This window comes from Malania oleifera, chromosome 4 (genome assembly GCF_029873635.1).
Source record: "Malania oleifera isolate guangnan ecotype guangnan chromosome 4, ASM2987363v1, whole genome shotgun sequence".
Lineage (NCBI taxonomy): Eukaryota > Viridiplantae > Streptophyta > Magnoliopsida > Santalales > Ximeniaceae > Malania > Malania oleifera.
Window position 1 is genome coordinate 76,792,640 of NC_080420.1, and position 72,089 is coordinate 76,864,728.

At 37.5% G+C, this 72,089-nt stretch overlaps 1 protein-coding gene across 2 annotated transcripts; it reads left to right on the top strand.

The window, feature by feature from the left end:
- Positions 1–5,579: 5,579 nt before the first annotated feature.
- LOC131154259 (uracil-DNA glycosylase, mitochondrial) lies at positions 5,580–48,040 on the top strand. Of its 2 annotated transcripts, none has more exons than XM_058106916.1 (7): positions 5,580–5,987; positions 6,124–6,344; positions 6,696–6,854; positions 27,900–27,930; positions 41,663–41,798; positions 42,329–42,412; positions 47,755–48,040. In XM_058106916.1, the coding sequence occupies exons 1-7, from the start codon at positions 5,696–5,698 to the stop codon at positions 47,819–47,821; spliced, it is 990 nt and encodes a 329-aa protein (XP_057962899.1). In that variant the 5' UTR covers positions 5,580–5,695; the 3' UTR covers positions 47,822–48,040. The 2 variants fall into 2 exon arrangements, with proteins under 2 accessions (XP_057962899.1, XP_057962898.1); XM_058106915.1 differs by having other exon boundaries at positions 5,599–5,987; positions 6,121–6,344.
- The last annotated feature ends 24,049 nt before the right edge of the window (positions 48,041–72,089 follow it).

Sequence of the window (72,089 nt, forward strand, 5' to 3'; positions counted from 1 at the left end):
ACAGACGCTGGTCAGGCTAAGGTCGGGATACTTGGTCTTGACTTGCTCTCGGCACCTCTGGAAGCCTCCTCAATACGACTGGGAGTTGTCTTCCACGAATTGGTTAGAATTAGGGTAATTTGATATCGCAGTTTTAGCAGTAGCATGAAGCTCTTCACTTTGGATCCAAATAATCTTCTCTTGGAGAGCCTTCTCCCAGATGATAGCCTGATTTAGCTCACTTTGTAAATCCATGTTTCGTTCCCCTGTCTTTGTGGAGACTCGGTACATCTTGATCACCTTATCTTCTATAGTAAGGTTTATGACTGCTAACTGAAAAATAGCAACAAAACCATAAGCATGTGATAATGAGCAGCAAAATAAACTTTTAAACATGTCAAAAGGCTACCTGGTAAGCAGTGTGGAGGGCAAATGTTGCAAGGGTTTCAGGAAGCATTATTTTCAACTCATAAGCATCCTTCGAGTACACACAGTGTGTCAGAGGGTAGCACTAGAGAGCACAGAGTCGTGCAAACTTGACCCCTCGGATGTAGTAGTGGCGGGTGGTGGTGCTTGGGTAGGGAGCTCATCACTTGTCGTAGGCACATCCTCTATCTAAGAGAACTCGCTTGGTGAGCCCTTCTTCTTCTTCTTACTTGCTCTTTGCCTTTTCTTTTGGGAAAGCACGATGTCAAAATGATTCCAGACCATGCCTTTAAAAAAAAGGTGCAAGGAAAAGATAAAACAGGTATATAAAGTACCACAAAGCTTATGAGAAAGAAAGGCAAGGACCAGATGAAATAGTACTGAGGTTGCATTGTACAAGAATTCACTCCTCGAGCTTATAGTGGGGAATGATCCCTTGATGAGCCTTAGCTCCGAGCTCCCCAAAGTTGGTTTGCTCTAATGAAGACAACGAAAGGAGAGTGTGGCGTTGCCAGGCTGAAAAGGAAGGTAAAGTTAGAAACAGAGCAGGTGGAATAAAACATAATACAGGGGGAAGGATAGGATAAAAGATATCACCATTAAGAGGGGTCGACTAGAGGCGGGGCCCATGAAAATTCAGCTCCCCAGATGCGAAGAAGAACCTGAATTTCCAATTGTGCATAGACGAATTACTAGGGGTGAACAATTTGAAATCAGGAAGGCAGTTGAAGTAAAACACCTCATTTTCTATTGTGTGTTTTCTTATTTGATAGCAACACTTAAATAAAGCAACTAAGGGTTGGTGGCCCCTTCGGATGAGGAGAGTGGCAAAGCACAATAGGGTAAGGTATGAGTTGGGCGCCAGTTAGCAGGGAGCAATGTTATAAAATCGCAATACCTCGGAAAAAAAAATAGTGGAAAGGTAGTCGGAGGCCAAGATCAATATAGTCCGTGTACAAGCAGATCTCATTGGGACCAGACTGTTGAGCAAACTCAAAGTTGGTGGGCCACCTAATTGGGGGCGCTGATTGAGCCTTAAAGGACTCTATAAAAAACAAAGGGATAGATTTCAAAGGACAAGAGGAAAAACAACTTGTACTCTTCCAAAAGAAGGATCAAAAGGCAAACTTTCATTGATTAGTAACGAACATTCGAAGAGCACATGAAGAACGCATTAAGACCACGGAGAAGGTTTGAAGAACATATAAAGAATGTTTGAGGAACATATGAAGAATGTGTGAAGAACAAAGCAAAAGTAATGCGCACACAAAGACAATGCTGAGGAAAGCAAACAAAAACAGAGAAACTCCAAACTAGGAGGATGGAAGGGTGTACCTAGCAAATGCAAGAGAAACTTTTATTGGAGACAATAATGGAATGAACAGGCAGGTGCCTTTGTAAAGCAAAATTGGTGCGAATCTCACTAATCATACATCGCAAGAAGGCAGGAATCACCAAGAGGTGCAAACCCCAAAACAAAGCACAAATCTCGAGAAGGTACGCAACCCAAAAAAGGTATGTATCTCGAACAAGTGTGTACGAACACACTTCTCAAATAGGAACATATCCCAAGGAAGGTACGTATCTCGAACAAGGACACACTTCTCAAATAGGTGCATATCTTGAATAGGTACACATCCCAGGAGAGGCGCATCTCGAATAGGTGCATATCTCAAACGAATCCCAACACAGACACGTACTCCGAACAAGCGCACATTCCAAATAGGCACGTACTCCAAAATATGGCCCAATTGATGAGCAAAGCTTATGAGACCTCAATATAGGCCAAATGGGTAAGCATAACTCATAAGGCGAAAAAGAGTTGGGCCAACTAGGGAGCAAAGCTCATGAGGCCTCAAGACAACCCATAACTCATAAGGCGAAAAAGAACCAGCCAAACTAGTGAGAAAAGCTCATGAGACCTCAAGACAACCCAAATAGATGAACACAACTCATGAGGTGAAAGAGAACCGGCCCAACTAAGCAAAGCTCATAAAGCCTCAAGATAGCCCATATAAATGAGCACTGCTCATGAGGCCCAAATAAATGGCCCAATTGATGAGCAAAGATCATGAGGCTTGAAGATAACCTAAACAAGTGAGCTGATCTCATGAAGCAGCTTAACATGAAGAATGCCTCAAAGAGATGCTTCGATTGAAGGTGTTTGGCACAAGGAATGCCTTAGAAAGCTGCTCGGCCCGAAGAATGCCTTCAAAAGCTGCTCAGATTCAAGCTACTCGGCACAAAGAATGCCTCAAAGAGCTGTTCGGATTGAAGCTGCTTGGCATAAAGAATGCCTCAAAAAGCTACTTGGATTGAAGCTACTTGGCACAAAGAATGCTTTAAATAGTTGCTCGGATTGAAGCTGCTCAGCACAAAGAGTGCCTTAAAGAGCTGCTTGACACAAAGAATACCTTAAAGAGCTGCTTGAACTGAGCTACTCGGCCCGAAGAATGCCTCAAAGAGCCGCTCGGATTGAAGCTATTTGGCACAAAGAATACCTCATATTGAGCTTCTTGGACCTAAGAATGCCTCAAAAAGCTACTCAAATTGAAGCTGCTCAGCACAAAGAATACCTCAAAGAGCTACTCGAATTGAGTTGCTTGGCCCAAAGAATGCCTCAAAGAGCTGCTCGAATTGAAGCAGCTCGCCACAAAGAATACCTCAAAGAGCTGCTTGGATTGAAGCTACTCAGCACAAAGAACGCCTCAGAGAGTTGCTTGAATTGAGCTGCTCGGCCCAAAGAATGCCTCAAAGAGCTGCTCAGATTGGAGCTACTCGACACAAAGAATGCCTCAAAAAGCTACTCAGATTAAAGTTGCTTGGCACAAAGAATGCCTTAAAGAGCTACTCAGATTGAAGCTGCTCGAGACAAATAATGCCTCAAAGAGTTGCTCATATGGAGCTGCTCGGCCTAAAGAATACCTCAAAAATCAGCTTGGCACGTAATATATAGGTTTGGACGAACTGGTTACGCCGTAGATGAGTCAATAACAGCTTGGATGAAATTAGGGCAGCTCGGCCGAATGGAAAATGGCTTAGACTAATGGACAACGGCTCATCAGCATTATACGCAGCTCGGATAAGCCTATAACGCCGCAGACGAATCCACCATGGCTCGGACGAATGGAAAATTGCTCGTTAGCATTATACGCGGCCTGGATAAGCCTGTAGTGCCGCAGACAAGTTCAAAACAACTCGGATGAATTAAAGGCAGCGCGTCCATAACTCTTATGCGGCTCAAACAATACCAAAATGAAAGGTGGACACTTTTCAAACAACACTTAAAGCCTTTGAACTTTGGAAACCAATTTCAAAGATTCGAAACTTGGGGGGGGGGGGACTAATATACCCTAAAAGTATCCTCATTAAAGAGGGAGACCAGAATTTGACCCACTCATTATAACGCCTTCCATAAATACGCGAGAAGACCAAAACACTTATTAATGGGGGCAGTTACAAAATCACCCAAGTCAATGCCTTTAAAGGCTAGAGCGATTCACGCCTGTGCAATAATGCGCTCATAAATGCCATATCATTACAAGGTCAAACTCCACCACTTTAAAAAGGGACGTGGAGAAGAGGTAAGGGCATCTCATTCAAACCCATTCTTTAGTGTTGCAATAAACCTCTCGACAAAATCCCCTACTTAGGTATCAGAGAGATCCCTTGGAGTAAAATCCGGGTCCTCCAAGCCATTTGTACTTTCTCTTTTTTCAAGTGGTCGCGATTGAAGAACATCTCAAAGATCATTCCATTTTATTCAGCAACACTTGATAATCACTTCGACGTGCCCATAAGATACTATTTTGTTTGTCACAATATTATTATCATACAATAGAAGATAGGTCAAGTGGTGAAAGTTTAGGGGAGAATAATTAAAAAAAATAGAAAGAAAACTCATAAATTAAAAAATATGCATTGTAGAGCCCACACAATTTGTAATCATGCTAATAACCACTTTGACATGCCCACTGGGGGAATTTGAACATGATAAGTACAATAAGATCTATGGCCTACCAAAATTTAACTCATTTCTTCACCCACTATGATCAAAGTTAGACCTAAGATCCAACCTACCTTTTCTCCTTTATGATGTACAAATCCTATCAAGTTTTCATAATAAACAAAAAAAAAATCTAATTTATTTAAAATAAAATTATTAGGTTTGTAACATTTACACATTTTTTTAAATATTTCAAACATGACCTCTAATTTGAAAAAAAAGAAAGTGAATACTACGTGGGAAGCAACCTTCATCAAAATAGTATCCTAATAAAATAGATTATGTTTTCTTCCTTTTATCTTTTCTAAGAATCTCAATGTTGATTTTAAAATGTAAAGCTTTGGTGTCAAATTGGCCGACAAATTGCACATTTCAAACTTGGAAGTGTATCAACATGAAATTTACATTAGACATTCATATTCTTACATAAGATTTGGGTCTGAGGGCTAGATTGGATTCAAAGATGACTCAAAATTAAGTTTCCACAACATATAAAATAAAAATTAGGATCAAATTTGTTCACATGCAATCTAGTTTCAAAACTGTCACAAGAAAAGATTTAATGCATTAAGGATTGGATTAATTGAAGTTAGGAAGTTCATAAAGAAAAAAAGAATGTCACTAGTTAAGAATTGACGGGAGTCTCAAACAATAAAATTGTGATGAGCTCTACACCAATGGAGTAAAATTTTTATTTGAGTTCATGGATTATTTTGGAGTTCAGGGATTATTTTGGAAGGTAAATGAATTGGGAGCAAAGTTTACAAAATCTCATGAAGTTATTTTGGAAGATAAATGAAATAAGAGCAAATTTTACCACATCTATGGGTGGTTTCGAGTAAGAGAGAGAGAGAGAGAGAGAGAGAGAGGCAAAGACCAGAGAGATGGCATAGAGGATTGATTTAGGGAGAGATTTGTGGTAGTGAAACAGAGTGGGAGGGTGTAACGAAAAGATTTATGTGGAAGTCAATAAAAAAAAATTTAAGAGTCTAAATATAAATATATTTTTTATGGGTTAAATTGTACAAATTAATAATATACTCTAATAATAATCTAGAAAAGAAAATTTAATTAAATAAAAATTAGTTTTAATTTTTTAAAATTTATAATTTTGAGGAATTAAGATTTATTATAGTATAGATATATAATTTTTGATATATTAAAAAATAAATAAACACAAAGCCCCAGGAGAATGGCGCATTGTGCAAAACACTGCTCTCATTTTTCCCGCCATAATCCGCTGGAAGTACCTTGTTTTTATGTGCTCCGACGCTGCGCGTGGGAATGGCCTCCTCCAAATCCCTAATGGATAACCTTCTCCGACCTGCAAAACGCATAAAGGCTTCTTCCCATTCCCAAATTACCTTACCAAAGCTGCTTAGCGTTTCATCTCTCTCTTCTACTTCCTCCGATGTCCCCCAGAATAATTCCCTCGGCTCCTCTCCTCCTTCTCCCACTCCTTCGTCGCCATCCGGCCTCACCGACCAGCAGAAACTGAGGATTGAACTGAACAGATCTCTCGCAAAATCAAAACGAAATGTTCGAATTTGTTCCGAAAAAGTTTCCAAGTCCAAAGGTTCTTACTTCTCCTCTGCAATTTGCAATTTCTAGTTTTTCACTTGACCCTCCGGCTCTCTCAATTTTTTCGAGAACAATAAATAAAACTGAAAACTCGTTTTTGTTGCATGGCCATTTTGGTTGTTATGTAGCAGCTGAAGGGGTTTTTGTGGGATTGGAAGAGCTTTTGGTGGAGGAAACGTGGTTGGAAGCGCTTCCGGGTGAGCTTCGAAAGCCCTATGCCAAGAATCTTTGCAAGTTTGTTGAGCGAGAAGTATGCGGTGGTAATGGGCCCATCTATCCGCCTTTGCCCTTGATCTTTAATGCCCTTAACTCCACTCCATTTGATAGAGTCAAGGTTGTAATCATTGGACAGGTATATTCCTTATCTAGACTCAACTTCCATCTCACTTTCCTTGCGGAGAATAGTGAAGGAGGGCAAATGAGAACAATTTTTAGATATAAAATTATGTGCTGTTTTTGTCTGAAAAATAACAAACTCATCTCAACTGAGAGGCAATCCTTTGCTTTAGGCTCAGTCTACTGGAGTTATTTTGTTTGTTTCACTAACCAAAAACAGTATAGTGCCCAGCCTTGTTTTAATTGTTCTAACCGTTCCAATTCATTAATTTATTCTATGTTTGCATTCCTGGGGATAGAATGACAACCATAATGTAGCTATGCCCAAGACTTTTCCTTTACCTGGGTAATGGTTGTTATTTATCAGGATCCTTATCATGGGCCTGGTCAAGCAATGGGCCTTGCATTCTCTGTGCCTGAGGGAGTGAAAATGCCTTCAAGTCTGGTAAACATATTTAAGGAGCTTCAGAAAGATTTGGGCTGTTCAATTCCGTCTCATGGGAATTTGGAGAGATGGGCCATACAGGTTTGTTTCTAGTTTCTACCATAATGTTAAAATTTTATATATGTTTTTATCTACTCCTATGAGGAGGAGCAAGTTAGTTATTATTTCTAGCATGAAAAGGTGTAAGTGTATGCCTAAAATAACTTGGAATAAGCTAGTGAGGAAGGATTTAATAGCCTTTAATCCAGTGGAGGAAAATAATCTCGATTGGGTGAATTGGTGGAAAATGATTCATGTCGCCAACCCCACTTTGTGAGACTTAAAGGCTTGTTATTGATATTGTTTTATCTACCCATGCTTTGTGCAACTAAGTGTTTTGTTCTTTCTTTTTTGTTTTTTCCTCTCCATATTTTTGTTTTGAAATAATTTTTCATATAAAAGCATAATAATTTTGTTGATTCTGTTTGATTTTTTCTAATTCAAACTTAAAGGACTTTTGAAGTCATTTTTTTTCCCAGTTAGATTGTATTTCACGCAACCAAGTTAGTACTTCAAATGTTATATGTTATATTTGTACATCGTTTCAATACTACGCAAGGTCTATTCAGTGATCATCTTGCTTTGGTTTTTATTCTAATTATGTTATTGGATGTTGTTTATAAAGTGCACCATTATTATTAAGCCTATTTGTTTAAGTTCAAGAATTTGATTAGAGGATCTAAAGGTAAAAAAATTGGTGTATGAAGGGTTATGGTCTTTGTTTTTTTTCACATCTGATCTTTTAATTTAGAGTTGAGACTGTCAAAGATAGGATGATAGTTTGGAAAATAGTAACACATTTTTAAACATCCTAATTAAATAAACATTCTGCTGCCTATTATTTGTTAATTGCTGTGATTCCCCTTCTTAAGCGAGGGCCCAGTTTTAATATATTAGGAAAAATCTCTAACAGAAAATTAGATGAAATACAAAGTGAAGTTCTCTAGAAAATTCTATTTGCTGTAATTCATTTGAATAAAGATCGTCATTCCTGTCCTTCCAATTAATCTTTAACATTACAATTTCTATGTCTTTATCATTGAAATTTCTATGATGTAGATCCAACTTTGCGTTTGTCCTTCTCGTTCTTTGGTTCTAGCTATGAACTAAAAATGTTTAAATCTCCCTTATGTGTGTGTAAATGTGTAGAGAGAGAGAGAGAGAGAGTTGGATATTTTTGATTTTATTGAGAAACTTTTATTGTGGCTGGGCAGGGCGGGAGGTATGATTCTTGCGGAAAATGCAAGTAGGTAATGTTGATGAAGGTTAAACATAGATCAGCATTTTTAGTTGCTTAATCCACTGCTGTAGTAAATAACAACTAAACTGTATCATCTTAGATTTTGTGTCAGCAATTAACAATTAATATAAAAATGTAATGCATATTCTTTTATATCGCAGAAAGAAATAGATTTGGAGCCCTTTTTTGGGACTTCAATGTTATTTTGACCGTGGTCTTAAATGTATTGTAAAATAATGAATTTTGGTTAACATTGTTGAATTCATCTTGTTTTGAAGAGGGTAGGGGTTGGTATTTTTTGAACTTTTTAATTTTTGTTAATCTTTGATTGATATCTTAATAAATTTTATTTTGTAGATTTTTTTTTTTTGAAAATTCGAAGGAAACCCAATATTTTATGTCAATTTCAATAAAAATTGCAAGCTAGAAAAAAGAGGCCTGAGGGGGTGGGAATTGTGCGTAATCTAATCATCATTATTTTCTATTTCATCATCATCATCATCGGCTGCTTGGGTATTTCTCTTCGTCCTCGAGTCATCATGTCTACACTTTTGAACGGGACACAAATATTTTTTGGAAACTGAAATAATTGAAACTCTCCTAGAATTGTGCACTCCTGAAGCTTAGATTTGTCTGTGCCTAAAACCCTGCCCAATTCCATGTGAGTGACAATAGTAGCTCTTCGTCTTTTTTTTATTTTTATTTTTTTGGTTTTTGGTAACCTGGAGCTCCAGACCTCCGATGAGTCCTTTGGACCGCCCGGAGCGGCATCAAACTGGTGACCAGCAGTTCGCCCCCAGACATGCTCCAAGTAAGTCATGGGTATGATCTCAGTGGCAGCAGACTCGGACCCCATCTTTAGGACAGCCAGGTCCAAGCCTTACTACCTGAGCAACCCCAAGGAGGCAGTAGGTCTTCTTCTTTTACTAATTGATTTATTGTTAATGATTGCTTTTAGATTTAATTCAAAATGTACCATTAATGCAGTATGAGCATGAGACTAATTTTGTTTTCTATTTAAGGATATTTTTATTTATTTTTGGTGGGTAACATCTTTATGATTATAAAATCATATTTTGGTTTGTTTTAGATTCTAAAATTAGTTTTATTATTTCCCAAGCACTGCAATCCTGTAAAAACCTTCTATGTATTAGTTCTATTTGGAGTTGAATTATTGTTCTTTTGCATGGTTGTTTACCCTTGCATCAAGTAGCATGAGAGCAGACTGTGATCTGACAAGACTGCCAATGATAAGGTTTGCGATTCAAACTTAAATCACCATGATTGTCAATGTTTGGCATGGTTGTTTGTGAATTTCTACCCAAACTTGTCGTGGTATTAATTTAAATCACCCGTCATCTCCACTATCCCTTACTCTCCACCTTTAAGCACAAACAGAAAGTATAAATCCCTTCAACCATTGTTGCTTAGTGAAGTAGAAGTAGAAAAGAAAATCTTGTGTACCCCCAAATCCTTCAAGCCATGATTGACCCCAACCCACCCACGTTATACCTAAACAGAAATCGAAGACAATGCCAACCCTCCATAAATTAGTCAAAGCAATTGAAGCCCTTACGTCATCTACTTACCTCAAATTCTTATTATAGCTTACGACCATCCCACCATTCATTCTGTGTGAGTTTTTGTAGCTTGATGCATTACACAACCATATCATCCTTTGTCGACATCAATTTCTCCTTGCCGCCTTTGATTCTTGACAAAGGTGGTTCTCACATGACCAAAGAACCCTTGTAGGTTGTAGCAAAGCCCTAGGTATTTTTTGTTTTTAATCAATGGTAGTGATTTAAAAGGACCAGGTTGCTTTGGACTTGACATCATGACAGGACCAAACCATCTGAACTGACTGAACCACCTGCAGCAGACCCAACCACATGAACTGGTTCTGACCGGTCTGTTCCAATCGGTGAGCAGGAAAAAATCAGAGATGGAAAGAAAATGGTGACAATTGAGTGAATAGACCTGTTTGATTCAGTTGCTCATGGAGCAACATAGATGTATCAGTGTAAAGAAAGAGCGGAGCAACAACATCTCAGGTAATCTTTTTGAAATACCTTTCAGGATTCCTATATTGAATCAAATGCCATAGGCATCCTAGGATTCTTTTATAATGTAGAACAAACAAAAATATTCCCATGAGGCTGGCATCCCATTCCCAAGAATGAGATTTTTGGGAATGTCATTCCATGGGAAAATCAAATGCCACCATAGTAGAATCATATATGGCATCTGATTTTCTCATGGAGTTTGACAAATTTATTGCTCAATATACTTTTAATGAAGATTGACAACCTATGATTCGGTCTATTGGGGTCTCTATGAATTAGGCAATCACAACTTCAATTCAGTTGATTCACTTGCTAAGACTACTGAGAAAAAGTCTGAGTATTGAAAGGATACTTGCAAGAAAATCGTGGCTTGAGTTGAGTAGCTTCTTGCCCCAACCCCAAACTAGATCCCTATAGGAACGACAAAATTGTGTTAAGAAATGACCACTGATGAGTGGTAAGAGAAGGGAGAGGACTCAACCAAGGATCAAATTGTAAATGCTGTTGAGTATTTTAAGGATGTGAATGAAGATAACTAGTGGGTGCACATTTGCTTCAACTCAAGATCAAGTTCTTTCTTATAAGAGGGGAGGATTAATGCACCAACAGAAAAAGCATGAGATTAATTTTATATCATTTAAGAATGCTTTTATTTATTTTTATCGGCAATATTTTTATGATTCTATGTTATTGGTATTTAGAAAATTCGTATTTTGGTTTATTTGAGATTCTAAAAATAGTTTTTATTTCCAGGCATTGCAAATAGCATCTTTGCACTAGTTTTGTTCAGAGTTGAATTACAATTCTTTCGTCTGGATGCTAGTTGTGCATCAAGAAGTACTGACTCCGAATTGACATGGTTATTAGTGTTGTTTGATAGTGTTAGCAATTTAAACTCATATTGCACTGGCTGTTGAGTGTTTGATTGTCTACTAACACTTGAAGGGTTTGTACTTTTAACTCAAATTCCTAGCACTGCAAGCCTGCAAACTCCACCATCTTCATCTCCATCTCTCCCACTCCACCCATTGTTCACAAATAAACACACTCATATAAACACGCGTATAAAACTCCTTCATGCACAAGCACAGAAGCAGAAATGCCTGTTACCAGTGCTGCCTTGAGATGCAAAAGCAGGAAAAGATCTAGTGCGGCCCAAAATCCTTTTGTTCGAAGATAATATGTTATTTTAAAATTAGGTTGTGTTAATGAGGGTATTTTGTCCTTAATACTTTCATTATTATTAATAATATATAAGAGGGCTGACCTGGAGCTGTACCTAGACTCCAGGGAACTGTCGCTCAGTTCTTTCCTGTCTTTTTCTCTTCTTCTCCTCTTCTATCCTCTCATTCTCTTCTTCCCTCCTCCATCTTTAACTTTACAACATGGTATCAGAGCATTGATCTCCTTCAAATCTGATTTATCCAAATTGGTTTTGATACTCAGTTTTTTGTTTTTTCCCCTTATTCTCCCCTAATCAGTCCTCAAATCTGTTTTGAGAGTTGTGACACCCTCCCTCTGGGTTAGGTTGTGCAGCATCCTTGGCAGGAAGCTGTGGGTTTCCATGGTGATTTGCCGATATAAATTCAGTTATGCTCTGTTTCTTGTATGCTGCTGCTGCTGCTGTTCCTTTGTCACTCTGTTTGTGGTTTGCTGATGATGCTGTTTTGATGACTTGTATTTATGATTGATTGCTTGCAATTGTGCACCGATTGCTGGTTGGTTTTGATTGGTGTTCAGATATTTATTTCTGTTCTTCTCTGCATTCGTTTCCAGTTGCTGCCAGCTGTAATACCTGGAGCTGCTGCCAGGTTGTTTATTAAAAAGCCTGCAGTGCTTTGCTATGGTGTGCCCTGTTTTTGGTGAAGTAATTCCTTCTAGGATATTGTAAGCTCAGTTCTGTAGTTATAGTTGCCTCTTGGAGTTCAGGATTTTCTGGATTTTGGAGAGTTTGAAGTGTTGTAAGCTTTTTTTTTTTTGAAGTCTTGAAATTTCTGTTTGTGTTAGTGTGTGCTGCCTGACTACTCAAGCTTCTTCCCGTAAAAATTTGGCCATGGATACTACCTCTAACTGTTGTAGGGAAAGTTTTGGAGGACGAGGGTGAGGTTTGGATTGTGGTTGCGGTAGCGGTTGTGTATGTTGGGTGGTCTTGGGCCTTCTCAATCCCAAAAGCTAGCTTATAGGGTGAGACTTTCCCTCACACTTAATAACTAACCACTAGCTCCTTTCACAACCGATGTGGGATAACCCCAACAATCTCCCCCTCACACATCGGGCTCCAAATCAGCAGCAGCACAAACCTGGCATCCCGAGGAGAATGTTGAACCATGAGCTCTGATACCGGTGATGGGTGGTTCAGGGCTTTCTCAACCCCAAAAGTTAGCTTATGGGGTGAGCTTTCCCTCACACTTAATAACTGACCATCAGCCTTTTTCACAACCGATGTGGGATAAACCCCAACAATCTCCCTCTCACACATCGGGCTCTAAACGGCAGCATCACGTACCCAGCAACTCGAGGAGAATGTTGAACCATGGGCTTTGATACCAGTGTTGGGTGGTGTAGGTCCTTCTCAATCCCAAAAGCTCATGGGGCGAGGCTTTCCCTCACAGTTAATAACTGACCACCAGCCCCTTCCACAACAGATGTGGGATAGCCCCAACAATCTCCCCCTCATTTGTGAGTTTCAACTCCTCCCCCTTGAACGGAAACTGTTTCCTTTACGAGAGTAAGTCCAATTCTCCAACAGTTGCTCAAGTGAGCCTTACCACTGGCGCCTTACGTGCCTCGGATTGCATTCCACGTGCTTCCGAACCAATCCTACCTCCCATGTCTTGACCCTATTCGGATCCATCCAAGGCCTAGATGATCCTTATTGGTCTCGGTCATACACTTGGTCCTCCAACTGTTAGCATGTCAGGAGAATTAGCTTCACGTCTCGACTTTTACGATGTCGTTCACCCAGAGTTATGAACCGTTGGCTTTGATACCACTTGTTAACCTATCCATGGGCTCCTCCGGTGCTAACAAGTGGTATCAGAGTCGACGGTTCATAACTTTGGGTGGACGACATCGTAAAAGTCGAGACGTGAAGCTAATTCTCTTGACATGCTAACAGTTGGAGAACCAAGTGTTTGATTGAGGCCAATAAGGATCATCTAGGCCTGGAATGGATTCGAATAGGGTCAAGACGGGGGAGGTAGGATTGGTTTGGAGTTACGTGGAATGCAATCTGAGGCATGTAAGGTGCCAGTGGTAAGGCCCACTTGAGCAATTGTTTGGGAATTGGGCTTACTCCTATAAGGGAGATGATTTCCGTTCAAAGGGGAGCAGTTAGAACTCACAATTGAGGGGGGGATTGTTGAGAATTTCACTTATGAATTTGTCCCACATTGGAAAATTTGAGTGGATGATGGGTGCTTATATGCATGGTTGAGCCCAAGACCCAATAGTTGTAAGCTTTTGGGTCAAGTTGGTGCTCATTCATGTGTATTAAGCTCACCCATGGACTCCTCCGGTGCTAACAAGTGGTATCAGAGCCTAGGGTTAGGTTTGAGTGGGAGTAATGGTAGAGGAAGCAGGAAAGGCGCTTGGAATAGAAAAGTTCGATGGCATAGAATTTGGATTCTGGAGTATGCAAATTGAGGATTATCTTTATGGAAAGAAGTTGCATTTGCCGCTTTTAGGGAAAAAACTTGCGACTATGAAGGATGAAGAATGGACTCTTCTTGACTGACAGGTACTGGGAGTTATCAGGTTAACTCTGTCTAAGTTTGTTGCACACACTGTTGTAAAGGAGAAGACCACATCAGATTTGATGAAGGCTTTATCTGGTATTATGAAAAATCGTCAGCAAACAACAAGGTGCATCTGATGAAGAAACTGTTCAATTTGAAAATGGCAGAGAATGCATTAGTAGCACAACATCTGAATGAGTTTAACACTATCACAAATACATTGTTGTTTGTAGAAATTGATTTTGATGATGAGATCCGTGCACTTATTCTTTTGGCTTCCTTGCCAAACAATTGGGAGGCAATGAGGATGGCAGTAAGCAATTCTACAGGAAAAGAAAAACTGAAGTATAATGACATGCGAGATTTAATTCTGGCTAAGGAGATTTGTAGGAAAGATGCAGGTGAAACCTAAGGATCTGGTTCTGCCCTAAACCTTGAGACAAGAGATAGAGGTAATGACAAAAATTCAAATTGGGGCAGATCTATATCCAGAAATTCTAATCGGAATAGAAGTAAATCTAAATCAGGCCAACAAGTACAATGCTGGAACTGTGGGAAAACGGGTCACTTTAGGAGGCAATGCAAAAGTCTTAAGAAGGAGAATGAAGATGATTCTGCTAATGCTGTAACAGAAGAGGTACAAGATGCATTACTTCTTGCTGTAGACAATCCACTTGATGATTGGGTTTTGGACTCAGGAGCTTTGTTTCATATCACTCCACACCAAGAAATCATACAGAACTATGTTGCAGGTGATTTTGGTAAGGTGGATTTTGTTGATGGTACAACCTTGGATGTTGTGGGTATGGGAAACGTTCGGATGTTGTTGCCCAATGGGTCTGTTTGGTTACTGGAGAAGGTTCAACATATTCTTGACCTGAGGAGGAATCAGATTTTTGTTGGACAACTTGATGATGAAGGGCATGCAATGTTATTTGTTGGTGGTACTTGGAAGGTTACAAAGGGAGCTAGAGTATTGGCTCGTGGAAAGAAGACTGGTACTCTATATATGACCTCAAGTCCAAAAGACACAATTGTAGTTGCTGAAGCAAGTACTGATACAAGCTTATGGTACCGCAGACTTGGTCACATAAGTGAGAAAAGGATGAAAATGCTGCTGTCAAAAGGGAAACTACCAGAATTGAAGTCCATTGATTTTGACATGTGTGAAAGCTGCATCTTAGGAAAACAGAAAAAGGTGAGTTTCTTGAAAATTGGCAGGATACTGAAGGCAGAAAAATTGGAGTTAGTACATACAGATTTGTGGGGGCCTTCTCCGGTTGCATCCCTTGGAGGTTCAAGGTATTACATCACTTTCATTGATGACTCAAACAGAAAGGTATGAGTTTATTTTATGAAAAATAAATCTGATGTATTTGAGACTTTTTAGAAGTGGAAGGCTATGGTTGAGACAGAAACAGGTTTGAAACTAAAATGTTTGAGGTCAGACAATGGAGGAGAATACATAGATGGAGGGTTTAGTGAGTATTGTGCTGCACATGGGGAAACCACAGCAAAATGGTGTAGCTGAGCACATGAACAAAACTCTCAATGAGCGTGTTTGGATTATGAGGTTGCATGCTGGACTACCATAAATTTTTGGGCTGATGCTGTTAGTACTGTAGCTTACCTGATAAATCGAGGACCTTCAGTTCCCATGAGTTCAGACTTCCTGAAGAGGTTTGGAGCTATAAAGAAGTAAAGTTTTATCATTTAAAAGTTTTTGGTTGTGTTTCTTATGTTCATATTGATTCCGATGCTCGTATTAAACTTGATGTAAAGTCTAAAATATGTTTTTACATTGGCTATGGTGATGAGAAATTTGGCTATCGGTTTTGGGATGAATAAAACAGAAAATTCATCAGAAGTAGAAATGTGATATATAATGAATTGGTTATGTACAAGGGCAGGTCAACTGTAGTGCCAAATGTCACAGAGATAGATCAAAAGAAATCTGACTTTGTCAACTTAGATGAATTGATTGAAAGTACTGTCCAGAAAAGGGGTGAATGGGATAAGGAGAATGTAGAATCATAGGTAAATCATTGTACACTTGTAGCTGAAGTCCGTAGATCTTCTAAGACCATTAGACCTCCACAGCGTTATTCACCCGCTTTAAATTATCTCTTGTTGACTGATAGTGGTGAGTCAGAGTGTTATGATGAAGCCTTGCAAGATGAAAATTCAAGCAAGTGGGAGTTAGCCATGAAGGATGAGATGAATTTCTTGTTGGGGAATCAGACATAGGAACTGACTAAATTGCCAATAGGGAAGAAGGCTTTGCACAACAAGTGGGTATACAAAATAAAGAATGAGCATGATGGTAGCAAGCGTTATAAGGCCACATTAGTTGTCAAAGGATTCCAGTAAAAGAAGGGCATTGACTACTCAAAAATATTTTCTCCAGTTGTGAAGATGTCAACAATTAGACTGGTACTGGGAATGGTGGCTGCGAAAAATCTATATCTTCCTCCAAGTGAAGACGACATTCCTTCATGTACTAACTCCAATTTTTTAGCCTTTGGCGTCCTGACCTAGACAGAGTTAACTTGATAACTACCAGTACCTATCTGTCAAGAAGAGTCCATTCCTCATCCTTCATAGTCGCAGGTTTTTCCCCTAAAAGCGGTAGATGCAACTTCTTCCTATAAAGATAATCCTCGATTTGCATCCTCCAGAATCCAAAGTCTGTGCCATCGAACTTTTCTATTCCAGGAGCCTTTCCTGCTTCCTCTACCACTGCTCCCACTCAAACCTAATCCTAGGCTCTGATACCAGTTGTAGGGAAAATTATCATGAAATTTCCAAAAAAAAAAAAAATTGTGAGAAACAAAATAGAGGAAAAACACATGCCAAAGAAAAAAGAAAATAATCACATGCACAAGACAGTATGTACGTGGTTCGGCAATTTGCCTACGTACAAAGTTGCAGGGATTTCACTATTATCAGGGAAAAAATATAGAGTGCGGTAATACAATTTTTCCTCACTCTCAAAAACTACGTCAAAAACCAAACCCTAATCATCAAAACAACGGTTCCTATATCCCGCGCATAGGATTCACAATGGGCTACAAAATGGGCCAAAAAATTGTTGAGAATTCCACTTGTGAGTTTGTCCCACATTGAAAAATTTGAGTGGATGATGGGTGCTTATATACATGGTTGGGACCAAGACCCTATAGGCTTAAGCTTTTGAGTCAAGTTGGTGCTTACTCATGTGTATTAAGCTCACCCATGGACTCCTTTGGTGTTAACAAGTGGTATCAAAGTCGACGGTTCGTAACTCTGGGTGAGCGACTTTGTAAAAGTTGAGACGTGAAGCTAATTCTCTTGACGTGCTAACAGTTGGAAGACCAAGTGTGTGACCGAGGCCAATAAGGATCATCTAGGTCTGGGATGGATTCGAATACGGTCAAGATTTGGGAGGTAGGATTGGTTCCGAGGCACATGAAATGCAATCCGAGGCATGTAAGGCGCCAATGGTAAGGCCCATTTGAGCAATTGTTGGGGAATTAGGCTTACTCCTATAAGGGAGACGGTGTCCGTTCAAGGAGGAGTAGTTGGAATTCACAAGTGAGGGGGAGATTGTTAAGAATTCCACTTGTGAGTTTGTCCCACATTGGAAAATTTGAGTAGATGATGGGTGCTTATATACATGGTTGGGCCTAAGCCCCAATAGATTTAAGCTTTTGGGTCAAGTTGGTGCTCACTCATGTGTATTAAGCTCACCCATGGACTTCTCCGGTGCTAACAGTGTAATACAATGAATAATTCATTGTCGTAATTCTCGCATTTGCACATATTGTGCAAGGAAAATCATACCATTAGTCGTTGTTGGGATCTCCTTGGGAAATCAGATTAGGCCAATAAGTCTCTTGAAAAAAGCGATTCTACTATTGACACTCCAAACGCATCTAGCCACTCCATTGGGGAGTTGAGTACATCATCCACCATGTCCCAAGAGGAGTTTAACAATCGTTTTTGCATGGTTCAACAACTCCATACTCAGTACTTTACATCTTGTGCTACTGTGGCTCATTCAGGTATATGTGGGCTTCTTGCCTCTTCATCCTCCTCACCTTGGGTTATAGATTCTAGTGCCTCCTCTCATATGACAAGGTAGTCCTATTTTTTTTGAGTTCTTGAACCCCACTACTTTACACCAAGGTTGCTTTTGCTGATGGATTGACTATACCGGTTTCTGGTTTTGGCAATATTCTCTCAATTCCTTTCATTGTTCTTTTGTCTATGTTATATGTGCCTAAATTTCCCTTGCACCTGCTATCAGTTAGTCAACTAAATCTCATAACTATTTTGTGACTTTTTTTCCTTATTATGGTATTTAGGATCTTCGGATGAAGAAGAGATTTGGTGGAGGGCTTGAGAGGGATGGCTTGTACTATTTTGATTGTGTTTATGGTGGGTCCAAATCTGGTTGTACGACTTCCTCAATATCTACTAATGGTGTTTCTCTTGATCATTGGCATGCTCATTTGCATCATCCATCCCTTTCAAAACTACAACATGTTTTTTCTATGTTCAAGTCCATTTCTTGATTTGAGTGTTCTACGTGTTAGTTGGAAAAGCATATTAGAGCATCTTTGCCGCCTAGATTTGAGTATTGTTGTAAACCATTGTTTTCTTTTATTCATTTAGATATTTGGGGTTCTTGTAGAGTCAAGAATTTGACTGTTCATCAATATTTTGTGTCCTTTGTGGATGACTTTTCGTGTATGACCTAGATCTATTTGTTAAAAGATAGATATGAAATTTATGACCGTATTTACTCAATTCTACTAGGAAATAAAAACTCAGCTTGGCATCGATATTTGAATTTTTCGATCTAGTAATGCACTTGAATTTGTTCAAAATGAGCTTCAATCTTTTGGCTTGGCCAAAGGGATTACTCATCAAACATCATGCATACATACCCCTTAGCAAAATGAAGTAGCCGAACGAAAAAATAGACATTTACTTGACATAACATGGCCTCTACTCTTTCATATGCATGTTCCTAAAATCGTTTGGACCAATGCTTTTCTTACAATCTGTTTTATGCTCAATAGGATGCCCTTTATTGTTCTAAAGGGGCCGACTCCCTTTTCCATTGTGTACCCAGAAATGTCCATGTTCTCTGTTGTGCTTAGTGTCTTTGAGTGCACATGTTTTGTTCATGTTCCAAATACTACTTGTGATAAGTTATCTCCTCGTGCTGTTAAATGTTATTTGTTGGGTACTCGAGAACTTAAAAAGGATACAAATGTTATGATCCCCACACTCGAAGGAAATATGTTAGTTCTGATGCACGTTTTTTGAGGGGACACCCAATTTTTTCAGTGCCAGGTCCTCCTAGGATGAATCTATTTTGATTCCATCAATGATTTGTGGTCCCCCCCTTGTGTTGATCCTCATGTTCCTACCCTTATCCCTCTTGAGAAATCTTCTGCCCCTCTTCCAATTACATTAGTTATTGATCTAGAGAAACAATTGAAGGTTTATTAACAAAGAAAAGCAAGCAAAGGCATCATTGCCATCATTTCTTCGACTTTTGGTTTGAAGATCCATCCCAATATGACTTGGATTTTGCCCATTCCTTACTGGAAAGGTACTCGTACATCTGCTCAACAATTTTTAGTTTCTTATCCTATCACTTATAAAGTTTTAGTTCTTCACCTTTCTAGTCCTATGCGTTCTTTTGCCTTGTCTGTTACCTCAATTTCTATTCTTTCCTCGCATGTTGAAGCACTTGCTAACCCTGGGTGGAAGTATACAATGGATGTAGAAATGGATGCCTTGACCACTTGAGGGACATGGGACTTGGTGGATCTTCCTCCTGGTAAAGAGTTGGTTTGGTGTCGTTGGGTCTACACCATCAAATGTCTTCCTAATGGTTATATCAAATGACTTAAGGCCCGGTTGGTTGCCAAAGGGTACAACCTAATGTATATTGATTATTTGAGACCTCTCCAGTTGCTTGATTAAATTCCGTTCGTTTTGATCTCAATAGAACTTAATTTTGGTTGGCTCATGTATCAATTGGATGTGAAGAATACCTTCTTGTATGTTGATTAGCAGGAGGGGGTATACATGGAGAAACCTCCTGGGTATGTTTCTCAAGGGGAGGATCATAAAGTATGCATGTTTCAAGGGGCCATTTATGGTCTTATATAGTTTCCTTTATCTTGCTTTGACAAATTTAGTGTTGTAGTTTTCTTCATTTGGCTTTGTCCAGTGCTATTATAATCATTTAGTTATTGTCTGCAAAATGGAGACAAGTGTGGTATTTCTAGTAGTTTATGTTGATAATATCTTCATCGTTGGCATCAACCATATTGGGATTGCAGATGTTAAGTAGTGGCTTCAAGCAAAATTTCAAATCAAGGACTTGGGTATTCTGTGTCACTTTCTTTGAATTGAGATTATATGGTGTGGGAAAGGGTTGAATCTATCTTAGCAAAAATATACATTGGACTTGTTAAGTGAGAGTGAGACTGGTTTGTTGGGAGCCAAACTAGTTGATACTCCTATGGACCCTGAAGTGAAGTTGTCTGGGGATGTTGGGCCGGACTAAATGTCGATATAGGCAATTGGTTGGCAAGTTGATCTACTTCATTGTCTCTGACCCAACGTATCTTTTACAGTAGGGGTGGTGAGTTTATGTAAAATCCCAAACAACCACATTGGGATGCTGTTTGAAGGATTTTGCGGCATCTAAAGGCTCTTTTGGCAAGGGTTTGATATATAAATGTAATAGAAATAGTTAGATTATGGGATACTTTGATGCAGATTGGGCTAGATTGGTTGATGATCAAAGGTCTACTAGATATGGTACATTTATGGGAGCTAATCTTGTTACTTGACATAGCAAGAAACAAACTACAGTAGCAAGATCTAGTGTTGAAGCGAGAATATCGAGCTATGGTTCATACTGTGAGTTAGCTTATGTAGCTGAAGTGTCTTATATCAAAGATGGGATTCTTCGTAACGAAGCCAATAGATGTATTTTGTGATAATCAAGCTGTCATTTATATTGCTAGCAATCCAGTGTTTCATGAGAGGACAAAGTACAGAGAAGTTGATTGTCATTTTGTGAGGGATGCTGTGCTGAAGAAGGTCGTGAGGACTCCCTCTGGGAAATCTATCAGTTCGGCGATGTTTCCATGAAGCCTTTATTTAATCCCGCCTTGTCTAGTGCTTGTTATAAGTTGGGGTTGGGTGATATTTATACACCCCTGGCTTGATGGGAGTGTTAGAAGAGAATATGTTATTTTAATAATTAGGTTGTGTTAATGGGGGGTATTTTTGTCCTTAAGACTTTATTATTATTACTAATACATAAGAGGGCAAACCTGGTGCTGAACGTAGACTCCAGGAAAATGCCGCTCAGTTCTTCCCTATACTTTCTTCTTCTCCTCTTTGCTTCTCTCCTTCTCTTCTTATCTCCTCCATCTCTAACTTTGCAACACCTTTCTAGCCTTAATCAAACCCAATCCACATCATAAGTTAACAGAAATGGAAGCCAACTCTCTGTTGATATTTTAGACTAGCTTCATCATCTCCAATGCCTTGCACTGCAAGCCTGCAAAGTCCATCATCTCCATCTCCACCAAGCCTTTCCCAATCCATCCATTGTTTAAACACAGTACACACACACAAAAACACCTTCAAGCCCAAGTAGAGAAGCAGAAATCCCTTTTAGCAGTGCTGCCTTGAGAAGCAAAAGCAGAAAAGAAAAAACTGGCGCCTCCCAAATTCTTTTCAATCCTTAATGGACCTCAGACCACACGATATTTTAACAGAAATGAAAGCCAACCTTCGTTGATTTTTAAGAATAGTCAAAGCTCTTTGAAGCAATTGCAGTCCTTTTGCCATCTTCATTGTCGACCTCAAGTTCTGACTAGTCTCATATTGCTTTTGACCTCACCACTTCTGTAGTGTGAGCCTTTGCTGCCTAATACATTTTAGCAATTCTGTCAGTGTTCTTCATGACTAATTCTCCTTGCTGCCTTTGATTCTCAGATTTGGTGGTTCTTGTAGATTGGTTGTGGCTGCTATTGTTGAAGGTTGAAACAAAGCCTTTGTTCCTTTTGGTTTTGATTCAAGAAGATGAATAGAAGAACTGGTTTCTTAATTTGGACTGGGACTGAACTGGACCACTTGAATTGTAGGGGGACCATCTGAACTGGACCAGACCACACAAACTAAACCAAACTGGCCCAGTTAGAAAGAAGAAAACAAAAAAATAGAGAAGAATGAGAATAATGATGATGGACCAGATTCTGTTGGTTATTATATGAATGGAAAGAAACAGTGGATATGCAGATCTGTGACTTAACATATTAGATAGCATCATTCAATTCTTAACTTCTTACTTCTCAAGACTGAATTATCTCTAAGTTCAGTAAAAAAGTTTGATTGTCTTGAGTACAAGATTTCTGCTGTCTTAAATATTATTGATCCAGATAGAAAACAAAAGGGAATTATGGAGACTGAAGTTCCATCTAATGGCCCAAACATTGGCTTTACTTTATATTCATAATAATATTCCTACTACTTTGCGAGCTGGATAGTGGACTTTGGGTTACTGCCTGAGTTCACAGGTGAGGGATATCCAGAGATGTTATTTGATTGCTTCAAATAAAAAAATACCTGTAACAGTTGAAATGGAGGAAAAGGTTGGCATGGCTGTCATTGCCCTAAGTGCATTGCATGTACTTGGTGGCATGGTGTGATTTGTCGATGCCGACTTTGTTGTCAAGCTCCTGTCACTGAGTGGAATCTTATGCAGCATCTCCTGGAGAAGTGCATCTTGATCAATTATAAGCAAGTGATGTACTTCAAGTTTTGCGCACTGGTTTAATATAATAGAGATGTTGACACATACAAAATTGAGTTTTATAAATTGGTTGCTTGATGTTCTTTTGATGAAGATGAACAATAACATAATATTTGGTATGTTGGGGGACTCACGTATGTATCATGCATTGGGTTGCAATTCTACCACTTGAACTCAGTTGATCAAGCCACTTGTTAGAATTGCTGAGAAAAAAGAGCAAGTATTGGAAGGATGCTAGAAAAATCACAGTTGTGGTTGAATTGCCTAGTGCCCCAGCCAAGCGTCTTGATCCCAAAGGGTTGAGAATTTTCCTTTGTATGTTACAATTGTGGTCAAAAGGGGCATTCTTTCTGAAATTTTCCTTGCAAAAGACATGGTAATGTCTTCTTTTTATTTATTTATTTATTTTGATAATAAAAGAAATTATATTAGATAGGGAAAAATGAAGGTACAATGTGCAGGGACAAGGAGTCCGCCAAAAAAACAGAAAAGAAAGTAAAAACAAAAAAAATTGAAGATCAGACCATGAAATTAGATAAAATTAACCAAGAAAAACCCTTTCCATCATAATTTACCAAATTCTTCAAATTTGCCAATTCTCTTTGACCCTTCAATTTATGACTTTTGCCACCATCCAAGCAAACCTAATTTCCTCCAGTATCACTCAACTTTAAATCCAACTTATCCAAAAGATTTTGAGCTTCTAAATCCTCCTTGGGAACTCCCTTCATGGGAGTAGGCAATATTCCATCCCTACTCTGTAAATTGTTGATCAAACCATCATTTTCAAAAATGGACACTCCCTCCAAACCTTTCAATGGGGCAGGATGAACATAAGAGAATCCCCTACTTCGTCACAAGAATCAGAAGCGTACCCATATTGTTTTTGAATCTCATCCAACAATAACCCTGCACGACAGTCAAACTCACTCAAATCATCGCTTTCTGAATCCAAAAAATCCCCCCATTTCTTGACCTCCTTTTCTTTCCTTTCTCTGTTGCTACATCCATCGTCCTTTGTAAGAGATTCTTCCACTGTGCTAAGTTATCCTCTAGAATCTCTCCTTAAAATCTTTGCCGCTGTTGCATAGAATTCTCTCTTCTCGTCAAACACCTTCCTCATCTTGGCACCCATATGAGCTATCTTCTTGCAAGCATCCACCTTACTACCCTCTAATCTGTCAAAATTTGAACACAAGATATCATCAATCTTCCCCGTAATTGCTCTTGGATTTTTTCATCTTACCTTCCCATTTTTTGATCTCTCTTCCAGGCTTGTTTCATTTTAATATCACAGTCTAATTCTAGCTCTGAGCTATTAATATTCTGGGTATGTTCCTGAGTTTGATCAGCCCGACTTGAAGTTTGGAGTGCCTGAATCTTAGTGTGAAGTCTAAGCTCCTCCTTCCCACTTGTTTCCTGAGCTCTAACAACTGAAATCTGGTCCTTCCTGTTCTTGAAATCCAGCTCTGACTTATCTGGTCCTTCTCTTCTTTTTATTGGCGAAGAGAGAATTCATTAAAGGGCATGAAGGGGGTGCTATCATGTATAAACAGTTTCAAAAGACAAGAATCACATGTACTACAATGTGTCAGACAAGTCAAGATTGTACAAGTGTGTACAATGTTCAAGCCACTATATCGACTAGTTAGATTTGTCATCTGTCTTTGATAATATTAAGCATCATAGCTAATCCTTCAAAGGCTCTTCTGTTTCTTCAGACAATCCAAAAAATGATAAGGGGAATTAGATTGAAGGTCCCCCCCACCCCCCCCTTTTTTTTAATTAAATTGAAGCAATACCTTTCCAGATTTCATTTTACTCTGTCTAAGCAGTTCCCTGCTGCCTGATCAGAGCAGTGGCCAGATCTGAGAGATTTCTGGTCACGAACACTGCAGGAGTATCTTTGCAATAGTTTCAGCATCTCCCTCTCACAAAAAGGATCTGTTGACTAGAGACAGACCCCTTTTCTGAAGGTTGTTAATTGTGGGAATTTTCCCAAGAGTAGCCTCCCGCAAAAAAAGGCAACTTTGTGGGGGAAGGTGACCTCCAAATAGGTTTCCAGGGGAACTTGCTTCTGGTTACTGCAGGTGAAATGAGTTTCCTGTTGAAGGAGCTGACTGTAAAGCTGCCATCGTTGTCCAGGATCCAATTTGGTTCATTGTCTGGCTAGCTAATGACATAGAAGAAAATGGAGAGGATTCTTCTCTCAGATTGTGAATGCAGTTAAGGGTAATGTATGTTAGTGTACGTATTTGTTTCAATTTTAGGTCCTGTCCTTTATTTCAAAGGGGTGATATTGACATAGGAGGAACATGCGATCAAATTTACTTTTTTCTGTTTATTTTTATTTATTTTCGTTGGGTAATATCTTTATGGTTCTAAGGTATTAGTATTCAGTAGTATTTTAGTTTATACTTTTTGATTCTAAAATTAATATTCTTATTTCTGTAGCATTGTGAGCCTATAAAAGGATCTTATGCACTAATTCTACTCTGAGTTTGGTTACAATTGTTGTGTAGTGTGTAGGCATCCTGCATAAAGTGTTATAAGTGCGAGCTTTAATCTCATTCAGTGTTATTTTATGGGGCTTGCGATCTAGTCTCACACTGCCACGACAGTGTTGACACGGCTATCTGCGAGTGTTCACTCAAACTCTTATGGTTCACAATTTTAGCTTAAATCACCTTGCACTGCCACTTACTCAACCTCCATCACCACCTAGCTGCCACTGTGCCTTCTCTCCATTCCACCTCATTCACAATTAAAAAACAGAAGGAAAAATTCCTTAAAGTAGGCGCAAGGAAACAGAAATCCTTTCAATCATTGTTGTCTTGAGAGCAAATCCTTTCAAGCATTAATTGACCCAATCCAAATTATATCTGAACCAAAATTTAAGCTAATGCTTATTGATGTTTCACATCAGCAAAAGCTCTTTGAAGCAGCTGAAGCACATTTGTTTCCTCAGTTTCTTACCAGATTCTCATTGTTTTTTACCCCCAGCATCGCTCACTCTGCCTTATGAGCCTTCTCTGCCTTGATACACCATGCAATTCTGTTGCTGCCATTGTTAGGGAACCCTTGTGAGGCTTCTAATTTTTGTTTTGATGGAATAAGATTATTTAAAAGAACTGGTTGCTTGATTTGGACTGAACCACTCAAACCAGACCTAGCTTTACTGCCTGAACCTGATCAAACTTCCAAACTGGCCAGCCAGACCAGACTGTACCTCATGAACTGGAGTGACCTTTCTGAACTAGCAAGTGAGTATTTAAAAAAAAAAAAGTAGAGGAAATAGTGGTAGCGTACCTTTGATCCGGTTGCTGGCTCACATGTATGAGGGGAAAGAAATATGTAGAAGTGGATCCGTGACTTAACATCTCAAGTAGCTTTGCTCAATTATCGAGTTGTTATTTTTTAAATGAAATTGTCTCTAAGTTTGATAAAAAAATGATGCTCTTGATAAAAAAATGATGCTCTTGAATTGAAATACTTCCACTCCCTTAAATATTTCTGATTGGAATAGAAAACAAAAGGGAATTGTGACCATTTATGTTCCTTGTAATAGCTCAAAAACTGTTCATATCCATGATAGTATGCCTATTACTTTGTAAGGCTCTAGCAAGCAAGCAAGATTGTGAAATTTGGGTTACTTTGCTTGATTTCAAGGGTGAGGGAGTGATGTTATTTGATTGGTTCAATCAAATCGAAAAAATATCTTTACTTATTGAGGTGTGAGATTGGAAGAAAAGGTTGGCATGGTAATCATATGTCTCATGAGTGTCGCATGTACTTGGTGGCTACGTTAGTTCGTCAATTTCAGCATATGCATGCTCCAATTATCGAGTGGACTTATGAGGCATCTCATGGTGCAAAAAATTTATCCCAATCTATTATGAATGAGAGATGTACTTCAACTTGTGCACATTAGCTAAAACTGGTAGATATGTTACAAGCACACACTTGAACATCACATATTGGTTGCTTAATGTTCTTTTGTCAAATATGAGCAGCAATGTGTTCGTGGGGGAAATTCATTATGAGTTACAATTTGAGTTGTAATTCTGCGACTTTAACTTGCATGATCAAATTGCTGCTTTTGCTGCTATTGAGAAAGAGAGCAAGTATTTGAAGGATTCTTGCAAGAAAATTACTGCTGTGGTTGAGTTGCCTCTTTCCTTGACCAATCCTTTTCATCCCAAAAGGGTTTGATAATTTTCCACTAAGTGCTACAATTATGGTAAAAAGGGCCATTCTTATTGAAAATATCCCAAGAAATGACATGTCAATGTTGTGGAGCCAGCTGTTAACATTGATGAATATGGAGAGAACTGTTCTGGTGGTTAGATTGTGAATGCAACTGAGTATTCTAGGGATGAGGATGAAGAGGGTAATTTTAGCTAGTGTGCATGTTTGCTTCAACTTGTGAAGATTGATGCATTACGAGTACGAAATTAATTTTATTTTTTTTTTTATTTTTATGATATTTTTTTATCTATTTTATTGGTTGATATCTTTACGATTCTAGTATGTTTGTATTTAGGAAAGCAGTTTGTTTTATTTCAAATTCTTAAATTAGTTTTCTTAGTTCCAAATCACCAAAAACCTATACAAGGTTCTTATGTACAAATTTATTCGGAGTATTAAACTTGTTTGTGTCAACATTGGTCCTGCATCAACCATTGTACCTTTTTTTTCAATTTCAACCTTCTTTCTTATTAAGCTATTTTATGTTTGTATTATTCATATGTCTTATGTGTCTAATAGATTAATGGAGTGTATAATGTATTTTGTTTTATTAATTAATTTAGCACACATAAGAATTTATCATAGATAAGAACAATAAGAAGTATAAATATGCGCGCACACATAATATTTCTATCAATTGTGGTTTAAAACAAATGTAAACTTGTTGCCAATAACAAATAACTTAGTTACTTGAACTAAAGGATCCAAAATACACTAAAACTCTTTCTAAGAAGGGCTAAGAGCTTAGAACATGCAAGTACGCTAATATGCACAAGGTTGTGTGTGCTTCAAAAAAATTCATGGCCGTTACACCCACTTCCCGTTATGTAACATCCGCTACTCCCGCTTCTTGTTACACCCGTTATTGTTATATTACGCTACCCATTATCACAATTTAAAACCATGCTGACAAAAGCTGTTGACTAAGATCATTGTGTTTTCTTTTTTTTTTCTCTGTAGGGTGTTTTACTGCTCAACACTGTTCTTACTGGTATGATTCCTTGCTCCATCTATACTTTATAGTTTTGTCAAATTTCATTATCATTTAATTAATGGATTTCACCAATTTTTCTTTATTAATCTTTTGACAGGTTAAAATGTTTCAAGTGTTAAAAAAGTTAATTAAGATTCCACAAAATTTCCCATGCTCTTATTTTACTGGTGAAGTGATAAAAAATAGTTACAGTACAAAAAGACTTTATTTTAACTGGTTTGTTGAGTAAAGTTATGAATTTACTCACTTGAATCTTCCTCAACTGCAAATAGAAGTGGTGGAAGCTTTATGTTTTCCCTTCCCCACTATGAATGCTTTTGTAACTTTTAAATTTATTGTAATATTTTTTTTAGTAGTAGAAAATTTTTTAGGAAAGGAATATAGAAGGGTTTGTGATAAGATGTCCTCCTAGAAAAAAGGTTGGTAATGCTTGTAAGAATCACCTATCTTGATCCTTACTAGATTTTTTATTTTATATTTATATTTATATTTATTTATTTATTTTTTAAGTTTTCATGATTCTCGACAAAACATTGCATGCCTATAGTTTCAACAGAAACAAAAAACTAAATGCTTCTAAGGGAAAGAAAGATATCTATGGGGATTCTTTCCTCCTAAATGTTCCTAGTTATGCTTGATCTTGCCTACTTATGCCAAAGATTTTTCTTTATTTTATTGAGTGTATATAAATTTAGATAGATATGCATGTACGTGTGCATGTGCAATGTGTGTGTGTGCACATGCTTGCTTGCACACACATGTTATCTCTATCTCTCAAATGTGATAATTTTCTTTTTTAGACTTTTCTTGATAAAATCCTAGCCTTGGTCTTCAATCCCCTTGAGCTGCTAGCGAGCATCTCTTTTTGCCTTCTTTCAAGTGTGCACTACTGACGTAGATGACTTTGTTAAGGAAAGCTTCTGGAAAGGTGCTTATCAATGCAGTCTCCTTCGTGTGTGTTTTTGTGGTGTAAACATATGCGTAAATGCATGAAAACACACAAAAAAAAAAAGCACTTTCGAAATGAAGTAGATATGTATTTTACTGTTTTATTACTGATAGAGAGTGTATAAATTGAGACTAGATTTCATTTACCTTAGAATAAATGGTATAATTGTTTTCAAACATATTAATAAATTATATATTGATAAAATAAAATCTCGAGGCAAAAAGTGTAGAGAGGAAAGGATATGATTTGTGAATTTATTGTCGTTTCTATTGCATGTAGTTTAGCATTTTAACAAAAGAAAAACTCATCAAACAAATGTGAACTTTATATGTAAGAATGCAAGAAGTTCCACCTCTCTCGTGCATGAGGAAAGATGATAAAAAATGCATAGTTGTGGAGAAGTCTTTTGATCTTGTGGTAAGAGGAGCTATATGAGGAAATAAAGGATCTCCCCAATCTTGGATGTTGAGCAAGGACTAAAATTTTGATTTCAATTTTTATTGGAAATTTGAGGACTTAGGAACTATAATGCACCATCCATTGTTATTATCTAACCTTTGATTGGAATAACGTTATTGTGCTTGTATCTTCATCAACTCTAGGTCTTGAGCTTGTAATAACCTTCCAAAACAAAGTTAGTTTTGGTAATAAGGTTGCTAACTCCCAGGTGATGATGTCATGAGGATTGTCACCAAGGAAAAATCTGATCTTAACAAGGTTGTACAATCCAACAAATGGAATGCTTTAAAATGTGAAAGACACCGGTCATTTTCATAATGATGAAGATGGCGCCATATGAGGCTATGCGACACCAAGGCAAAATTTGACTCAACGAGTTCATAAAATCCAACAAATGAAATGCTTTAAACTACCAAAGACACCAACCATTTTCATAATGATGAGGATGACACCATATATAGGCATGCCTCTTAAGATGAAGTCGTGAATCAAGTTGCATCTTCAGATTGCACATTAAAAGAGTTGACGGTAAAAGTATAGAACAAAATGAGCCATGCCAATAAATTAGCCACAAATGACTAGTTGCTCTTCACTCAAGGCATTCTTAATAAGCCCTTACAGGATACAAAACTACAAACCAATTTTGTTGGTACACAAGACTCACTTGATTACATGAAGAACCTTAGGACTATCATGATGCTCCATGTGGTCTTAGATGCCATTGTTTTCCAATCTTTCATAACACTTAAAAGGTACAAATCTTATGTAGTGCTCAAGTTTTTTACCATCTAACTCGGTTTGTGGTTTTGAGCAATTGTTTGATATTTTTGAGAAATATTTTATGAGTATATTTAATGTAAGAAAACAAACTATAGATTTGATGGATATTAGGTAGGGACACCAAGAGTTTTGAGATTATGCCAAGAGATTTAACATGGAAGGAACATTGAGTAAGGATTTAAATATGGGGACTTTCATTACTAGAATCAGGGCTATGGAGTTCAACTTCTCTCTTTCAAAATCTCACTTCAATCAGGTTTTAGAGGGACAAAAGGCACAAAAGGAGATCTTTGTAAGAGAGTGGAAAGACAAATCACACGATCTCATCCTAGTCAAATGGTCATCAAAGAAAAGGAAAAAAGGGATTTGAAGTAATTCTACAGTAATTGTGATCCCCTACTTTACCGTGATATGAAAATTGATATAGTTTTAGGACAATTGGCTTGGAAAGATGAAGCTTGGTGCTCTAAGGTGAGACATTGACAAGTATTATTTGTTTCATGAGACCATTGAAATTATACAAATGATTGTAGAAATCTTAAGAATGACGTTAAGTATTTGATAATGTGAGGTCTTTTAAGGAAGATACATTTTTGGACATAGAACACATTAAGATTGAATAGCAAATACAACGGGATCTAGATGGATGTAGATTGTGATGAGCTACAAAAGTGTTCATAATGGTTAATACATGTAGATAGGTCTTTGATAGAGGAATCAAGTGATGCAAGTTTGATTTTGTCATCCTTTGAAGTGGATATGATTAAGTATGCCTTTGGTTTGATTTCTAGGCTGCAAATAATAAGGTAGAGAATTAGCTTTTATTTGTGGCTCAAACCTAGCATGGATGATGGGCATGGAATATGTTTGAAGGTGATAGTGATTAGAAGTTATAGTTGGTTGTTCGCCAGGTCATGGGGATGTACGAGGCATGGGACCTTAGACCATAAATTATTGGGTAAGGTGAAAGATTTAGTTTCAACTTTCTAGACTTTTGTGATTGTGTAGGTTTGTGGGTGTGGAGGGGGTTCTTGATAGAGGACGAGTTTTATTGGACACAAGCAATGGATGTTCTAAAGAGGGCCCAAATAGGAAAACCAAGAAATTCCCAAGAAACTCAAGCTGGATGGTGGCAGGTGGAGATGTTTTGATGGATGAAAGGATTCCTTGAACTACAAAGAATCCAAAGTGAGGGGCTTGGAGATAGTTCTTGATTTTTTTTTTTAAGAGAAATAAATTCATTAGATAGAGAAAGAATGTATAATTAGGAGTGAAGACATCTTAACGAAATGTGGGAATCCCTAGAAAAAAAAGACGAACACAAAATATAAAAGATCGCAAAAGAAAATTAGCACGCCTTAAGAAGAGATTGCCAATCATGTTGAACATTTGAGATACCCATCCCCTTGAAATTTCCATTGCCCACACACCATGAAGAAGCCATAAAATGAAGCTTTTCCCACACCAACCAATATGGTGACTTCTTATTGGAAATATATGCAAGTTACGTTCCTTCCACAAGCCCTAGTACATTGCAAATTAAACACAATTCCATAATGCAATTCCTTCTTTTTTCCTTTGAAACCCCACAAAAGATATTGCCAAAAAACCCCTCCACTGTTCCAGGACAAACCCAACTTTCTCCAAAATAGTTTATTAGCTTGTTCCAAAATTTCCATGCAAAATCACAATGCAAGAAAATAGGCGAAATATATTTTGAAAAATCAAAACAAAGCATATATATATATATATATATATATATATATATATATATATATATTAGGAGTCTCCTCACTTGCAGCAAGTCATTAGTATTTATCTGATTAAGCACAACCAATCAAAGAAATGCTTTGATATTAGGGGGGATTTTTGACCTTACAAATAACTTTGTAGAGTGGAAAGGAGAAATTGGTACCAGCCAAGAATTCACATAAAGATTTACAAAAATAAACACTCGAAGAATCCAACAACCAAGATCAATATCATCTTCAAAAGATACCCTACAATTATTCAATATAACTAACAAAGAAGTTAACTCTATAGTTTTCCTATCATTCAAAGATCTCCTAACGTGAAAATCCCAAGGAGGTAAAGGACCGACTGGGTCTACACTAGCAGAAGAAATGGGATCATTTTGCCTTGAGCTTAAGCGAAATAAGGGAGGAAAAGAGATGGACAAAACAACATTCCCCTTCCAAAGGTCTTTCTAGAACCGAATATTACAACCCTTACCCAAAACAAATTTGGTATGAGGAATAAAGCGATGGTAAATTTGGGATATAACTTTCCATGGGCTTTCTGAAGAGCATCTAGACCCAAATTAGTATCCCACCTATTCCCATCAAGTTGAAATTTACTTTTGATAACTTTATACCACAAGGAAGAGACCACTCGTGGGAACTGCCACAACCGTTTAGCCAAAAGAGCTGCGTTCTTAGACACCAAAATTTCCAAGACCCAAACCTTCCACTTAGTCCTACAAGCCACCTCCCAACTCACCAAATGGTCCCTAAAACACCCTATCCTTGTCCAAAGAAAATCTCTCATAATTCTTCCAAACTTACTAGTGACTCGTTGAAATTTTAAAAATAGAAAGAAAATGGAACGAAATACTAGAAAGACAAGCCTGAATTAGAGTAATCCTTTCTCCCAAAGAAAAAAAGGTTCCCTTGCACCCATCTAAACGCTTGGACACTCTCTCCACCACTAGATCCCAAAAAACTAATTGATCTAGGAATACCCTCCAAAGGAACCCTTAGATAGGACAATGGCCACCCCAATTCAGCATACCCAACTTCCAAAGCTAATTCCTTAACACTCTCTGCAAGCATGTTAATAGCCGCGATACCACTTTTTCCATATCAATCTTAAGCCCCGACAGTCAACACCCTTTCAAAAATTTCAAGAAGCCCCAATATATTTAAGAGAGAAAGCTTATGATCCTCTAGGAAAAAAGATAGTATAATCCGCAAACTGAAGGTATGACATCATGATCTCCTCCCTACCCACTCTGAGACCTTTTATTAAACCTCTATCCACTGCCCTGGCAACCATCGTACTCAAAACGTCAACCACTTAACACAAACAAAAATGGAGAAAAAGGATCCCCTTGTCCAATCCTCCTTGTGGCCCTAAAGCAAGATTTAGGATCACCATTCAATATCACCTCAAAATTCACATTAGAATACCACCTTTCATCCATCTATGCCATCTCTCTCCAAACCCCTTCCACACAAAAATCTTATCCATAAAGTTCTAGCTCACTCTATTATAAGCTTTTGCAAAATGCAACTTAAAAAAAAACCTCTTTTTCTTCCTCCTAATATCCTGAATGATTTCATTTGCAATGAGGATTGCATCCACAATCTATCTTCCCCCCATGGCACTCTGGGCCTTAGAAATAGTCTTATCAAGCACCACACTTATTAGTTAGAACTTTAGTGAATATTTTATAAACACTAGAAACTAGGCTAATTGGTCTATAATCAGAAATCTTGATAGACCTACTTTTCTTTGGCAGCAAATTGATAAAAGTAGAATTAATACTCTTGAAACCCAATTCCAATAGAATTCATTGAAAACCTTCAGTAGGTCATTCTTCACTACCGCCCAACAATCTTGATAAAAAGCTAAATGAAAACCATCCGGCCTTAGTCTTTTATCCATCTTCGTTCCAAAAACTGTAGCCCTAACTTCCTCTTCCTCGAAAGGTCTCTTTAGCCAGACTATACTATCAATAGGCAAAGGATCCCACACTAATCCCTCCACCGTTGGTCTATTATGATCCTCCTCAATATACAAATTATAATAAAAAATCAGGGATCTTAGAGGCAATTCTACTAGAATTCGAGATAATAACACCTCCTACCCACCTCCATCTCCCTTATCAAATTCTTTCTCATTTTTCCATTAGTTAAGAATTGTAATCGCCATCTATAACCCATTTAAACTTCATCTTTAGCATCCAACTTCTTATTTTCTTAAATATCAGCTCTTGCGATTCACTTTTCAGGGAAACCATTTTAGCCTCTTCCTCCTTGGAAAGGGTCATGTACTCGTGTCTTTTTCCTTTCTATCTAACTCTTCCAAATCTCCTAGAATAATAGACTTTTTAAACCTAATATCTCAAAACACCTCCCTATTCAACACTTTTAGTTTTTCTTTCAACCTTTTGAACTTCTTCATAAATCAAAACTTCTCCCAACCAAGGTTTGAAAGGAGCCATGATCTAACCACATATTCTCAAACCTAAGAGGGGTGGGGCCCTAAGGCACTTTCGTAGATTCCAATAAAATAGGAAAATGATCAGAAGTGGGTCTAGGTAATACTGCTTGAGAAAGATTAGGAAACTGCTCCACCCACTTGTTTGAAAACAAGAATCTACTGATTCTACTAGCCACCTCCCTAGCCCGACCTACTGACCATGTAAAATTGGCATTGCCCAAGGGAAGATCCCTAAACCCACTCCCAAATAACCAAATCAAACTTTTGCATAGATGCATTAACCCTGTCAATCCCCCTTCTTTTCTTGTGGGAACCTGATTGTATTAAAATCACCACCCACTATCCTCCTAAGTGAGCAAAAACTGGAAACAAAATAAAACTCATCCCGAAAAGAACCCCTTAGAGCAGGCTTAGAAGGACCGTACGCAGAGGAAATCCACCATTGACCCTTGTCTTTAATTTCAAGCAAGATAGAAAGAGAAAAAAACCCACTAAATTGTCCACTTTAGTAGTAGACCAAGTGTCCCACAACACTCGCCGATCCCTGAGAGTGTACAAAAACCTAATCTTTACATCGTCTTTCTCAAATCCCCCTAACTATCTCCCTTTTCTTAGATTAAGACAATATCGAGAGAATTCCATAGAAGAACCTCTCTAATCAAACTCCTCTTCCTAACATCCCCTAGACCCTTAACATTCTAACTAATAATCTTAATAATCTAACGAGCTTACCCCCTCTCCTTTTCCCCTTCCTTCCCCTATAATTGATGGGAGAAACCAAATTCTTTAATTCTTTTTGCACCCTCTTTTTTGTCCTCTTATAAGTTTTGGACTCATCCCCAACTTAACCTCAACTCTTGTTGGACTTACTAAATTCAACCCTATATCGTTTAAGAGCTTTTTTGGGTCTATACAGTCCCTCTCACTAATACCTCCGCCAACACCAAGGTCACTCCCGCCATTAGTTCCCTCATTGTGGCATAAAGAATTAGAAGGAAAAAAGGACTGAACATGAATAACAAGAATACCTTTTCCGGGTTTTGAAGAATTTAGATCGTCCACTGGAGCCGTTGTCTCCTCATCATTATCCCTCTCAACAGTTGAAGGACTAACAATGTCTATTAAGAATAGGCTCAAGGGAAAGGGGCAAAAACCCCTCATTAGTCAAATTTTTACTCTGATTAGACTTGTGCTAAAAAAAACCTTCAAACTCTTGCCCGATATTAAAGCAAAATAAAGAACTCTTTTCTTGTGTAAGATGAGGCATATGTAGATGTTTCTTACTCTGAAATATTTCTTTTGGTCTTTTGTTAAAGCACAAATCTCCAGCAAGTTCTTCCCAATTGTCTTCTCCTACCATCTCTATCTCACTTTTCAACTGATTGACTTGCAAGCTGGAGTCAAATCACAAGAACTGTTTGCATTTGAGCACCTCTCATCTTCACTGAACTCATCTATTTGTATACTTTCATATTTAATTGAATATGGCCCTTTGCTGCAACTTTTGGATCAACTTCGGAAAAGGAATTGCCCCCTTTATGCTAAGTTGAAATAAATACCTGATCCTTTTTTATGCCCCTTTGCAAAGGTACATCATCTGTAAGGTCTTCATTTCAACCCCACCCCCACCCCCACCCCCCCCCCCCCCCCCCCCCCCCCGCAAAAAATAAAAATAAAAATAAAAAAATGACCTAGGCTCTTTAGGAAGCTCAAATCTTAAAATCTTGAGTATGCTTGCTGGAATTATCTACCTCTGGGCTGACTAATGTTGTTTCTGCAATAGTTTGCCCTCAGTGACTTAATGACTATTTTATTTAGTGTTCTCTTGGGTCTATATATATGCATCTATTTTCTCATCTTTGGTGATAGGTGATAGACCCAACACCCTTATGGACAATGCTTGGCCCGCTACCCCATTTCCTTTTAATTACCCATTTAGTGCCTATTCTAAGTAGCCCGTTGGTATTAGGCCCAAACTTCCCTCTTGATTTCTTAAGTGTAAAAAAGAACTCCATTAAGAATGGTTAGGGGTATTTATATGGGAAAGGAAAAAAGGTGTGCGATGTCATCCTTTGGGAATGCCATGTCACATCTAAATCAATGAAAAAGTAAAAAATATGGGGCTAGAATGGTTATGATACATAGTTACAATTGGAGAAAGGAAAAGGAAACATGTTTAACAAGTGATACATGATGGAAGCTTGAGCAGCTTAGGAAAAGGTGATGGGTCTAAACTCCCTAGTCCCTTTAGCAAACTTTGATTTGAGCCACATAACCAAGACTCAGAGTGGGCCAGGATTGGAATTAGTTAAGAGCTCGCCACATCTCTGAGGCTAATGTCAACATGCTCTACCTATTTTGATCTCTTGTAAGAATTTTAACATAATCTAATTGTAATTAATTTTATTTGTGCATATACAATTTATGTTCATTAATTTCACAAATATAGGGCAAAGTGGTAATGTCACGCATTTACATTTAAACTCCCACATGGGAAGTTATTAAAATGCTTTGAAGAAATTCTTGTCAATCAAAATCTGTTAAATGTGGCAGTGTAGAGAATGCAAAGTAGAGAAATTATAGTATAAGTGGGGTAACACTTAGATCTTAAAAATTAGAGTGCACCATAGTAGATGATGTACCTATAAAAGACGTTGGGAAGGGGAATGAGAGATCTCGACGCTATTATTTCCAAGCACTCCACCTCAAAATATGAGGAAACACAAGTAATCCAACTCAAAAGAGTTAAGAACCTAAAAGAGCAGAGAGAAAGGAGCAATGAGCTACAGTGAAGATCAACTCATCTTTACAGCTCCTAGATAAGGTAAGATTTGACAAAAATAGCCTAATTTGATCCAAGAAAAAAAAATAATGTTTTTCCATGTGCGAATGTTGGTTCATCATGGGGTTCGACTTCTTTAAGGCTGGCCCTCATGAGGACTTTTCTCCCATAGATATTGAATTTGTGGCTCTAGTCCTCTTGAGGACTCCGAGCCCTCGGGAGTTGCTCCCATGGGTTGACTTTAGGGTTTGTCTTGCAAGGACTTCGCTATTGTTGGGGTTGACTCCTGTGAGGTTGGTGCTTGGACTTGATTGCAGGAGGATCAAATTTGCAAGATGCTGTCTGTTCCCCCCACCCTTTTTGCAATTTTGTTAGGAAAAAAAAACCTTCTTTTTCTTTTGGCCCAAACTTGAAGAATAAATTATGATAGAACTTGAACTTCCTTGAGTGTCTTCATTTTGTTTCATTTGTTTGGATTAACTTTTATCTGAGCTTCGTGAGTAGAAATTTATGAAATATTCTCGTGTGAGGGTTGAAGGAAGTGGTTAAATTTCAAATTACAAATAGTATTCCGCAACCTAGGGTCTTTTTAAGAAGTTACCAATTCCACCGATAAAACATGTATGTAAAACAATCAAGACAATAAATAATTAAATATACATGTACGAAAATTGAAGTGGGGAATATAAAGAGGAGACACAATATTTGTTATCGGGGTTCGGCCAATCCTGCCTACGTCCCCGCCTTAAACCAGCCGCTCAAGGATTCACTAAGTGCTCACTTTAACTGGGCTGAGCAATGCCACTTACAACTCTCCTTACGGGAGGGCGGAGACTCCCCAGCTCAATGACGGGGTTGAGCCACAACCAATTCTCCTTACGTGGCGGAGACACCTTAGCTCAATTACCAGGTTGAGCCAAATTGTGCACACTTTATAGGATGGTGCTAATCCTAGCTCACCTAACCGGGTTCAAGCCAAACCGGGACTCCTTATAGGGCGAGTCTCCCTCTTTAGGCCACACCTAGAATACAGCAAATAATAAAATTTTCGTACAATAAATGTTTCTATAATAAGCTGAGATGTACAGATATGAAACTTAAGAATGCACCCTAGTATGATGGGAGTTTAAGCTCGGTAGAGTATATGTAGTTTATCTCTCAAAAATTATATTTATGAGGTAGTGTGTGAGATGGTAATGAAAATGATCTTTGATTAAAATATGAAATATTCACCAAGTACTTTTCAAAGATCTAAAACCCAAATAATATCTCCAAATATGTTTTTCAAAAAATGAAGTGCAGGAGATGTTGAAGATTAGCTTACAAAATTGTTTTGCAATAAACACAACATAAGCTTTTGAATCTTGCAATGGATATGCACAAAGATTCAAAGGCTATAAGGAGTTTTTCCCAAAAATATTTATCAATGAAATAGAATGCGAAAAGCTCGAGCTTACTCTCTAAAAATTGATTTCCAAAAATGAATGAATGAGTGAGTATAAGCTTTTGAATGAAATATATAATGCCCACAAGAATAAAGATTCAATCAATCTTCAAGTTGCAATGAATTTGCAAATGAAGATGATGAATTTAATGCTCTCTTTCCAAGATGATTTTGCAAAGAAATAAGGGGAAGAGATGAATATATGCTTGTGTATGTGGGAGTATAAGAAAAATAGCACAAAATATTTTCATAGAATTTCTAAGTTTATCACCTTGCTAATTATGTTTATGAAAGGGATATTTATAGAGTTGCCAAGATTTTTGACCGTTAGGGACATACTGGACATTTTTAAAATTGTTTAATTAAAAATTAAACGTGTTTAGGCGCTGAGAAATTGAATTGCCTGAGAGGTCCGGTCGACTGGTCAAGGTGCCAGTCGGCTGGCCTTTCTGTTTTATTCAAAATTTTGCAAGGCTCGGTCGGCCGGGCAAGGTGCCGGTCGACTGAGCCAAAGGCGAAAACCAACCCTTCGTAGGTTCGGTCGGCCGTGGCTCTCCTTAGTTTATTTAGGTCGGTCGGACAAGGAATAAAATAGGACGAGAATTAATGGCCGGTCGGCTGGCCGTTTCAAGAGATGAATTGGCCGGTCAGCCGAGGCATAACTTAATGGGCCAAATATTTAAGGTCGGTTGACCGAGGTACTTGAAAATTTGAGTTTTTGCCCTAATTTTGACTTTAAACATTTTATCCTTATATGTATGACTAACATTTTAGTTGGGGGATTTTTCATGCAAGTTTAGGTTCCCTAGGGTCAATCTATGGTCTTTGTTGAGCTGTTAGTCTCATCATGCATGAATGCATTATTACAGACCAAAACTTAAATGCATTTAAAGATAAAATATATATGCCTTCCTCTTCTTTTTCTTTGCTCTTCTGTATTTATGAAATACACCAGACTTTGATGGTCTTAAGTCCCTCAGGCTTCCATTTATCCTCTTCCATGTGTGCATTCTGAATTATTAACCTATTCAAGTACTAGGCACACACATGAGATACATGTGCTTTGTCAGCATCAAAATAGGGTTCAGGCTCAAAAAGTCAATAGTTTCTTGACCCAAAGTTTGGGAAAGAGGCTCTCGGTCCAAGCCTGAGTAGTCATCAACCTTGTGGTATAAGAACTATCCCAAGGCTTCCTTCAGTTCGTTGAAGAGCCATCAAAGTACAATGCCGCTTTTAGCTTTTAGTTGCAATGAGTAGGACTCTTCATGGGATTGTTTGAGAATGGTATCTAATATGACCTCATAATGTTGAGATTGCAATTGAGCCATGAGGTTGCAACAGCTTGAGATTTGATAACTTTTGAGGGGAACAATGGGGATATCATACTATCTTAAGTAGTAAAAACCATTTGCCTATTCTTCTGGATAGAAATTGGCCTGGTGAGGAGATGGTTTATTAGATTAGACATTGTCACAACTCACAAGGAGTAGCTTGTGAACTAGAAGATAGTTTCGGACCTTTTAAGTGGCTAAAACAAGTGACTTTCAGAGTGAGCTTGTGTGGCATATTATTACAGTTGATGAAAAGATGTCAGAGTTTCTGCTAAATGCAGTACTATCATCTGAAGTCTTTCTATATTTATGTAGGCCTGGCCCTAACTAGGTGAAAATTCTTGTTTGAACTTAGATCGATAATTATTAGAATATTTTGTTTGTTCAAGAGACTGCTCACTGCAGTTATAGCCATGAATAATAGGTAATTCTTCAAGGCCTAAACAAGTCTAGAACTCAAATTTGCTCTTGTACTTCCTCCTCAACACCCCCCCCCCCCCAACAAATTCTTTGTTAGATAAACTGCTAAGTGCAGATTTGCCCTAGGACTTGTGGCTCAAGGTGGTTGAACCGAAAATTTTCTATTTGATATATGTTATAACCACAAAGGTTTCCATCTACTCAAATGTCATCATATTGTGGAGCCATGAAATTTCAATTTACTTGTAATTCTGGCACCTTTTGGGACAATGATTTAAAGGGCAGCCCGGTGCACAAAGCTCCCGTGTATGCGGGGTCAGGGGAAAGGGCGGACCACAATGGGTCTATAGTATGCAACCTTACCTTACATTTATGTAAGAGGCTGTTTCCACGCCTTGAACCCATGACCGGTCACACGGCAAAAACCTTACCGTTGTTAATATAGTACAAAATGGAGGCTCACTTGAGAAAGGAGTGTATACCAACATGACTTTGAAGAAATATAGGATATGGAAATGGGTTCCTTAACTGAGTTGAACTATCTCGTATTGTGATTAATTTAACAGAGTTGAACTATCTCATTTTGTGATTAACTAGTTCTTGTGACTTATTTACACGCTCACCCTAGCAATAAAAATAGTATAGCTTGTATGGATGTCCAATTCTTGTGAATGATGGGCCTAAAAACAATCAAAATTAAACTGTCTTGGCTGAATTTTGCAAGAAAAAATTTAGATTTCTTTTTTTTTTGGGGGGGGGGGGGGTGAGTTGCAATATCCAGCAATTACAGCTCAAAAAACATGTCCCATAGGAATTGAAAATTTAGCTTAAAGGTGCTAAGGCAAAGATGAAAGGGAAGAAGAGAAGAAAAAATAATAAATCTTATTTTGATTCGTAATTGAGAATGTTTAAATATATGTATTACAGCATGGCTTTACCCTTATTTATTTGGACATGGAAATGTTACTCATGAACTCGCTATATTAAACTCATTAATACGACTTTATTTCATGCTTAAGATTCTATGTAACCTTGTGAAATATTAAAACTAAAGTAAACTAAAATAAGACTATAAAAGAACTACACAAATAAAAAAAAAAAACAAAAAAAGAAAAGAAAAAAAAAAGTTTCTCTTAAGAGTTCATTTGTGTGACTCTACCACACAAAACCTGCTTCTCAATCTTGATGCATTAGTCTCATTTTTGAGTGGCGTCTTTCAGACTTTCAGTACTAGTCATGGATTTAATTCAAAAAAAGTTTATTCATTTTGACAATTCAGTCTGGGCTTCCTTTTTTCTTAATCTTCATTTATTTTGATTCCCATATTTTATTATTTCCAGTTAGGAGTCATCTGGCCAACTCTCATGCAAAGAAAGGATGGGAGCAATTTACTGATGCTGTAATTGGAACAATCTCACAAAGAAAAAAAGGAGTTGTATTTCTTTTATGGGGAAACTCTGCTCAAGAGAAATCTAGGTATTTTCATATGTTAAGCTTAGCTTTGTAGAAAGTACAGGTTTTATGTCTAGTCATTTTAAAATATGAGAAACTCTCTCTCTCTCATGCACGTGCAGGCACGCACAATATGTAAGTACAGAAACAGATTTAATTTCATTTCTTTTTTTGTTGAGGCTATTTGATTTGGCAAGTATCCTTTAGATTCTAGGTTGCAGATTCAAGAAAGTAGTATTTGAGTTTTTTTAGGTTTTTAAAATAATTGTCTTGCTTTGCAAGTGTTATTATCCTGTAAAATGCCTTCATGTATTAGTTTTATTTTGAGCTGGATTGGAATTAAAATTTTGTTGGACATTTGTCCCGAATCAACTGGTATCAATTCTGATTTGACACATTCTCCTTTTTTAGACAGGGTTTGTGAGTCCAGCATAAATCTCCACTTCCAATGTTTGATAGAGTTTCTCCAAATTTCAACTTAAAATTTTTGGTTTTCCATTTCAACTCAATATTTTAGAATTTTGCTCCTATACTAACAAGAAGGTGTTATACAGGTTGATTGATGGCACAAGGCACCATATTCTTAAAGCAGCACACCCTTCTGGTTTATCTGCAAATAGAGGCTTCTTTGGATGCAGGTTAGTTTAACCCAATTATGAACATTATAACTATCATGCACATGCTTGCTTATCTTCAAACAGAGGCTCCTTTGGATGCAGGTAGTTCAACATGATAAAAACATGAATGCACCATCATATCATATGTTTTTGCACATAAAGAGAATGTGTACACAAAATCATTGCAATATATTATTTCTGCCCTATATATACTATTTCTTTGTTAAAGGAACATATTGTTACAGAGTTTATAAATCACTATGTTAAAATGTGTCTTTTGAGATCAGCAATCATCTTGATAGGCGCACAAAATCATTGCAATAGATTATGCATGCCCTATGTGTAGAATTTCTTTGTTAATGTCAAAGGCACATAATGGTGCAGAGTTTATCAGTTTGTTAAATATGTATGTTTGGGGATCAGCAATCTTGTTGAACTTTTGCCATGATCTTTGGCATTCATTACAGTAAGATTATGCCTCCTGTTGTAGTTGCACTGATGCAAATTTCTCCCCTTATTTCTTTGAATAGGCTGGACCCTTATTTCTTCCTAGATGTCTTATTTGTTTATTTTTCCAGTCTGACTTCAATTAGCATTGGCTTGTTCATATCAATTTCTTTCAAGATGAATTAAAAAAGAACAATATCCCTCCTGTGACATATTTAAGAGTATTGTGTAAATTGGAAGACTAATTCACAATGATAGGTCTTCTCCCTCTATTTATAATATATGTCAAGTTCATAACAATGACATACTACCCTTACTAAATCACGTTTATTAACATAGCAGTAACAGACAACAATAATACTAAATAACTGATGTAACCAATAACACTCCCCTTGCTGGAGCATATATATTGTATGCTCCTAGCTTATTACAAATGGATATAAAACAAGTACCCCGCAAGGCATTAGTGAATGAATCAGCAAGTTGGAATTCATACTTCACATGAGTCATGGTAAAAGCTTCTATAGAAGTTGGCCGAACAAAGTTCAATCGCTCACTGAAGACTGGTTGGAGGTAGCATGAATAGTAGCTTAATTATCACACATCAACTCCATAGGCTGAGAATATGGAAGACCAAGTTCTTCCAACATGTTCTCTAGCAAAGCAAGTTCATATGTTCTGTGGGCCATGACCTAATACCCTGACTCAACACTTGAGCAAGTCATCACAGTTCCTTTCTTGCTCTTCTAGGGTACCAAGTTAACGAGAACAAAAGACGTAGTACCTGGTTGTGGATCTTCAATGGACAAGCCAAATATGCATTTGTATATCCTTTAACATGAGTGTGGCCCCAATATTGATATAGGAGACCTCTCCTAGGTGCACCTTTGAGGTATCTCAAGATATGAATGATTGCATCCCGTGAATTGTTGATTGTGTCTCATGAATGGTTCTCTAAAAATCAATAAATTGTCTTAAAATACTTGTTGTGAATGATATATCTTGTCAAGTGGTTATGTGATAGTTTAACTTTCAGACAAGTCTTTGATATCATTTAGGGTCAGCTTGCTCACCCTCATCTAGCACTAATTTGCTATTGGATCCATGGGTTTATGTTTGGATTCCTCATCTAAAAGGTCTAGAACATACTTCCTTTGTTACAAAACGGTTTATATACGAAATCTCTGGATACTTCTGTATCATCTGCATACACAACTACCAAAATCCTACCATAGAGTGATCTACCACACACCGCTGAAGTTTAAACTTACGGTCCCTATACGAGATCTCTCGATACTTCTATATCAACTGCATACACAACTACCTAAATCCTACCATAAAGTGATCTACCGCACACCGTTGAAGTTTAAACTTATGACAGAAATCTACCAAACCATGCTCTAGGACATTGCTTTAGATCATACAAGGATTTCTGGAGTCAACACATTAATTTTGACTCGCCTTGCCTGAGCAACAAACCCAAGTGGCTGCTCAATATAGACCTCCTCCTGAAGATCACTTTTCACTTGTAATTGATGTAGAGGCCATTGGCATGTGGTGGCTCAAGAGATAAACAAATGAACTGAAGCAAGTCTGGCATGCATTTAGCCATGAAACCATTAGGATTAACCTTCACTTATACTCAACAACAACCTACCACAACCAACCATAGACTTATTAGGAAGAGGTACCAGTTGCCAAGTGCCATTATCCTAGAATAGGATAAGGACTTGTAGAAAAACTTAGGAAGAGCAATTGTTGATATGGTACTAATAGAACACTAATATGAGGGTGACAAGATATCATAGCAAAGAAATTAGAGATTGATTGTTGAGTATAGTTTTCAAACACAATAGGAAGTTCAACATCTTGGAAAATAGGATCATTAGAAGAGAAACAAGAGGTGTAGAATCATCCCTAAAGTTGTTATCATGTGTACACCTGCAAATTAGGGTGATCCAAGCGACAATAAGGACCCAAATTGGATGAAGATGCAAGAGGGCTAGGATGATCCAAGAGGACTAAAGTTGGAGGCTCTCCTCCCTTGAGTCATTGTTGTGTGTACACCTGCAAATTAGGATGATCCAAGGGGCAAGGACTCAAACTAAATGAAAATGCAAGAGAACTAGGTACAAATAATAGGTTAAGATTTGGAAGGCTAGGTTGAGGAAGTGACTCATCAAGGTCACTGAGGCTCAAGTAATTAGATGGTGTGGTGTAGACTCAAAAAGGTAACACTAGCAAAGGCAAAGAATCGATATAAAGTATGGGTATAATATCGATATCCCTTTCGAGTACAAGAGTAGCCCATAAAAAAATACATTTGATAGAATGAGGATCCAACTTATCCATTCTTGGATTTAACTTATGGACAAAGGACTTAACCAAATATCTGAGGAAGTAAGAGCAAGTGAGCCTTTTGGAAGAGAACTAAATAGGGTATTTTACCACCAAGGGTAGAGGATGGCATTTTAGATTTTAGAGCAAGCAGTGAGCAAGACATCACTCCAATAAAATTTGGGGATATTCATTTGATACAATAGGGTATGAGCGACTTTGAGAGTATGCATGTTTCTCTGTGCGACTCCCGACTCCATTTTGCTATATTGTGTGGGCACAGGATGATTGATTGATCATACCAATGTTAATCATATGGGTAACAAATTGGGTATTGAAGTACTCATTAGCATTATCATTACAAAATCTGTACATCAAACAGAGTCTTTATTTGAGAGTAGGAGGCACAAAAGAAATTAAGCAATTTATAACGATCTTTCATAAATGGAGACAAGTCATCCCTGAGTATTTATCAAAATAGCATTACAAAATAGCAGAACCCCAACTTTGATGTGATGCGATTAGGACCCTAAACACCTGAATGAGCTAAAATGAAAGGCCGACTGCTAGTTTATTTGGAAAAAAAGGGAACATGATGGTGCTTTTTCAGCTGACAAGGCTCACGCTCAAGATTAGACACATAACTCTAGCTGTTTTAACTAGGATGACCAACGACAGTGGATTTGAAGTGGTGTAGCAGCAGCAATGCAGATGAGAGAGCGACTCAAAAGTAGCAGAGTCCACTAGGTTATGTCCTGCTCCAATTGTCTTCCTCGTCTTCTGATCTTTAATAACAACAAAATCAGGAAAAAGGTGATAGAACAATTTAGCGACCTCGTAATTACTAACAGACATGAGATTGGAGGGGGAATTAGGAATATAAAAAACAGAAGCTGTTGAGTAGGATTTACTATTCCTATCCTTAATGATGGTAGTGGACCTGTAGGTAAGGGTAATTCGAGTAAGGCTTTTAGAGTACTGGAGGGAAAAAAGAAGTTGGGTAAGTGAAGGCTGAACCGATGACCCAAGGACCAGCTGGGAAAGATACTGAATGTCATTCTGGTTGTGGGGTTACCTTTCTGGGCATAAGATGCAATGAGATGAGCGCTTGTTGGGATGTTTGATACTTGGAACCTCAAATACTCTTTTGAAACAGTTATATTACGCGGTTTAACAATTTCTGAACAAGCGATAGATGAGGGAAACATGCTTTTGGGATTTATGAACTTCATTTCAGTACACACAACATCAACCACCACAGCAAATGGCAACACACAATGAACAAGATACTTTTGGAATTCATGGACTCTGCCAACATGCACAACCTCACCTACTGTAGCTAATCACAAACACTAGAAAAAATCATTAACACAGCCATATAACACTGTTTCAGGCCCAATGAGCTCAGTAAACACCGACAAACGGCCTCTACCACACAATCATTCCTGCAGTGCTGCACATGAATAGCTAAAAGGTGAGATCTGGACAAAGTTCCATCTAACTCAATAATATGATTTATAGAGGGATTAGAACAATCTAGGATCAAAATTCAGGCAAAAAACATGGTCGTATGAAGCCTAACATGCTGGTGCATTGGTGGGCACTGCCAACCTTCGATTGGTGCATGAGGGCAGCTCTTGCAATGGGACTTCAGGAGTTGGCAGATCAGTAGTGTCTGGGTGGGTATGGTGTTGATTTTGCAAGATCTAAGGTAATGTTTCAGAATATCGATTTCGGGCCCTAGATTTGGATTTGTGAGGATTTGGATAAAGCTCAATTCAATTTTGTATTGCATTTTGTCAAAATTCACACAAATCCAAATTCAAGACCTAAAATCTCCCAAAGGTAGGGTAAAGGGATTTTGGTGTTCCTAAACGTGCAATGTTGCCCATGAATTTCTGGTGACTCCTGTGTCTTCCGACAGCTGCTGGTTGGTTTTCTGGCCTATAGTTGTGCTAGTAGTTCTCCTAGATGGTAGATATGCAGAGGATTTAGGTTTTTAGGCTTCATTTGACAGTGGCCACAGCATTTAGGTCCTATTTGGAACTCGAAAAACAATAGAAAAAATAAAATACGAAGGAATCTACTTTTTTTGTGTTTGTTTATCAAGGATAGTGAGAAAGAAAGTAAAAAAATATACTAGAATAACAAACAAACATTTGATTTTACACATTATCAAAACTTGATTTTTCTTAATTTTTTAATTATATTAGAACAATTTTTTATGTCATTTTTAGTGGTATTTAATATAGAGAGAAAATACATTGAAAAAAGAATTTCCTTTTTTTATTTTCTTCCACTTTCTTTATCCATACAAAATCCTTGATCCAAACGAACCCTCAAGGTTTAGGTCTCGGGATCATGCTTCAATTCTATGTTAGAATGCCACTTTACCTAAAATTTAAGCTCATGTATTTGTGAACTAGTCATTATGCTCCTCTGGACTATACTGTTTAATGTTTATCTTGCTCTTTTGGGAAGAAAGAAAAAAAAGAAAATTGAATATTTTATGTTGTGGAGGTAAGAAATTCACACATTTGCATTTTGCTAATTATTTTAAAATTGTTCCGTGTGTGCAGGCATTTTTCTCGCTCCAACCATATTCTGGATCAAATGGGATTCGCCCCAATAGATTGGCAGATTTAACAAGAAAGAAGAGTGCCTAATTATTTTGACCTAATTTTGAATCTGGTTTATTAAAATCTCCCTAATGCTGTTGGTAAGACGTGATTTATGGGATGGGGTATATATAAATTTATTTACCTTGTGTGTATGATATTAGTGTGTGGAGATGGCTCTAATGTCCTGATAAGCACACTATTGTACCCCATAAGCTTGTAGTTAACCAACACATGGGTTGAGAAATTGTAGAATGTACCTAATGCCTTGGGTGCTTTACCATGTGATCGGATTCACTTTTGTTAAATTTAATCTAAAAAAATTATTCTAATGAAAAAAAATAGGACCACTACAGCCCAATAAGCACCAAAGTAATTGGTCCATAACCAAGGAAAATATTTTTTTGTGTACACGCAAATGTTTCATAATTGTTAAGCACCATTATCCCTTTCATTATCTGTTGCAAGTTTCTTTCTCAGTTTTTTGTTTTTTTGTTTTGTGTGGCTGTTGCTCAATGTGGAACAACTCTACCAAGTTGGGAACAAATTCTGTCATATAATTTTTAGGGGGTTTTTTAAGGAACTAGCAGTGAAAAGTATAGACTGCGGACATGAGGGAGTCAAAAGCTCCTAAATCGTTGGGCAATTATCGATGGTATATGTTACCTTCGTGCCCATCTAAAGTCTTGTAGTGTGATTGTTTATGTTTGACCATCATATTTCATATTTGTGCCCATCTAAAGTTTCGTTTTTCTTTTCCCTTTTTCCTGTTGGCTAGGCTATTTGCCTTATTATTACTACTTATCATAGGTTTAAGCAGTTCTGAGATTACGAATTACCTTGCATTATGCTAGCTTTTGATGCAATGAAAATGGCATTTCCCCTATTGTATAGATCCATGGCCTAATTAATATATTGAAGCAAGGATCAATTTTTAAGACTTGGAATGCAACTGTGAAGATACAGGGACTGATCTTAATGTCAAGATCAATCCTTCCCACAACTCCTTGCACAGTTTCGTCAAAGGCCTTAATTGTTATATCACTCTCCTATTGAGGACTTGTCTATTCCCAATTTCACCGGTGTTTGAATATGGGCATACATTAAGCGTTGAGCCACTATTAACTAAGACTTGTGGTATGATCTTCTACCCATGCTTTATAGCTATAAGCAACATTGTTTACTGTTAACAAAGCATTGACGATGTTCTCATGTCGGCCAATTGATGCTTTTTTAATGTATGTGAATTTCTTTCAATACTTTTAGTAAGGAATTCCTATGACCTAAAGTTGCAAGCAGATTAAGTATAGAAATTCGTGTTGATTGTTCTATAATGTTGTAATCACTAATCTTGGAGTTGTACGAACTTCTAAACCTCTTCATCATCAACTTCTTTGTTCTTTAACCTCATTTTCTTTCTCTTCATTCATTTTTTCTTTACCTTTTATTCTTTCTTCCAACTCTTCAAAAGTGTAGCAACAACCACTTCTTGTCATACTACCGATATAAAATAAATTAGCTACTTCTACGAACTTACTTGATTTCACCACTCCTATTTCATACTTCCAAGGCATGACTCAATTTGAAGAATATGAAAATAGGGTAGATGGTTTAAGAAACAAGGATTCAGTGTTGGATATGGTTGGTGATTTGTATTGGATTACTATTGGTGTGAAGTTGATGAAAATGGAAGTCATAGAAGGTGTGGATCAATTGATGTCATGAATTTCAAATGCTTTAAAAGTATTGATGGCTCCCATAATCTAGTGATGGTTTTATTTTTAGATTAGGATTTGAACCCTCTTTACTTGTTGGAATATCAAGATATTGGCATCAATTAGGTCTTGGAGGTGATGTTTCAAGGCTCAGCAATTGTTTGCAGCATGACCAGTTGCATTTATATAATATTTGCAATTTTAGATATGGATCATACAACTTCATATTCTGCACCAATTTCGTAGGTATTGGCACAATTCTCCCTTAAGCTGGCAGTTGATGGTATAAGTCAACTAAAGGAATTGGAAGAGTTGTAAATTCCCTCTTTAGTTTGAGGTTAGGATTAGCTTGATTTGGATTATCACCAGATTATGAATTGATTACTAGTTGAGTGGTATAGGTTCAAATAGTTCGAGTTGGATTCAGTTCTATATCTTGATTTTTGAAATTGCGTTCACTTCTCCTTTAGCTTTCTCTTTTTTATAATAATTTTCTTCTCAACAACTTGTTCAGTTGATTTTGAAGTGGTATAATCAGTTAATTTTCTATATCTCAATCCACTTTCAATTCTTTCCCCAATAAGGTCAATTGTTGCAAAGTTGGATAGACTTGTGGAATCAACTTGTGTCATAGTATACACCTTTCAATGTTCTCACAAAAGTGCTGTCAATTGGTATCCAACAGTGGTGGATTTACTTGAGCAATAGCCATCCTTCATCTTTGAGCATATTCATTGAAATTTTTTTGAACTCTTCTTGTCCATATTCTGAAGACTCATTCAATCTATAGCAATCTTAACATTGAACTAATATTATTTTATAAACAAATTAGTCAAGTCCCACCATTTTTTAACTCAATTCTTGTCAAGTAAAGCGTACCATCTCAAAGCTAGACTAGTTAAGCTTTCGTGGAATATTGAATCAATAGCTTATGGTTCGTAGCATATAGAGCCATCTTACGGGCATAGATCTGAAGATGGATTTTTGGACATTTTATTCCCCGAAGTGGTACTTTGAACTTCTTTGACATGTCTACATCGATGAGAAGACACAAATCTTCAAAATCTCCTACATCTCTACTTGTAAGCCTTAAATTGAGCTCAACTATACAATCTTTGTCTCTAGTTGATTGAATTTCCTAATCCTTGTGTTTGGTTGATTTTGGTTTAGACTTTGTTGGTTCAACAATTGTCCCTTATCCAGTTATGTTAAAGAAAATAGGTTCTTGAGCAACTAGTGGTGCAATTTCATCCATTACTAGTGGCTTTCCTTTAATAAGCTAGACTAGATGCACTATAGACTTTTCCAAAGTTTCAATCCTTGTATCAAATGGAGATTCCATTCATTCAACATAACAAATGGTCCTGATATAAGTTTGGCCCAAAAGCTTCGTTAATCAATCCAATTGACATGCCATGCCTTCTATATAATCAAATTCTACAAGGGCGAAGACACATGATTAAGGATAATATGGCTCCATGTGTCTTTACATTATTGCTCAACTCCAAACACCAGTAAGAGTCTCTATCTTATGGTAGGATAAAAAGTTATCTAGTGCATGGTAAGACTCTATATAACACATCTCTAAAATCTCTTGAATTGTTTTCAAAGAGAACAAACAGAGTGGAGGAATTTTCATAAGGTCTATACAAGTGACAAAGCCCCATAAAGGACCTTGGTACTTCTTTCTTCTCCTATTTCCTACAAGGTAAGGAGTCTAGGTATAGGACTCGTGCAGTGGTGATAGTGTGTGAATTAGAGAACTTACGAAATACAAAATGCATAAACATGGCAAAGACACACGTGACATACCATAACATAACAACATGCATACACAATACAAGAACACATATACACACAATACAATAGGCGACTTGACTATGAAATGTCTCCAATGGAGTTGCCAAAACTGTATACATTGGGTTTTGAGAACCCATTTGATTTTTTTTTTTAATGGAATCCCAATTTTATTGGCAGCCCTCGCTTATGGCGGAGAAAAATTGTGATAACAAGCAGGACACATGTGATTTACATATAAACTATAAAGATCATCCCAGACATCAAAATCAAAAAAATAAAAATAAAATACCAATACAGTAATCCAAATAAACCAATCTAAACATTTGGTGACCATTTTAAAACCAAACAAGTAGAGAGTAACAAACCATTGGTTCATCTAACCTGTTCTTTTTATCTTTGAAAAATGGATCACCACTTTATTTTAAAGAGTTTAGGTTTGGGAGTGCATTTGTTAATAGGGAAGGTAACACTTTAAATTCATTTTTTTACATATAAAAGTGGAGAAATCATGAAGTACAAATCGTAAGATTCAAGAAATCATAAACATACTTCAATATTCTAAAGTCAATCAAGTGCATGGATATGAACGAAGTAAAGGGTTTGACAGTGACCTCTTTGAAGAAAAACCTCCTGTAGATCAAGTGGAAGGCCCCTCACTTCAAATCACACCCCCAAAGTCGCTTTCAAAAGAAGAGGATTGTGAAAATCTCTTCTTTCTCTCCTTCAATAGAAAAATCCCTTATAACCAAAAAATATGCCTTGCAATTCTTATCTTGCCCCCACTTGGACGTGCCTTAATATCTCCCACAAAAGGTCCTTTTATAGACCTTCAATGGAAAGGAGGAAAAAGCCCTTTTGAATTTTAATTTTGAAAATTCAAATTTGAAAATAATTGTCGATAACCACCAACCATTAACTGAAAATGTTCAAGGTTGACATGTGGTATCAATGGGATATGTGGCAAACCCAAAATCTCTACCTATTCGCATGAAAACAAGTTAAAAATTCAAATTTTGAGTCGACCAATTGAATGCCTATGGGTGGCACCAAAGAAAAGAAAATTGGCTGACCACCCTAAGACGTTGGTCGACCAACTAGTGAAAAATTTGTACTTCTCATTTTTTTTAATTGTATTTTTGCATCTTCTTTTGAATAAAAAATGGTTTGGTCATAAAATGACTATCAACAATATGCTTTAATATGATACAATATATTCTCTAAATAATGAACACATGCATGCTCTATGCTTTGAAATTTTGAAATCTAAAATTATGAAAATAACCTTGAAAATTAATCTCTAAATGATCATACTTTGGAAAAGCTACAAATTGAACAATATATGATAAAATCATTATAAATCTCGCCATTAATTAAGAGGGAGCATGTTAAAAAATGGTAATAGGTAGATATATACTATTGCGAGGGGAAGTTTTATTAAAAAGTAATATTTATAGGATATTTTAAGGGGAGCATAATACATAAGATTTTTATCATCATCCAAAAGGAGGAGAATGTTGAAATTAGATTTTGATGAGTGGCAGAACTTATATGGTTGATGTTGGTTTGACTACATGATAGTTGAACAAATTGTACCAATAGTTGCAATGGCATATATGCTAACAGATTACATATGCATTGATATACGCAACTACATATGCACCGATAGATTCACTTACAGATGCCCCAAAAAATTTCTATTCTAGACACTTGATTACAATTGTTGGAACGGTTTCAACAACGGAGAGATTTTATATAAGGAATTGGGAAGAATTAGTTTGGTAAGTGACCAAACCATCAACGATTTCAGGAAAACTGTCAACGGTTTCCCCCGGGCTGAGCTTACTTAAGTGAGAAGTAAACTTAAATTTTCATAACTTTGATATCTCTCTCTCTCTCTCTCTCTCTCTCTCTCTCTCTCTCTCTCTCTCTCTCTTTCTCTCTCTCTCTCTCTCTCTCTCTCTCTCTCTCTCTCTCTCTCCAAATTAGGGTTTCACTCTCTCACTCTCCCTCTAGCCCAGGATCTCTCCACACGTACTCTCCAGTCCTCTCTCCCGCCTCTTGGCTTGGCGGTTCTCTCTCCTCGGCAAGTTAAGGAAGTTAGGGTTTTCGTCCTCCGAATGTTGTAAGCATATTTTCAAGAATAGGTAAGGGGATTAGATTATTTTAGTTTTTTTTAAAATGTCGACCGATTAAACTGAAGTATATGATTACAGAAATACTATATATGATTTTTTGAATGAATCGGGTATATGAAAATGTCGGTTTTGGTTATTATACATATTTGGGAAAACCTAAAGTGGTAGGGTAATCATCTCCTTTTTCCTATAAATCATATATTTGAGTTAAATAAAACCCTATAGATGATTATACCTTTATTTTCAGCAAAGTATATTTTCCTCGGACAGTTTATGATATTATGATGTATCACTTAGAACGTGTGGCATAAGAATGCTCATTATTATTGTATAATTAAACCCGATGTTTTTATGGTATTACATAATGAAAGATGTGATTTTATACTGATCTCAAGAAATGTTAAGAATAATGTGAATCTATGAAACAACGGTTTTTATACAGAGTTATGATATGCCGATTTTATACTGAGAGTTATGATATGCCAATTTTATATCGAGAGTTATGATATGACAACTTTATACCGATTTATGAAAATGACTGGTTCTATGCAGAATTATGAATATGATGGTTTTATATTGAATTATGAAAACGAGATCATGTTATTGTTTTCACTATGTAAATTATATATATGGTTTATGAACCCTGAGGGACTCGATACTATGGAAGCTCAGTGTCGTAGCTAGTAAGAAAGACTAGTGCAGCCACATTGTAGTAGAAGTGTAGGCGGTAGACAGAAGATTTGACCTGCGAAGAGTTGAGTTACCATCCCGAGTCTAGGCCTAGATGTGGTAAGGCAAATCGTTGCTGCAGACATACTTGCAGATGAATCATGTTGACTTAGTTTGGTGGTAGGCTAGCCAAAGTTAAGTCCAATCTTCGGTTATACATGATGTTATATGATGTTACATGATAGTCTAATCAGGAGGGCTTTCTATGCATATATGTTATTTATGAAAAATGGGCTATAATGAGCCAAAAGTATGTTATGAGGGAATATATGTATTTTCAGTTATACAGGTGTGAGTACAGTTTTCAAATGCCATTTCAGTTAAAGTAAAAACATATGAATGTTTTATGATCACACTAAAACTCATGACATCGACACACTAATGCTAATCTAATTCATCTTATTAAGAAGTGTCTCACCCAATACCCAACTCTTTTTACAGGTCTTATAGGGAATCGAGCCTAGCGTGCTATGGGGCTGGGATTAGATTTTTGAGTTATTGTAAGTGTAAGCGAGACATTGGGTTACTATGTTTATATTTTATTTTGGGATGTAATATATAAAATGGAGTATATGGTTAATTGGAATGGTTAGAACTCTGGTAAAATGTTTTGGGGTTTAATTATCTTCCGCTGCATGTTTATATTGAGTTATGGACAATGACACTCGAGACCCCCTATTTGGGTTTGGGTCGTTATGATCATGGTATTAGAGATATATGTGTAGGAAATAGCACTCCGGGCCCCACCTAATTCGGGGAGCTATAGTTGTGGTATCAGAACCCAAGTTGATAGGTCCTGTAGACTTTGATAGATGATCTTACCAAAGTATAGGTTCGAGTTAGGGTGAGGATATGAACGGGTAGATGAGGTTATTGGAAGGTTATTTTGAGTTTTGTCTCGCAGTCTGGAGGCAAAAATCCTTTGACGGTCTTCTGTGTTTTTCTTAAAACAACGGTTTCAGAAAAGTCACGGTAAATACATCGTCGGTTTTTGTTTTTGAGTGGAGAGACTAGAACTTGAAAAATTAGAATTGGAACGTTAAGATGGTTGGATATGTCGTAATTTTTGTTGTGATTAGAGGCTGGTACCTTGAAATGACTAAATGTACAAGAAAAGGGATTAGTGAAGTTTTCTGGGGCCAATCCGTCGATGGTTTTCTGTGGTGTTCACAAACTGTCAAAGGTTTCCTCCAAAACAGGCTCTCTAGATTTCAGGTTTTCTGTCGAAGGTTTCAAGGATATTAGTAAAATCGTCAACGGTTTTGTGTCTGAACAGTGTAAATGAACCTTAAAATTGAGAACTTGGAATTAAAGTGGTTTTCAATTAAATGATTATTCCAATCATGTTAAGATATTGGTATTCTATATTCATTTTTGTCCTATATTCAGGATGGATCCCAAGGATAATAATGTGAATGCTGGAGGAAGTAGCAATGAGGAGGCTTCCCATGAGGACGATAGTGATTCTACATCCGTGCTTCGTGACTTTGCCCAGCAGTTCATGGCCTAGATCATGCAGATTTCTAGAGGGCAGAATTGTCCCACTATTGACCTGGGTTGTACCATCGATCTATTTACCCGCATGAATCCTCCAACCTTTGCGGGAGGAGCCGACCCAATTATAGCAAAGAGTTAGGTTCAGGAGATCGAGGAAATACTGACAGTACTACGCTACACTGACGAGCAGAAGGTCCTCTATGGCATGTTTAAAATTATGGGAGAGTTCAGGGGACTGCCGGAGTGGATTAGATACTTGTTTTCGGTGCAGTAGACTTGGCCATGTTGCATGATGTTGCTGTGGGTTGACGAACAATGCACCCCCACCTAATTAATACTGGGAAGGGAATCAGGCACCTCGAGGCAACTACCAGAGGAACACCGCCTAGGCGCGGGTTTATTCTCTTACTCCTGGAGACGCAGAAAAATGCAGGAGACGTGGTGATAGGTAATATCTTATTGTTTTCAAATAAAGCTATTGTGTTATTTGATTCAGGAGCAGTGCACTCTTTCATATCTTTGGGGTATATCAAACGGTGTGGGGTAGAAACTCAATTATTAGATGCCGAGTTAGCTGTAGTCACACCGATAGGAATAGTAGTGGTATGTAGAAAAGTGATCAGAAATTATCCAGTGGGTATTCAGGGAAGAATGCTACTTGCTAGCTTAATTGTGTTTGATATGCATGGATTCGATGTCATTTTGGGAATAGACTGGCTAGCTTCCAATTATGCTAGTATAGACTGCCATAGGAAAGAGGTAGTGTTCAGACCTCCTAGGGAGCAGGAGTATAAGTTTGTTGGGTTGTGCGTGCGCTCTTCACCACGAATTTTGTTAGCTATTCAGGGAAAGAGGCTACTCCTAGAGGGATGCCAAGGGTACCTAGCATGTGTGAAAGAAGCACCAATGAAAGAACTAAAGCTGGAGGATATTTCAGCAGTAAGAGAGTTCTTAGATGTTTTTCCGGAGGACTTACTTGGGTTGCCTCCCAATCGTGTAGTGGAGTTTGCTATTGACTTACTTTCAGTTAAGACACCAATCTCTAAGGCTCCATACAGAATGACTTCAGCTAAATTGAAGGGATTAAAGGAGCAGTTACAAGAACTACTAGATAAGTGATTCATCAGACCTAGTGTGTCACCTTGGGGAGCACGAGTGTTGTTCGTGAAAAAAAAAAAGATGGTTCGATGAGGATGTGTATTGATTACCAAGAAATAAATAAAGTGATGATTAAGAACAAGTACCCGCAACCCCGTATTGATGAATTGTTTGACCAATTTCAAGGAACACATGTCTTCTCTAAGATCGATATCCGATTTGGTATCATCAGGTGAAATTCAAATAAGAGGATGTACCAAAGACTACTTTATGAACCATGTATGACCACTATGAGTTCTTGGTTATGCCATTCGGATTGACAAATGCTCTTGCGGAGTTTATGGACTTGATGAATAGGGTCTTCCATAAGTATCTAGATCAGTCTGTGGTGGTGTTCATTGATGAAATTTTGGTTTATTCGAGGAGTTCCAAGGAGCATGAGACTCATTCGAGGCTGGTACTTCAGGTGCTTAGAGAAAGGAAACTTTATGCTAAATTCAAGAAATGCGAATTCTAGTTGGAACAAGTTGCATTTATAGGACATGTGATATTTAGGGGCAGTATTTCAGCGGACCCGAGTAAGATAGAGGTGGTAGTGGATTGGGCAAGACCAAAGAACGTTCACGAGGTCAGGAATTTCTTGGGTCTGGAAGGATGTTATCACTGGTTCATGGAAGGGTTGTCTAAACTATCAAGTCCTCTGACACGGTTGACGAGGAAGAGTGTGAAGTATGAGTGGACTGATGATTATGAGCAGAGTTTGCAAGAATTGAAACAATGACTCGTCACTGCTCCAATTTTGACCATTCCATCAGGAGATGATGGTTTCATAATTTATAGTGATGCGTCTCAGAAAGGGCTTCGGTGTGTTTTTATGCAACATGGAAAGGTCATTGCATATGCTTCTCGTCAACTCAAGGAATATGAGAAGAACTACCTATGCACAATATGGAGTTGGTGGTAGTAGCGTGTGCGTTGAAAATCTGGAGGCACTACCTGTATGGTGAAAGATGAGAGATCTTTATGGACCAAAAAAGCCTCAAGTACTTCTTCACGTAGAAGGAACTGAATATGAGATAAATGAGATGACTAGAGCTAATAAAAGACTATGATTATATTATCAGTTACTACCTAGGGAAAGCTAATGTGGTAGCTGATGTGTTGAGTCAAAAGTAAGTGAGTGCATCGGTATTAGCAGTAGTAGTTCAACATTAAATCAGAATGGATTTGGAAAGATTTAGTATGGAATTAGTAGAGGGGAATCACCAGGAATTCATTGCCATTTTAATAATCCAACCGACCTTGCGATAGAGAATTAAGACCGCTCAGATAAAAGATGCAGAGTTGGTGAAAATTATGGATAAAGTGTAGAGTGGACTGAGGGCAAATTTTAACATCTCGGACGATGAGGTTTTACACCAAGTTATGTGTACCCAATGATGCTGAGATCAAAAGAACCATTCTAGAAGAGGCACATCACTCTCTTTATACAGTGCATCCAGGAAGCACAAAGATGTATAAGGATCTGCGAGAATCTTTTTGGTGGAACAACATGAAGAGAGAAATTTCCTGATTTGTAGAGTAGTGTCTGACATATTAGCAAGTGAAGGCTAAGTATCAGAGACCAGCAACACCATTGCAACCACTTCACATTCTTGAGTAGAAGTGGGAGCACATTTCCATGGACTTCATCACGGGGTTACCACCGACATTTCATGGGCAAAACGCCATCTAGGTAGTTGTTGACCGATTGACAAAGACTGCCCACTTTGTTCTAATTGAAGAGTTAACTAATCCATTAATAGATTGACAGAGTTGTATGTTTAGGAAATAGTTAGACTACACGTCGTACTTGTGTCCATCTTTTCAGACCGAGACCCACGATTCACCTCCCAGTTTTGGAAGAGTTTGCAGAAAGCTTTGGGATCTCAATTGACCTTAGCACAACGTTTCACCCGTAGACTGACGAACAATCAAAGAGAACGATTCAAATATTAGAGGATATGTTGCGGGCTTGTATGTTGGATTTCAGAGGTAGTCAGATTCAGTATTTGCCATTAGTGGAGTTCGCCTACAACAATGGCTATCAAGCCAGTATTGAGATGGATCCTTATGAAGCGTTATATGGTCGGAGGTGCCAAACTCCATTGTATTGGGACGACGTTGGTGAACAACAAAGTTGGGACTATAAATTATACAACAGACTTCTGAAAAGATCAAACTCATCAAAGATAGAATTAAAACAGTTTAGAGTCGACAGAAGAGTTACGCTAATATACGTCGACGAGAGCTAGAGTTTGAGGTAGGGGATAAGATATTTCTGAGGATTGCGCCGATGAAGGGAGTGATGAGATTTGGAAAGAAGGGTAAGCTAAGACCTAGGTATATCGGGTCATTTGATATACTAAAGAGGGTTGGTCCAGTTGCTTGTAGCGTTACCCCCGACATTGTCTAGAATCCATGACGTGTTCCACGTGTCTATGTTGAAAAAGTATGTCCTAGATCCTTTGCACGTGATAAGCTATGAGTCTCTGGAAGTTAGATACACATTATCATATGATGAAGTTCCAGTTTAGACTTTTGGACCATATGGAATAGGAACCACGTACTAAAAAGATTTAGTTGGTGAAAGTACTCTAGCATAATCATGCAGTTGAGGAAGTTTCATGGGAATTGGAGGAGAAAATACGACAGAGGTACCTACAGTTGTTCAACGAGGCCCAACTCTAGTCAGGTAAGGGTAATGGTTCAGGTAAGTGTTTGGTTTTTGAATATAAATTCGTTTATAGCAGGTTTGCTAGTTTAAATTGTATGTTTCTGGTTTTAGGTTAAGAGTGGTTTTTGAGAGAATTTTGGTCTTGCTTTATGTAAGCTCCCAAAAGCTTTTATGTGTAACCATGGTATTCCTCTGCCAAAAGTGAGGGCAATTAATAAACTTGGGATGGAGCCGCTATGTTGGTGGCTGGCAACTCTTTCTAGAGTCGCGTAAACATTTTAGTGATTTCCAGATGTCGATAAAAGTGTTGGTTAGCAATTTTGAGGATGAAATTTTTATAAGGAGGGGATGATGTAGGAACTCGAACCAAGAAAAGAAAAAGAAAAGAGAAAGGAAAAGAGGGAAAAAGGTTTGGCAAAGGACCAAACCGTCGACGGTTTCAGGGAGCTTAAGAAAACCATTGACAGTTTCAACAATCGAGAGTTTTTATATAAGGAACTAGGAAAAATTGGTTTGGTAAGTGACCAAACCATCGACGGTTTCAAGAAAACCATCAATGGTTTCCGCCAGGCTGAACTTACTTAAGTAAGAAGTAAGCTTAAATTTTCATAACTTTGATATTTCTCTCTCTCTCTCTCTCTCTCTAGGCCAGGATCTCTCCATATGTACTCTCCAATCCTCTTTCCCTTCTCTCCGCTTGCCAATTTTCTCTCCTCGGCAAGTTAAGGAAGCTAGGGTTTCTGTCCTCCGAATGCTATAGGCATATTTTCAGGAACAGGTAAGGGAATTAGATTATGTCAATTATTTTTAAAATGTGAACCGATTAAACTGAAGTAAATGATTACAGAAATACTATATATGATTTTCTGAATGAATCGGGTATACGAAAATGTCGGTTTTGGTTATTATACGCATTTGGGGAAAACTAAAGTGAGTAGGGTAATCATCTCCTTTTTCCTATTAGTCATATATTTGAGTTAAATTAAACCCTAAAGATGATTATACCTTTATTTTCAGCAAACTATATTTTCCTTGGACAGTTTAGGATATTATGATGTATCACTCAGAACATGTGGCATGAGAATGTTCATTATTATTATATAATTAAACTTGATATTTTTATGGTATTACACAGTGAAAGATATGATTTTATACTGATCTCAGGAAATGTTAAGAATAATGTGGATCTATGAAATGACGGTTTTTATATAGAGTTATGATATGCTGGTTTTACACCGAGAGTTATAATATGCCGGTTTTATACCGATTCATGAAAATGAAAGGTTCTATACAAAATTATGAATATGATGGTTTTATATTGAATTATGAAAACAATATCATGTTACTATTTTTACTATGTAAATTATATATATAGTTTATGAACACTGAGGGACTTAATACTATGGAAGCTCAATACCGTAGCTAGTAAGAAAGACCAATGTAGCCACACTGTAGTAGAAGTGTAGGCGGTAGACAGAAAATTTGACCTATGAAGAGTTGAGGTAACCTTTTGAGTCTAGACCAGGATGCGGTGAGACAAATCGTTCCTGCAGATGTACTTGCAGATGAATCATGTTGACTTAGCTTGGTGGTAGGCCAGCCACAGCTAAGTCCAGTCTTCAGACCGCACAACCCGATCATGGGGGTTTATACATGATGTTACATGATAGTCCAATCAGGAGGGTTCTCTATGCATATATGTTATTTATGAAAAATGGGCTATAATGAGCCGAAAGTATGTTATTAGGGAAATTATGTATTTTCAATTATACAGGTGTGAGTACAATTTTCAAATGCCATTTTAGTTAAAGTAAAAATATATGAATGTTTTATGATCACACTAAAACTCATGATAGCCGCACACTGATGCTAATTTAATCCGTCTTACTGAGAAGTGTCTCACCCTAATGCCCAACTCATTTTTCAAGTCCTACAGGGAATCAAGCCTAGCATGCTACGGGGCTGGGATTAGATTTTTGAGTTATTGTAAGTGTAAACGAGACACTGGGTTACTATGTTTATGTTTTTATTTGGGATGTAATATATAACATGGAGGCACATATGGTTAATTGGGATGGTTAGAACTCTAGTAAAATGTTTTGAGGTTTAATTATCTTTTGCTGCATGTTTATATTGAGTTATTGATAGGGACACCTAGGACCCCTTGTTTGGGTTTGGGTCGTTATGATCATGGTATCAGAGATATACGTGGTGGAAATAGCATTTCGGGCCCCACTTGGTTTAGGGCACTACAACAATAAAATAAATTTACTGTGGTTTGACTAATTTAAATTTATTTCCAATATTTTAGCTTGATTAAGATCTTAATTGGATTTTTATTTTAAGATAATGGCAAGGGATTTAATGGATATTTTTTAAGTTCAAAGATCAAAATTCAAATTAAAGTTCCTACATTCTTAGTTAGTTAAATTGTGAAGATTAATTGAGCTCAAGTATTGGAGATCTTGAAGGATCCTAGCCTATTGGGCAATTAATGCAAATAGAAGTTGTTATTTGAAGATGGCACTGCAATATCTATATATTGAACTCAAATGTCTTGAAGAAAACCAATTGAAATATATATATGTCAAAAGGAGCTTTCACTACCTTCCTATTCGAAGATTATTTTTATTGTATTTTTAATTCATAGTGCACTTATTGATACATCTTCCTAATAAGTTTGGACTTATTATAGTTTCTAAGATAATGGATTTTGAATTCCACAACACTATTGTGTAACCTAGAAAAAGACCTCGGAAATCTTTTGTTTCTTTTGCACTTATATCTTGTGTTGGGTGCAATCCCGTGTGGACTATGTTGTCCTAGGTGCTTGACATCGTGTGTTGGCCATAGAGCTGAGTAGAGTGAGAGTGAGAGTGTCTCATTCTTGTAAGTGGGGAGTTTCCCCATGCACTGTGTTGTCCTAAGTACGGTGGCATTTTGTTTTGGTTGTTTGTTAAAAGGAAATAAAGTGTGAGATAGCATGATTGTCCTGGCTATGAGATGTTTAAGTGTAGCTAGTATTTGTTCAAAGTGGAACTAGTCAAACTGGTTGGTTTGAGGAGTGCATGTAGGACTAGGGACTGAACTACTATAAATCTTATGTGTCTCTCTTAGTTGTGGTTTGATTATTATTTTAGTTTTGATGTCCTTAAATTGAACTAAAATCTTGAAAGATCATTGATTGTGGATCATTTGCTTATAAATATTTCTTTAAAGATCAATATTGAAAATATATTTTAATTTTCAAAAGACTACCAATTCATCCCCTTCTTGGGTGCCTAACTAGACCAACACAAAGGTCAGAAACTTGGGAGTTAATATTGGAAATTTAATGGATCTTAGTTAAAGGGAATAATAGCCTTGTTACATGAGTTTTAGGATGTAACGACCTGCTATTTAACTAGGGTTTTTTTTTTTATTTTTTTATACTATGATATTCTACATGCTCTGATACCATACTGAGGGTAAACCCAATCATTAGCCATACAGCGAGAAGCAGAAATCAAGTAAACATATCCATATATATATATATATATATAATTATATATAATACCAGAGTGCTAACAGGTTTCCCAAAATTTACATATATCACTGTTCCCAAAATATCCTCAGCTAGTGAGGGCTATACAAAAACACTCCCAAAATATACTCACTTCACTGTCAGGGCACAACTGAAGCCCCTCTATCTGCAAGCCTGGTCTGCTCACCTACTTGGATCACCTGAAAAATGATTCAACACTAGGATGAGCCAACGCTTAGTAAGAGGAAATATGCTATCACTAGTGTGTGGCAAATGAGCTACAATATTATGAAAATCTATTTTCATATAATCATGTATAACTGAATATGTAAATACAGTACAAGTGATAAAATCCACCACCCTTTCCATGTTGCTTAACATAACAGTATTGTAGGTTACTATTCAAAATACTTCTAGTGTACATAAGTATGTTCCCTAGTTCTGTAAATTTGTATATACGTAATAGTAACTGAAAAATTTCCTTGTGGATAACTGTGTGTCATGATTTAACCCCGCATGATAGGGTTGTGTGGCCCGTAGGCGGGATCTACATTGATTGGCCGACCAGGGTAAATCACTATACTCCATCGGTCTGATCTGCCCACCTCAATCCATATCTGATGGGGAGCTTGTCCACGTCAAGGGCCTAGGTGATCGACCTACTACCACGTATTATCTAAATAGGTGGTTGCACTCATAATGTAAATATCTGTAGCAACAGTACCGTGCTTTGCTGTATGGTCCAACAGGGTCTGATACTGTATAATATATTTTTATATACAACTATCTGATTTACCATGATTCTGAAATAACCGTATAAACCATGATGCTGAATAAACTGTAACTGTAATCCATACATCATGATACTGAGAACTATATAATCATAACACAAAAAACTGCATAATCATAGTACTGAAATTCGTATAATCATGGTACTGAGATTCGTATAATCATGGTACTAGAATTCGTATAATCATGGTACTAAAATTTGTAAAACCATGGTACTGAAATTAGTAAAACATATCTCTATACTATATTCATATTCTCAAGCCACACCATACTTTAATACATAATATTCATAATTTAATAAATTGTATAATATTTTAAAATTACCTAGCATAGCATATTTCCCTTACCTGACTACTGAATAGCCCCTATGGTTTACTGGCCTAACACCCACATGGCCTCCTACATAACACCTTGAAAACAATATTTTTCAGAACAGAATATCAGTATTTCTTCGCCTACATCATTTCCTATAATTGTCAGAAGGCCAAAAATGGACTAAAAGGCCTTACCTTGAATTTAGGATGAAATCCAACTTCGTTTCACCAACGATCCGCTCTGGCAGACTTGCAGAGAACTTCTCCAGGAGCGTCGTGGTGGCTTTGAATCGTCGATTCGGCAAGTGGCGGGGCCAAAATAAAAGAGAGAAGGGAGAGGGACCGTAGGAGAGAGAGAGAGAGAGAGAGAGAGAGAGAGAGAGAGAGAGAGAGAGCATTGAAATTTGTTAAACAAAATCTGAGTTTGCACTATTTATAGGGCCAGATTCGTTGACGAGACACATCACCTAGTCGACGAGTCCTTCAGTAAATTCGTCAACGAACCTTACCCTTCGTCGATGAAATTCAGAGCAACCCAAAATCCTCGCTTGGTATTTTCTCGTCGACAAAACGGGACCTCGTCGACGAGATCCTAAAGACATTCGTCGACGAAGCCTGGTAATTTCATGATATTATTATCTCCAAAATGCAATGTCTCTCCCTCATTATTATTTAAACATTATTATTCTTCGGGTCACTACATAGGATGTTTCACATGATCCTACCAAGACATGCTTAGTTTAGACACTAACATGGTGGTACATCAGATTCTTGTCTAGTCAAACTACATACTAGTTAAACAAAAATCTAGATTAATGCATCCTAAATGAGAGATGAAAATAAAATAAAAGGTGAAAAGGCAATTTGGTGTGAGATTCTTGGAGGTGTGCATTATCCAGAATGGGTGGTGAATATTGTCCCGATCCATAGAAAAATAATAAATTAAGAATTTGTATATTTGAATCGAGCTAGTCAAAAACATAATTTTCCATTGCCTCATTTTGATATGTTGGCAAATAATATTGTGGGACACAAAATGTTCTCATTCATAGATGGGTTCTCTTGGTACAACAATCAATATGGTAAAAGAGGATAAGGTAAAGACTATCTTTATTATTTGATAGGGGACCTTTTGTTAAAAGGTAATGCCTTTCAAATTGAAAAATATTAAAAAGAGGTGGAAGACTGTTGATGACATGATTGCCAAATGTAAAGATGATAATGTGCATCTAAAGATTTTGAGAAAGTTGCTTGAATGGTTACAAAAAGGAAAAGAAGTTAACTCAGATAAAATCTTAAAAATTAAGCATTTGGAGTCTCCCTATACACAAATGTTGGTATGAGGCTTTCTAGTGAGATTGAACTACATCACTCGTTTTGTATCTTAGCTGACTGCTACATGTGAACCTACTTCAAACTACTAAAGAAGGATAAACCAAGTGTTTGGAATGATGAATTTCAAGAGGGTTTTGAGAAAATAAAAGTTACTTAAAAAAACCTTCTAGTATTGATGCCCTCGACATCCAGAAAACTATTGATTATATATCTAATGGTATTGGAAGAATTTATGTGATGCATGCTCTGCTAGAATGATGAATTAGAAAGGAAAAAAAGACCATCTACTATCCCAATAAGAAGTTCAATTAGTGTAAAGTTTACTACCTAGCAGTACAATGAACTTATTGTGATCTTGTTAGGCAATTCATTGATTGGGGTAGTATATGTTGTACCACACTACTTACCGCATATCTTGGACGGATTCCTTTGAAATACATCTTTAAGAAACTAGCTTTTTCAGGTAAAATATTTGATAGAGTATGCTTTTGGCCAAATATGCTATAGTTTATAAATCAACTAAGGCAGTAAAAGGGTAGGCAATAGTAGATCATCTAGTTGACCATACTACAGAATAGGGGGAACTTATAAGTTTATACAGTTGAAGACATTCTAGTAGTGGATAATGGGGTACTCAATTGGAAAATGTATTTTGATGATGTTGCAAACACAAGGGGCTATGGAATAAGGGCAATTCTTGTGTCACCATGAGAAAAACAGTTTCCTATTGCAACAAAGTCAATACTTCCTCAACATTACGAAGTATGGAACATGTAGTGCAATGTTACAAGCTTCATTAGAAATGGATATTCAATATCTTGGGGTTTATGGTGATTCCACATTAATAATCAACCAAGTTGTTGGAGAAAGGAAAATCAAAGACCACGAGTAGATCCCATATCAATAACTTATAGAGTAGTTAGTGAAAATGCTCAATTAAGTTTCTTTTGAACATCTCCCCAAATTGACAATAGATTTGCAAATGCCCTTGCAACATTAGTTTCTATGATCAAATCCATGAATAAAGAAAAGATCCAATCATTGTATATCAATATTAGCAATTGTCTTGCTCATTACATGAAAATCAAAGAAGAAGTGGATGGTAAACCTTAGTACCATGATATAAAGCAGACTCTAGCAAAACCCTGATATAGCCATTAGATGCCTCTAATAATAATAAGAGGATGATTTGAAGTTTGGCAATAGGATATTGCTTTAAGGGAAACACTTTGTACAAAAGAAGCTCAGATAAGACTCTCCAACGATGTGTGGATGTTGTAGAAGCAATGTGATTTATAGAAGAAGTGCATATGGTTCATGTTTGACTCATCCTCATGCTTATGTATTAGCAATAAAAATATTATGAGCTGGTTATTGTTAGTTTCCATGCAAATAGACTACTTTAATTATGTAATGTAGTGTTACAAATATCAAATTTATGCTAATAAGTTGAATGTAATGCCAGTATCCCTACATAATATGGTAGCGCTTTGGCCATTTTATATGTGGAGTATGGATGTCACGGGTTCCATACCTTAAAAGCATCAAATGGCCATTGCTTTATATTGGTAGCTATAAATTACCTCACAAAGTGGGTTGAAGCTGCATCATATGCAAGCATTGTTAAAAAGGTAATTGTTTAATTCATAAAGTGAAAGTTGATTTGTATATATGGGCTTCCTAGGTTGATCATTTCTAATAATGTCGTCAATCTTAATATTAAATTGTAGAGACTTGGAAAATTTATTCATGGATAATGATAATAATAAAGGATAGAGAAAGGGGAAGGAAATTTTAAAGGGAGCAAACAGGGCTTCGTCGACGAACTCAGGGTCTTCGTCGATGAATGTCCTATAGATTTTGGCGACGAGGTACACGTGTCTTGTCGATGAGAGATTATCGAGAGTTTGGGGAATTTCAAGTTCGTCGACAAAATAGCCTCCTAGTCGACGAAGTTCCTTCATGGGTTCATCGACAAACCACTTGAATTCGTCAATGAATGCCTAGTTATAAATATTGAAAACCCTCATTTCAACGTGCATTCTCTCTCTCTCTCTCTCTCTCTCTCTCTCTCTCTCTCTCTCTCTCTCTCTCTCTCTCTCTTTTTTTCTCATTTTCTCTCTTTTGACCCACAGTTCCCTCTCATTCTCTCTTCTTTTTTGGCTTCGTTAAAGCCCAGATTGACGATCGGGAACCGCCACGAGGTTCTTGGGAAGATTTTTCTGCAACGTAGGCAGAGTAAATTTTCAATTTGGAGTCTAGGGCATCATCCCAGAATCAGGGTAAGTAAGAGATTTTAGGGTTTAATGGGTTGTTTGAAGTATTTGAAATCTTGGAAGTATTATACAGAAATTGTTGTGGGCAATGAGTTGACTGATTTGGTAAAAATGTGATTTTTAAGCTTTTGAGTTGGGAATGCCAAGGAGCGTCAGATTTAGGGTGTTAGTGGACCTCTAAATAAGCCAAGTAAGGGGAATAAATTATTACAATCAAATTGAGAAATACTGATTGAGTTATTATGTGAAAATGGTATTATAATATTTTACCCAAAATTTATTATGATATAAATATCAGATAAAATTTGTGTGACATATGATTTAGATTGAGATATGTTTAAAATTGGGTTAAATGAATTACGTTGAGAAATATGAGTTTTCTTAATGTGTATTGATATATAGGATTTGAAATGTGGAAAAATGATGAAAGTGAAATGTATTGAAATAATTATATATCTTCTGAGAAATGATGAAAAGTGAGATATGGAAATATTTTATTGAAAAATATTGAATAATATGAAATAAGATGTGTATACGTTAATATGAGATGAAATGAGATGTGAATACTGAATTGTGAAAGCTGAATTGAGAAATACCGAAATGAGAATATGAGTATTGTTATGTGAATGCTACAATACAGATATTGGAATGTGAATATGAGAAATGTGAAATATTGGAACGTTAATTCTGCAATATGAATATTGAATTGTGAGAATTAAAATGTGAAATTCTGAAATATGAATGCAGAAATGTGAATGACGAAATGCCAATACCGCATAATGATTGCGGGTATGTGGTAGTGATATCCTTGATGGATGGTTATGGAAACCCTAATGATGGGTTGTGATATTGGGCATGGTACCATTGCTATTAGTGACAGTGCAACCACACAGACTCGTGGAGTGTGTGGCGTGACAGTCGACTGAGCTATTTAGTAGAATTGTTGTGCCCCCTGAGTCTGGATCAGGGCTGTAGGCCGACCAGTCGTACTACAGACACAGGATATATGATGTGAAATATTGATATAATCGGGTCGGCCAACCGCGGTTAGATCCAGCCTTTGGGCCACACAACCCTATTCATGAGGGGAAGCATGTTGTGGAGAAAAATCCTAAGGGCAGCCATGAGTTACAGACACAGATATGTTGGTTATCACGGATACTTATGAGATAGAAATGAAATGGAAACGGAAATGAAATGAAAATGAAAATGAAAATGAAAATGTGACTGAAATAGCGTGAGTTAATAATATAAATAATTAAAGCGAAGTAAAACACTCCGCTTGAGGGATTACTGAGTAAGGTGACTGCTCTGATAAGTATTGGTTGTTGTCGAACCCAAGCTATTTGGGTAAGAATACAAATGATATCAGGGCAGAGGGAAGCTGCTTGTATGGGTGAGTAAGTTTCCCTATTCTCAGGAACTTTGCTGGTAAACATGGGTTGTGTATGATCAGATTTGGAAATGAATTAAAAGCTTATGAAAACTTGTGTTGTATATCTATATGATTGTAAATGTGGAAATGATATATTTTCTTAGAAGACACTATCACTGAATTGTTTATATGTTATGATATAATGAAACTCATACTGCCACACACTGTAGATAATTTATTTTGTCTTACTGAGATGTGTCTCACCCAATCATTTAAATATTTCAGGAAACCGAGATAGACCCGATGATAGAGCTTCGAGATAGAGGGAAGTCGATACCTTGACTAGTTAGGGTGAGTATTTTGAGCTAGGGAGGTTTGATTCCCCTAAAGTTTCTATGGTTGACATGTATATATGAATGATAGTACTCTTGTATGTGTATTCGTTGCAGCATGTGTATATATGAAATGACTTCTGCTATTAGGTTTGTGTATATGAGTATGACTGAGTACCCGGTACCCATTTTCGAGTTAGGTTATGTATTGTAGTATTAGGGGTTGACATGACCGATATGTGATTATATGTATTTATTTGTATGAAAAAGGAAATGGTATGAAAATCAGGGCGTCACAGTTTGGTATCAGAGCTTAGTTTGCTAGGTTCTACAGACTTTAGTAAACAGAGGAATACAATACTGGAGCATAGGAATGGATATCAAAGTGATATGAGTTAGTTGTTGTTAGAGGATGAGACTTGAATTTAGGGTTCTATCTTGCAACTTGGAGGCAGGAGTTCTGTGGTTGTTTTTGTGTTTTTCCTGAGGTGAAGACTTCTGTAAAACCATAGATACTATCGCCGGATCATGTTTCTAAGTGGTATGACTGAATCTTAAATGGGGATTGAGTATGTTGAGAGAAATGTTTATAGCAGAACATTTTGTGGATTTTAATATGTTGGGTGTGTTAGTAAATTATGATGATAGAATTCTAAAACAGTTTTATACCATTTGCAGGATGGATCTAGGGAGTAATAGTGCACATGCTGGGGGTGATGATGTAGGGCCTTCCAGTATGGGTGGCGGAGATCCTGATGTTGTACTATATAGCATCACCCAGCAGGTGACGGTAGAGATGGCTAGAGGTTCAGGGGAGCGGAGCTGCACAATTGAGTAGTTCATGCGTATGAGACGGCCACCATTGTCTAGAGGAGCTGACCCACTTATGGCTAAGAACTGGGTCCAGGATATAGAGGATATGTTGGTGGTTCTTCCGTGTACAGATGAGCAGGAAGTTTTATTTGTGACATTTAAGCTAAAAGGGGAGGTAAAATGCTGGTGGAGATCAGCAAGATTGTTGGAGGAGCAGAGACTGGACCATGTAGCGGTGATGTGGGGCTACTTTAGGGATATCTTTTTTGAGAGATATTTTCTCACTACAATTAGGAGTGCGAAGGCAGCAGAGTTTCTGCATCTAATGCAGGGATTGATGACACTATAGCAGTATGCGGCCAAATTCATTGAACTGTCTCGGTTTGCTCCATATTTGGTACCATATGAGGAGAAGAAGGCGAGGAAGTTCGAGGAGGGTCTGAGATAGAGTCTATTTGAGCAGATTATAGGCTTCTGGGCTCAGACATTTATAGAGGTAGTGGATAAAGCTAAGGTGATTGAGGGTGACCTTTAGAGAGGGGCTACAACACAGAGTCAGGGAAAGAGGCTCACGCCTCCAAATGTTCAGGCAGGGTCTAGTTGAGGGCCTTGGAGGAGGCAGGATTGTAGGGGAGAATGGAGATAGGTAGTGAGAGATCGAGCTGTATTGGGTAGTTAGAGCCCCCTTCTTGATATGCTACAGGAGACACCCGGGAGAATCTAAGGTCAGGGAGGTGATATGTTATCGGTGCTATCATCCTGGGCATATGGTGAGAGATTGCCGAGCACCACCAGTTGTAGCGTCTACTTATAACCATATCAAGGAGGTCACTAGGCACCCTAAGATGGACAGTAGAGGAATGTTGCCCCAGCTCGAGTCTACGTGCTAACACTGGGGATGCTGAAACGGAAGGAGATGTGGTGACAGGTACAATTTCAATTCTATCATTTACAACTACTGCTTTATTTGATTCAAGGGCGACTTATTCCTTTATTACCCGAGAGTTTGTTAAATTTTATAGGTTAGAAACACAGCAGTTGGGTGTCAGTTTGTCAGTGGTTACACCATCGGGGGTTGTGGGGATATAGAAGAAGGTACTCTAAAATTGTCTTGTATGTATTTAGGGGAGATCTTTATTAGTTGATTTGGTGATCTTTGATATGCATGGGTTGAGGTGATACTGGGTATAGACTGGCTAGCTGCTCACTATGTCAGTATAGATTGTCATCAAAGAGAGGTAGTGTTCAGACTTCTAGGGGAACAAGAGTACATGTTTGTGGGGTCTTGTGTGCGTACCCCACCACAATTGTTATCCACCATTCAGGCGAGGCGGTTGCTGCTAGAGGGTTGTCAGGGTTATATGGATTTTCTAAAGGAGACATCAGAAGGGGAGTTGAGATTAGAGGATATCCTGATAGTGCGGGATTTTCCTGATGTTTTTCCCAAGGATTTTCCAGGACTACCTTTTGATCATGAGGTAGAGTTTTCTATTGATCTAGTACTAGGGACAGTGCCGATTTTGAAAGCGCCGTACATAATGGTACCGGAAAAACTAAAAGAATTGAAGGATCAGTTGCAAGAACTATTGGACGAGGGATTTATTCGGCCTAGTGTGTCACCCTAGGGAGCGTCAATATTGTTTGTGAAAAAGAAAGATGGGTCGATGAGAATGTGCATCGACAACCAAGAAATTAATAAAGTGACTATTAAAAATAAGTACCCACTTCCCTGCATTGATGATTTGTTTGATTAGCTACAGGGGACACAAGTTTTCTCAAAGATAGATCTACGGTTTAGTTATCATAGGTAAAGGTCAGAGCAGAGGATGTTTCAAAGACGACATTTAGG

Excerpts from the sequence above, each read along its gene's own strand:
- LOC131154259 (XM_058106915.1), top strand. The coding sequence starts at position 5,696 with ATGGCCTCCTCCAAATCCCTAATGGATAACCTTCTCCGACCTGCAAAA. Across the intron at positions 6,345-6,695 it reads AGGTTGTAATCATTGGACAG|GATCCTTATCATGGGCCTGG; the intron begins GTATATTCCTTA and ends GTTATTTATCAG. Across the intron at positions 27,931-41,662 it reads GCTCAACACTGTTCTTACTG|TTAGGAGTCATCTGGCCAAC; the intron begins GTATGATTCCTT and ends TATTATTTCCAG.